Source organism: Spinacia oleracea, chromosome 2, assembly GCF_020520425.1.
Source record: "Spinacia oleracea cultivar Varoflay chromosome 2, BTI_SOV_V1, whole genome shotgun sequence".
Lineage (NCBI taxonomy): Eukaryota > Viridiplantae > Streptophyta > Magnoliopsida > Caryophyllales > Amaranthaceae > Spinacia > Spinacia oleracea.
Genome location: NC_079488.1, coordinates 89585774 through 89646721, shown reverse-complemented (window position 1 = coordinate 89646721; position 60948 = coordinate 89585774). Strand labels below are relative to the sequence as shown.

The 60948-nt window shown below is 36.1% G+C and overlaps 2 protein-coding genes and 1 long non-coding RNA gene across 6 annotated transcripts; 2 read left to right on the top strand and 1 right to left on the bottom strand.

Moving 5' to 3' along the window:
• The first annotated feature begins 228 nt into the window (after positions 1–228).
• On the top strand, positions 229–10787 carry LOC130467996 (uncharacterized). The gene is made up of 7 exons (XR_008928212.1): positions 229–685; positions 796–1020; positions 1538–1601; positions 3684–8591; positions 8702–8926; positions 9444–9507; positions 10527–10787. It is a non-coding gene; the product is annotated as an uncharacterized lncRNA (long non-coding RNA).
• A 656-nt stretch (positions 10788–11443) lies between these two features.
• Positions 11444–17368, top strand: LOC110778236 (interactor of constitutive active ROPs 3). Of its 4 annotated transcripts, none has more exons than XM_021982810.2 (5): positions 11444–11701; positions 12790–12925; positions 14788–14959; positions 15247–16918; positions 17035–17368. In XM_021982810.2, the coding sequence occupies exons 2-4, from the start codon at positions 12906–12908 to the stop codon at positions 16903–16905; spliced, it is 1851 nt and encodes a 616-aa protein (XP_021838502.2). In that variant the 5' UTR covers positions 11444–11701; positions 12790–12905; the 3' UTR covers positions 16906–16918; positions 17035–17368. The 4 variants fall into 4 exon arrangements, with proteins under 4 accessions (XP_021838502.2, XP_021838501.2, XP_056693243.1 ...); XM_021982809.2 differs by having other exon boundaries at positions 14785–14959; XM_056837265.1 differs by lacking the exon at positions 11444–11701 and adding an exon at positions 12518–12663 and having other exon boundaries at positions 14785–14959.
• A 2177-nt stretch (positions 17369–19545) lies between these two features.
• LOC110778234 (exosome complex component RRP4 homolog) lies at positions 19546–26521 on the bottom strand. Its single transcript, XM_021982807.2, has 7 exons — positions 26314–26521; positions 26132–26233; positions 25656–25701; positions 24803–24892; positions 20813–20878; positions 20653–20721; positions 19546–20251 (listed from the first exon to the last, which is right to left on the bottom strand). Exons 1-7 carry the CDS (start codon positions 26466–26468, stop codon positions 19820–19822), a joined length of 960 nt encoding a protein of 319 aa, XP_021838499.1. The 5' UTR covers positions 26469–26521; the 3' UTR covers positions 19546–19819.
• Between the last annotated feature and the right edge of the window lie 34427 nt (positions 26522–60948).

The following is a 60948-nucleotide window of genomic DNA, read 5'->3' as shown; positions in this document are numbered from 1 at the left end:
ATCTGGTCAAACAACCAAAAAATATGTTTGGTAATTGACTTTTTAGCTAGCTGAAAAATCAGCTTTTCCGCCAAAATTAAAAAGGAGTTGGCTTTTGGCTTTTCACTATCTAAATTACTTTGTTATCCATGTCTTTTACTAATTCACTAATAATTAATAATTTAATACTCCATAAATGTAATCCCCCGTAATTTTATACATTTTATTAATATATTTTAACGTATAGTTATTTATATTTTAATAGAATTTACGAATTTTAATAATTAATATATAATTAACGTATATTTATTTAAGTTAATTACATTTTAAATTTTTAACGATTTATGAAATCAAAATAATTTTAGAACTTTACATTGAAACAATTCGTTTTACGAAAACACGTTCGATTGACTTTGGAAAACAATCCTAACCGTTTTGGATTCAAACAAACTTAATTTTAATCCTAGCCCAAATTGGTGAAGCCCAAGATAGATAAACCCATAAGTCTTTCCTCTCATCTCCTTCAACTTCACGTGGAAAAGGAAAAAAAAAACCCTCTAACCCACACCAAACAAGAAAAATCACGTATTGCTGTTTCACGTGAAATTTCTCAAACCTCCTCCTTGCTTCAGCTTCCCGGAACCTCTGCGCCGTCACCTTCGGCCGCCTAACCACCGTCGGCGTTCCTCCCTTCTCCGTCGTTCCGGTACTCCTTATCTCTTCTCCTCCTCTTATTCTTTCCTTATCTCTTTCGTTTCTTTTTCCCTCACTCGTTGGTTCTGTTGATTTGAACCGGTACCTACGCGCCGCTTGCAGCCGCGACCACCACCTCACGGCCTCCCTTGCCGCACCGCGCCGCCCAACTGTTGCAGCCTCCCTATTCTTCCTGTCACGCACGCAGTCGCAGCCCCTTGCTTGCACAACCACCTCGGCGTGACTACCTTCAACCACCACCATCAGCAAGCGTCGCCCAACCTCGGCGACCACCTGCACCGTCGTCGCGCAGCCCGCCGTCGGCCAGCTTCCCTCCTCTCTCCTTTGGTTAATTTCTAAATCCTTAAAACTAATTAATGCTTTAATTACGTTTTAATAATTTAATTTATGTGTCTTGAATTAAATTTATGATTTTTTTTATTAAGTTATACATTTTCAGATTATATATTTCGCTTGATTTATAATTAAATTTGCAGATTATATAATTGGTTTGAAACGAGAATTCGAATTATTTAAAGCACGAATTTTAAGGTTTTAATATTTTAAATTCATGTTAGGATGATTATAAGTTATTGAATTATTATTTTTATGATTTTAAACATGCTAATTATGTTTTGGAGTAGTTTGAAATTAGTTATATTGCCGGAAATTTAAAGTACGATGTTTGCAAAGAGTTTTCAACGAATTTCAATCACTAATTCAATAATTTTTATGCTAGGAAATCAAATATTCAAGTTTTGTTATTGAAAAAGAATTCTAAATATGTTTAGGATGTAGTTAGAATGTGTTATTATAGCTGTGAACGATTAGAAGTTGATTGGGAATCCTTGTTGGTTGTTTTTAGGCGGAGAATTCTTTGTAGGCGACTTTTGAATTATTAAAGTGGTCTTGCAGTTTGTTTACACAAGGTACGTACATACCTGTGTGCTTGGAACGTGTGCTAATTGTTGAAACCATGTTGAATCTTGTTGTTGAACTTGGTTATGTTGATATTATTGTTGAACTTGGTGATGTTGATATTATGGACGAACTGGGTTATATTGAATGTGCATGTTTAATACTGTTGGACAAACTTATTGAACTTATTTTGCACTATAAGAACTGTAACATGTTAGTATGGATGTTTGATACAAACATGTTGGTTGGGAACACTAGATTATTCTATATGATTGGGTTGGATCAATTGGTTGTTGTTCCCTTTCTATCTTTTCACTACTTTATAAGGGCGGAGGACCTTGTTTAGTAAGTTGAAACTTTATGCCCATATACAGGGTTGCTCATGGTTAAAGGAAAGGTTGGTTAAGTTGGAATGAGTCTTGATTGATGCTTTTATGATCACTTACTTAATTCCAAGATAAAAACAGTTGTGAACAAATGTGAATTGTCTGTCTTATGTAATGGTTGAGTCATAACGGAATCTCAATTTGTAAATCATGTAAAGTGAAACTGAATAGCAATAGCTTTAGACTGTGCACGTCTGAAGTGACGGACAAACAGGAGTTGGGGTTCATGGTGGTAGCCCATGGCCTTTAATTCGGACCGGATTGATCACCGTGTCCTATTTTTATTTAAACGTTCCTCGATATCGCAGGTCACTGAGGTTACGGAGTCGCGCCCGTACCTCGTCTTCCTTAGTGAAGACTTCTGGATGGTCAACTCGGTCCATTGTCTATTTCAACTAAAATAATATTATGGTTATTAAGCCTAGCTTAGTCTAGTCAAGTATAATCGTCAATTTATTATGTTTTGTCTGTCCTTACTTATATTTATTAGTATCATGTTAGGGTTGTTGGTTTGGTAGTATCATGCTAGGATTGTTGTTGTTTTAGTATGTAGTACTCAGCTTTGCTGATTACGTGCTTTGTTTGTGTGTGTTGATCATGGCTATGCCTTATTGATCCTGTGATGACCCATCTTTGGTGAGCAGTCTCTAAGGATCAATAAGCGTTGCCCATCTACAGGTTTGAAGATGATGCATCATTGGGATCGGGATTAGAGAGCTTGTAGTTCTATTCGTTTAATTAAGTGATTTAATTTGTTAACTTGGATTTGAAATTTGTCGTACTATTCGTATTTCCTTATTTCAGTTAATTGGTTTTGGACCTAATATGTAATAAGATTACTTATGAACCTAAAAGTTAGTTTTATGTTTTCCGCTGCAAAATTCTGAATAAGCCGTACGTTTTCACACGGGCGATAATGCCTTGATAATTCTCTACGTTTTATATAAAAAGGTTATTTTAGAAAAGGGAGAATTGTCGGGGTGTTACAAAGTGGTATTTAGAAGCTAAGGTTTTACTTTAATAAAATTTTAGGCGCCTAACTATCTAGTTATTTAAAATAAATTTCTTAAAAATCGAGCTTCTACGTATTATAGTGTTCAAAAAAAATTGGTACTTTTTTTGGGGGGCCGATTTCCTTTTATCTTGTTTGAAAGTATATGATATTTCTTATTTAAGTTCGAAATCAAATTATTATTCAAGTTAAAGTGATACTTTCGACATTTTTATTTTTCTTATTATTTATTATTCAAAAAAAAAAAAAAAAAAATGAGTACATTTTTTTAGTTGTTTCAAGAGTTAGAATTCGTTATAAGAAAATATAAATCTTTTTCGAATTAATAACTTTATTTTCTAATTTATTCGCTACGCATTTCCTTAATTTATTTTACTTTATTTATTTTATATTTTTATTTATGTTATTATATTAGCGTCCTTTTACCTTGTTATTTAAATTATTTCAATGCTTTAGCTTATGAGAGATGGGTAGTATAAGAAGGGCATATAAGATAGAATTACATGTGCATTAATGGCTAGTCAACGCTAGCATTAGAAATTGATTGTTATGAACGTTCGTGTACTAATTGTTTAAGTGTTACATTTAAATGTGCATAAAGAATTGTTTGCTTCCACCAAATTTATTGCGTTATTGAACTTTGTCTATGATTTGGTTGGAAAAACGTTAGTGAGACATGGAATTGTTTATTTCAGGAATAAAATGTTTCTTTCCAAGTACACCAACATAGGATCCTTCGAGAAACTTGATATAGAAACCCCAGATATTTACGTGAAGAAAATCATGTTTGGATGTGAATATTATGCTAAAGTTCAAGGGCAACCTATCTTAATGAGAAAGGATATCATAGCAGCTACTATCATTAATTGCTTACCTAACAAATTTCCATACCTAGAACTCAAGGAAAAGTTTAAAGACATGCATTCTGATAATGGAACTCCAAACCTGGCTAAATATGGGACTTGGGATGGTAGATGGAAATATGATTCAGAAATTCTGACCACCATTATTGAGGCGGCAGAAAGTGGGTTTAGAGACGGTAAAATCGTAGGGAGTCATGTTGGAGATGCAGTTACAGAAGAACCTATGGGAGTAAGTGTAAATAATGACCTAGAGGAAAATGATGTAGCCGTGGAGAGTGAGAATGTAGGTGTTGAGGCAGAGAATCCTAACCTAGTGGCTCATGAGCCAACCATTGAAATTTCTAGTGATTCAGATGCAGATCTCGAAAGTGAGCAGCAGGTGGCAAATGAGCCTAATCAAGATGAAGATATGGAAGAAGATGAAGACCCTGAGGAAGAGTTTGATGATCTTGAGATCTAAATTTCACTCCGCAAGTTTCAGGAGCAATGGATAGGCAAGAGGCCACAAATATTTTGAAGTCATAAATAGTTAATTTAACTCTTTTATGTTTTAGAGAATAAGTAGCGAAGCTACAATAGTTTAAAGTTAAAGTTTATTGAAGTTTGAAATGTTCTTTATTATTTTGAAGGATGTAATAAATCTTTATGGAGTTAGCAATAAAAGTTAAAGTTTTCAAGGAATTGTTCTTTATTCTATTTTGAGGATTCCATAATACCCCAACCTTTAGGTAACACGTCATGGATTAATTTTCCATTGGTTGCATACTCAGTGTGAATTGTGGATCAATTTAATTGCCACAATAATATTAAATGATTTGAGTACATAAAGGAAGTGAGGGCCAATCTAGACCCTCATGACCAATATGATTCAAAAGGTTATGCCCTATGTGCAGTGTGTGAATGTCTTTCGTGAATTATCGAGGATGATTATTTTTCAATGATTATTGCATCTTGTAGACGATCGTTGCACCTTCATAAACGATTGTCGTGCCTTCATAAATGATGTGTATTAATGTGAACATTGTTGGTTGAGGCGAACTTTATGGTCAATTCAAGTATTAAATTGTATGGGATAACGTATAGGTGATGTTTCAAACCTAAAGTAGAGTATACTAATTGCAGGTCGCGTTCTAGAATGGCCAACAATAATGACTTAGTTGTTGCTATTCGCCTCTTGGCGGAAAAGATGACCCCACCTTTTTAGAAAACCAGATTGGAGAGTTTGAGAAATTGTTTGGGGATTTGAATTGTCTTGAGAATATGAGAGTGGGTCAAGTTGTCATGTATTTGAAAGATGAAGCCGATTTACAGTGGAGAGAAATAGAGTTAGGCTTAGCGCTGCTGAAAGATTCAATTAGGATTCAATTGTTACTGCCTTAAGGGAAAGGTTTACCCTACCTTTTATGAGAAAGCAGAAAGTTTAGGAATTCATAAACATTAGTATGGGGAGCATGACCATCGATGAATACTATTGCAGATTTATAGCATGACCACCTTAGAATTAGGTGGGGAAACCTCTACATCTTTGGATTTTGTGTATGGGGGAGCGGCTCATATTTATGGGTTGCAGTCTAGAATGGACAAGAAAAATATTGTTGTTGGGGAGAAAAGAAAAGAGTTTAATGCTGGGGAAAACCAAGGAAATTTCAAGAGAAATATGAATGAAAATGGTAATGGGAGTGGTAACCAGGTAAAGTAGGGATTTAACCAGTCAGGAAATTAGGGTCGAAGCCTTTAGGGGCGTAGAACAACTAAGAGAACTTCCATAAGTCTGCTAATGAGAATAACAACCAGGATAAGGCTCCGGATAAACTATTCGTTATGAGTAGAAGTGAAGCTGAACGTTTTGCAGATGTAGTTTATGGTACTTTTCTATTAACTCCGTGCCAGTTAAAACATTGTTTGATTCAGGGGCAACTTGCTCTTTTACTTCGTGCTCTATTGTTAAAAGTTGAAGTTAGTAGATTTCGAGGCGATTGATTTACCTGTTAGTCTACCTACTGGTGTAACCATAAAGTGTACCAAGTTGTTTAAGAACTTGCCTTTGAAGACAAAAGATTGTGTTTTTCCTTCTGATTTGATAAAGTTTAGTCTGAGGGACCTAGATGTAATTTCGGGGATGGACTAGCTAAGTGTGTACAAGGCTAAGGTAGATTGTGAAGTTCAGAAAGTAAGTTTAAGGAACCTTATTGGAAAATTGACCTCATATAGATGTTTTGAAAAGTCCAAGAACCTTTACTTATTTCCGTAATGCAAGTGAGGAAATTGATGAATAGGGAGTACGAACTATTTTCTGTAGTGTGTCAGAGGTGATTAAAGAAGTTAGTGACAATCGAGGATGTTGCCATTGTGAGTGGATTCATTGATGTGTTTCCGAGTGAAATTACAAGTATGTTACCTGTTAGAGCTTTTGAGTTCACAATAGACTTAGATCCTGAAACGACACCTATATCCAAAGCACCTTATAGCATGACACCTCCTGAAATGAGCGAATTAAGACACAATTGCAAGAGTTGTTTGTTAAGGAGAAAGATAAGAGTATGGAATCATGCATCGATTTTAGGGAGCTAAACACCATCAAGAACGAGTATCCTTTGCCTAGGGTAGATGACATATTTGATCAATTGAATTGGGCGAGTGTGTTCTCAAAGTCTGATTTGTGTTGAAGTACCACCAATTGAGGATAGATGATAAGGGCCTATACCTCATTAGGACTCGTTATTGTCATTATGGGTTTAGAGTAATGTCTTTTGGGTTAACCAATGCACCTGCCATAAATATGGAATTGATGAATGAGATTTCCCACGAATTCCGAATTAAGTTTGTTATTATATTACTGATGGTATCCTGATTTATTCAAAGAATGCAAAAAAGAGCATAATGAAATCTTGAGGATTACTTTGGAGACGCTTAGAAAGAATCTAGTTTTTTTTTTTTTTCTTAAATGAAGTATACAAATCTTGAAGTCATGTGTGTATAAGTGACACCAGTGGAAAAGTGAAGGACTATATTGATCGAAAACTACGTTACGTAAGGGAGTAACATTAAGAGGTGATTCGAGTGGTCCAGGATCGTTAGAAATTTGTTGTCTTGAAAAGAGGGGAATATATGAATTGGTGAAATACTAGAATTGAAGCCCAAGAGTTATACATCCATGAAAGGCGTAATGAGGTTCAGTAGAAAAGGAAAGTGGAGCAGAAGGAGTGTCTGTAGATCCTGCTAAGGTTCAAGCTGTGAGTGAGTGACCTACTCCAAAGAACGTGTCTAATGTTTGAAGTTTCCTAGGCCTATTTGACTATTATAGGAGGTTTCCGAGAGACTTTTCGAAGATAGCAAGACCAATGACCAATCTGATGAAAAAGGAATCAAAGTTTGAGTGAAGGGAGAAATTTGTGAAAGCTTTCCAGATTGTAAAAGAACATTTGACCCCCACACTCGTTGTCACGTCAGTTGAAACCTTACGAGACTAATTAACCTACTCATGACCTAAAGCTAGCTGTTATTGTGTTATATGCGAATATTCGGAGGCATTACCTTTATAGGGCAACATGTAAGATCCTTACCGAGCACAAAAGTCTGAAATTTTGGCAATAAGGTCCAGTTGAAGCTCGGGGACAACATTGAAAATGATACTGCTTTCCACCCTGTAACCGATGGTCAGCTTGAGAGCACTAACCAAACCATGGGAGATAAGTTGAGAGCATGTACTATTGACTTTAAAGAGAAGTTGGGAGATCATTTAGATTTGATTGAATTGTCGTGCATCGATAGTTACCATGCGAGCATTACGATGTCACATGTTGAGGCATTGTGTGGAAAAAGTGTAGAAGTCCATTGCTGGAATGATTTGAGTGAAAATATTGTATTGGGGACATAATTCGATGAAGTGGAAGTATCAAAAGTTATTCCCTGAGATGAGTTACGAGGGCGTAACTCGTTTTCTTTAAGGGGGTAGAATGCGATAGAAATTCGCGCTTTTTACCTACTTTTATAGCAATTTCATGCATTTTATGCTAATTATTAGCAACTTATACATGTTGGTGCAAAGTAAATAAATTCTCCGCATAAGAAAAAGGTGTTCATGAGTAACACAAGCATCTTTGAGTTGGCAAAAGAGTGCACAAGAGTGGCACAAAGTACTCCTACAGTAAGAATAAGTTGAAAACTTTTGAAAAATGTGTGAATTTTCGTGTCAAGTTTCGGGACGAAACTTCTTTTAAGAGGGGTAGATTGTAATCCCCCGTAATTTTATACATTTTATTAATATATTTTAACGTATAGTTATTTATATTTTAATAGAATTTACGAATTTTAATAATTAATATATAATTAACGTATATTTATTTAAGTTAATTACATTTTAAATTTTTAACGATTTATGAAATCAAAATAATTTTAGAACTTTACATTGAAACAATTCGTTTTACGAAAACACGTTCGATTGACTTTGGAAAACAATCCTAACCGTTTTGGATTCAAACAAACTTAATTTTAATCCTAGCCCAAATTGGTGAAGCCCAAGATAGATAAACCCATAAGTCTTTCCTCTCATCTCCTTCAACTTCACGTGGAAAAGGAAAAAAAAAACCCTCTAACCCACACCAAACAAGAAAAATCACGTATTGCTGTTTCACGTGAAATTTCTCAAACCTCCTCCTTGCTTCAGCTTCCCGGAACCTCTGCGCCGTCACCTTCGGCCGCCTAACCACCGTCGGCGTTCCTCCCTTCTCCGTCGTTCCGGTACTCCTTATCTCTTCTCCTCCTCTTATTCTTTCCTTATCTCTTTCGTTTCTTTTTCCCTCACTCGTTGGTTCTGTTGATTTGAACCGGTACCTACGCGCCGCTTGCAGCCGCGACCACCACCTCACGGCCTCCCTTGCCGCACCGCGCCGCCCAACTGTTGCAGCCTCCCTATTCTTCCTGTCACGCACGCAGTCGCAGCCCCTTGCTTGCACAACCACCTCGGCGTGACTACCTTCAACCACCACCATCAGCAAGCGTCGCCCAACCTCGGCGACCACCTGCACCGTCGTCGCGCAGCCCGCCGTCGGCCAGCTTCCCTCCTCTCTCCTTTGGTTAATTTCTAAATCCTTAAAACTAATTAATGCTTTAATTACGTTTTAATAATTTAATTTATGTGTCTTGAATTAAATTTATGATTTTTTTTATTAAGTTATACATTTTCAGATTATATATTTCGCTTGATTTATAATTAAATTTGCAGATTATATAATTGGTTTGAAACGAGAATTCGAATTATTTAAAGCACGAATTTTAAGGTTTTAATATTTTAAATTCATGTTAGGATGATTATAAGTTATTGAATTATTATTTTTATGATTTTAAACATGCTAATTATGTTTTGGAGTAGTTTGAAATTAGTTATATTGCCGGAAATTTAAAGTACGATGTTTGCAAAGAGTTTTCAACGAATTTCAATCACTAATTCAATAATTTTTATGCTAGGAAATCAAATATTCAAGTTTTGTTATTGAAAAAGAATTCTAAATATGTTTAGGATGTAGTTAGAATGTGTTATTATAGCTGTGAACGATTAGAAGTTGATTGGGAATCCTTGTTGGTTGTTTTTAGGCGGAGAATTCTTTGTAGGCGACTTTTGAATTATTAAAGTGGTCTTGCAGTTTGTTTACACAAGGTACGTACATACCTGTGTGCTTGGAACGTGTGCTAATTGTTGAAACCATGTTGAATCTTGTTGTTGAACTTGGTTATGTTGATATTATTGTTGAACTTGGTGATGTTGATATTATGGACGAACTGGGTTATATTGAATGTGCATGTTTAATACTGTTGGACAAACTTATTGAACTTATTTTGCACTATAAGAACTGTAACATGTTAGTATGGATGTTTGATACAAACATGTTGGTTGGGAACACTAGATTATTCTATATGATTGGGTTGGATCAATTGGTTGTTGTTCCCTTTCTATCTTTTCACTACTTTATAAGGGCGGAGGACCTTGTTTAGTAAGTTGAAACTTTATGCCCATATACAGGGTTGCTCATGGTTAAAGGAAAGGTTGGTTAAGTTGGAATGAGTCTTGATTGATGCTTTTATGATCACTTACTTAATTCCAAGATAAAAACAGTTGTGAACAAATGTGAATTGTCTGTCTTATGTAATGGTTGAGTCATAACGGAATCTCAATTTGTAAATCATGTAAAGTGAAACTGAATAGCAATAGCTTTAGACTGTGCACGTCTGAAGTGACGGACAAACAGGAGTTGGGGTTCATGGTGGTAGCCCATGGCCTTTAATTCGGACCGGATTGATCACCGTGTCCTATTTTTATTTAAACGTTCCTCGATATCGCAGGTCACTGAGGTTACGGAGTCGCGCCCGTACCTCGTCTTCCTTAGTGAAGACTTCTGGATGGTCAACTCGGTCCATTGTCTATTTCAACTAAAATAATATTATGGTTATTAAGCCTAGCTTAGTCTAGTCAAGTATAATCGTCAATTTATTATGTTTTGTCTGTCCTTACTTATATTTATTAGTATCATGTTAGGGTTGTTGGTTTGGTAGTATCATGCTAGGATTGTTGTTGTTTTAGTATGTAGTACTCAGCTTTGCTGATTACGTGCTTTGTTTGTGTGTGTTGATCATGGCTATGCCTTATTGATCCTGTGATGACCCATCTTTGGTGAGCAGTCTCTAAGGATCAATAAGCGTTGCCCATCTACAGGTTTGAAGATGATGCATCATTGGGATCGGGATTAGAGAGCTTGTAGTTCTATTCGTTTAATTAAGTGATTTAATTTGTTAACTTGGATTTGAAATTTGTCGTACTATTCGTATTTCCTTATTTCAGTTAATTGGTTTTGGACCTAATATGTAATAAGATTACTTATGAACCTAAAAGTTAGTTTTATGTTTTCCGCTGCAAAATTCTGAATAAGCCGTACGTTTTCACACGGGCGATAATGCCTTGATAATTCTCTACGTTTTATATAAAAAGGTTATTTTAGAAAAGGGAGAATTGTCGGGGTGTTACAATAAATAATTATTAATTATTAATTATTAATTATTAATTATTAATTATTAATTATTAATTATTAATTATTAATTATTAATTATTAATTATTAATTATTAATTATTAATTATTAATTATTAATTATTAATTATTAATTATTAATTATTAATTATTAATTATTAATTATTAATTATTAATTATTAATTATTAATTATTAATTATTAATTAATTAATTACTAAAATAAGTAATATTCTAATTAATAATACTCCATACATTAATTTATATTTTATTTATTTGTTATTACGTTTTACTCCGTACATAATGCGGAGTATTTATTAAAAAATGATAAAAAAACCCATTAAATGTTCTTAAATGTCAGTTAAATAGCTACAACCAACATCTAATTTTACCAAATATATTTATAAGCAATCAATAATCAAACAACCAACAAAAACAGTCAAGTAAAACAGCCAACAATCAACCTCTAATTGCCAAACAGGACCATTATAAACATAGGTGTACTAATCTCTATTAAGCTTTCAAAATTTGAAAAGATAAAATGGATAACATTAGAAATTAGCAAAGCGGGTTTCCGGACGTGAAACCAGAGTTAGAAATAACATAATTTCTGAAAACTTGGGAAACAACAATTCTCACTCCGCGGCCCTCTCTCTGTCTGTCTCTCTCCTACTTGAGTCCTTTTCTTCCCCACTCTCCCCACTCTCTCTCCTCACTTTGCCAGTTGACACTCTTTCTCTCTCCTCTAACCCTTTTCCTGTCTTCAATGTTAAACTCACAGCAACGGCAACATCACATTCTGCATTTTCAGTAGCTCTTCCGATTTTATTGAGGTGAGATTATCATAACTAAATGCTAGTAATTACTACGGAAGAACGGAGTACTACACAGTCTACAGTTTACATTCTTCTTCTTTGTTTTTTGTTCTTTTTTATTTTTTAAACAGGATTTTTAACTTTTAAAGTGAAGTTAATTAACTGGATGTTTAGTGTTTACCATTTTTGTTCCTTTTTAGTGGGGTTTTTTTGCTTCCTTTTTTCTTAAACAAATTTGTTTTTTAAAGTATATTTTTTGGTTTTGAAAAGTGTAATGAATAATGATGATGCCCTGGTTTCAAGTCTCATGCTCCTTCTTTATTTATTTTTATCAAATCTACTCATATTTTTGTAAAAGCGTTTGTCATTAGAATCATAATGTGGGTCATTTTGTTAGCCAAACTCGGATCGAATGCTGTCTATATCGTTGATTCCATACTCCATAGCTAGTTTCTTACATATCTTTTTAAACTTTTAATTTTGTGGTGATTTATGTTGTGTAACTGTGTAAGCTTATCTTTAAAAATATTCCCAGAAAAGGTACATTAAAAACATCTGAACAAAGTTTAGCTTCCTTTTTCTGTCTTTTATTTATTTTCATTTTTGTTCATATAAATGTTTTGTTTGTTTGTTTGTTGTATTCTATTACAATAGAATTTTGATATTATATTTATAAATTATAATTGTAGGCCATGGAAATTAAAATCTAATGTTACAATATGATTCATTTGACATGTGCCATTACGCCTTAATTCTCGGCCATAATTCTACCAAAATAATTGTATTATACCTAATTTACCCTTTTTGGTGGGCCCATTAAGGGTAGTTTATACTGTCCAAGTATACCTACTCCCTCGTGCTTATAATAATGTTGCTTTTATAGAACCGTTGGAAAACATTCAATATTTTTCAAAAAGAAGAAGAAATAAAATGGTCACATTATCATGAATTTATGACAATTCTATCAATTTGCCCAATAGGTATGGTTCTTGGTGAACTGATATTAAATTTCATATGCATTGGATTCTTTTTTATTTTTTAGTTTTTATTTTGGATTATTGATATTGTGTGTGTTATGTGATTGCTGTGCTTCTGTTTGTCTGCAGAGTTTTGTGGGGTCCAAAACAGCATTGATTGTGTGAAGAAGATCTAATACTAGTGCCCCCATTTGCAAATTCACACCTTGTGTTGTGTTAAAGGGAGGGAAGAGTTGTGTTCCATTATGCAGACTGGAAAGGCAAGGTATGGTATCTTATTTGAGTTTTTTCCAGTTTGTTTTCATTTCTTTTTGTGACTGAATGTGGAGGTGTAAAAGGTTTTGAGGTTAGTAATGTACTTAACTTTCCCTTTCGAGTCTATGTTCATTGTGTGGTTGAATGTGGATTGTCAAAGTTGTCAATGGTTTTCTGTATTCCTTGTAACAAGTTGTTTGTAGACTATCCCTTTGTCTTTGTGTTGTCAATTTTCTTTTTGTTGAAAGATGAATAAATGCTTAGATTTGCTCCTAATGCATTCTTGTAAAGAGATTGGTATTGGAGAAACCTTGTTGGTTGATTTCGAGCTAATTGGCTGCCTAGTTGTTCATTTGTTGGAAAGTCTTGCTCTATAACTTTTTTGTCCTCTGTTTTTCTTATTTTTGGTTTATGCTCTGTTCTGTTCAACTTATTTCCACTTATTTCAGGAAACATAAGTTCAAATAAGATAAGTTCAGGGAAAATAAGGGTTGACCAAGTACAATTAATAACTAAAATAAGTTTTGATAAGTTCAGTTAAGTTCAGATTGGATAAATTCAGAAAAAATAAGTGAAAATCAGGCGAATAGAACGCACCTTTAGTCGTATCTGCCCTTGGTTTAGAGCAAGGCAGGGTGGAAACGTGTTTGAGAGTTTGTGATTTGTTGATTTAACTTGAGGGTAAATCTTTTATAGGCTTGAGGATAGGGACTAAACGCAATGATTTGATTACAATAAAATCCAGTGTCAGTTGCAAAAAATAATCAGAGCCTGGAAGATTTGTAACGATAATATTACATACAGTTTTAACATTCACAAGGCTGTTTTTCTCTGTGATATTCACCACCAGGATCAGCATTGCTTGTAGTTCACCATCTTCATAAACAATCTGAGTTGCACGGTTCCATATAAACACCACAACATGCCCTCAAATCTCAAGTTCTCAACTTTGTTATGATGTTATCTCTCTCTCCCCAAGGCAACCAAAGTACATGCCCTTTTACACGAAATAGACAATCCAGGTTATAACTAATGAGGTTACTTGAATAAGCCCTTTTACAAAAATGAATTCGGTATTCAAACTAGATAAAACAGTTGTTTTAATAAAACGTTATCTACTGGGAGGTGGAGTTGGGAACCAACCTTGGGATACCGAAACCCATTTAGTTGTATACTTCTTTGGGTTAGTTCTTTTCTTATTTGTTGTGTTATTTTTGTTTGTTCTTCACATGGATTCTTCTTTCCAGCAAGAAGCTAATATGATAACATGCTAAATGATCTAGCATCAAGGACGAAGCCAATACTCATTTCTAACGGGGGCCAAATATGCATATCAGGTCTATGAAAATATAAATACCAAACTAAAAATAGTTTCTAAAATGAATTATACTTGTATAACCTAGGAATAATATTAAAGTTGTAAACAATTTTAAGAAGTATCAAAGACGAAATACCTGTTAAACTAGTGAACACCGGTCCATTAATTTTGACAATGAGAAATTAGACCATCACGAGAAACTAAAATTTATGCTTGCACGTAAGAAGACTCGCATTATTTTATATTCTAGCCACTGTAATAATTTTACTAGAGTTAGGAATATAGTTCTAGAAAACTATTTAAAGTTGGACTTTAGAGAAAAATAAAAGTAGATATGTTCTTCAAAGGAAACAACAAAAAGTAAAGGAGGAACAAAATGAACTGCTGGTTTGCAGGTTTGAACTTGGACCTAGTCATACTCAGGCACTCGAGAGGAAGTTGCTTTCTGTTTTACTCAAGAACTTAACTAAAATAATAATGTCTTGCTTTCTGTTTTACTTTCTATTTCGAGTTATTACCTGTTTGTTCATTACCTAACTCCTCCTTCAAAGCAGAGGAAGTCCCAAGGAGTCACCTCAGAAAGTTTCCACAAGACCAGTCAGACAGCTGAAAATAACTTCAGCTGAGCTGAGCTCCTCATCCCCGTCAAGTAATGCTACTGCTAAGACTCCTAACCGAAGTCCTAAAGTTTCGGAGCGTAGATCACCAAGGAGCCCAATTTCGGAGGTACTCTAACTAACTTAGTCCTTCACTTTTTAGGTACAAAGTTATGGTTTTTCCATGAAAGTTATTTTAGATTCTGTTTCACGTCTTTGAATTGGTTCGTTACAATATGGAATGCTTCTTATTTCTTGGTAGATGCCAGTCATTGTATAAAACTCTCTCTTACCTCTTGGGTGTTCAATCTGTTCATAAAATTCAACTTTTCTTTTTACTGGGCTGCATGGACAGGCTGAGTTTTAGCAATTTTCCATCAATTTCTGATCTTTTTCTTTTGTTTTGTAACCTCTCAGAAGAAACGACCAAGCAAATTGTCGGAATTAGAATCGCAGATTTCCAAACTCCAGGATGATTTGAAAAAGGTGAAAGACCAACTGGTTGCTTCTGAATCGGTTAAAAAGGAGGCTCAGGAAGATGCAGAGGAAGCGAAAAGGCAACTAGCAGATGTTTCTTCAAAACTAGAAGAATCCGAAAAGCAACTTTGTGAACATCTTGCTTCAAAGAAAGAAAATATTGTAGATCTTGAAAAAATTTCAGAGGGAAAGGAACAAGAATGGGAATCTCAGATTGAGTCTGTTCGCAAGCAGCACTCGATTGATTCAGCTGCTTTAGCTTCAGCCTTGGACGAAATTGAAAAGCTAAAGCTGCATCTTGAGAAGGTGACTGAATCTGGTGACGTACAGGTTAAACAAAGTGAAACTGCACATTCCGAGCTCCAAAGCTTGAAAGATAACTTGGCTGAAACTCTCTCTGTTGTTGAAAGCATGAAACAAGAGCTAAAAGAATCTAGAGTATCTGAAGCTCAAGCACAGGAGCTAGTCAGGGAAACCCTACTCCAACTAGAAGCAGCTAAGGAAACTGTAAAAGCCCTCAGATCAGATGTCAACAGATCCACAGAAGCGTACAATTCTGTTACTTCTGAACTAGAGCAGTCAAAAGCACATGCATGCTATCTTGAAGGAGTCGTCCAAGGACTTAAGGTGGACCTCATGAAACTCAGCAGCGTTAATTCTCTTGAAACCGCTGGTGATCAGATATTGCCAGAGGATGTCCATCAGCTTCAGATAGAGCTACAAGCTGCAAAGTCCGATGTGAGACATCTTAAATGCGCATTAGAAGCTGCTGAGATAAGATACAATGAAGAACGATCTCACAACAGCACGCAGATTGGAAATGCATCTCAACTCTTGGAGAAAATCAAGTTGCAATCTAGCTTAAGAGAGACTGAGCTGGAAGTGGAGTTGAAGAAAGCTAGTGCAAATATTGAAGAGCTGAAGGCAAACCTGATGGATAAGGAAACTGAATTGCAAGGCATTTCAGATGAGAATGATAGCTTGAATCTGAAGCTTGAGAAATCTTTAGGATGCCAAATTGAGCAGGAAGTGGACAATGAGCTGAAAAAGCTGAGGGAACATGTATCTGATTTAAGAGCAAATTTGATGGATAAGGAGACAGAACTACAGAGCATATCAGAGGAGAATGAAATGCTGAAGCTAGAAATCAGTAAACGGGAAATGGACAAGAGTGTTGAAAATGACCAAGCCGTTGCTGAGGTGGATGCATCCCGAGCTGCCGAGCAAGAGGCAGTGACAAAGCTAGCGTACATGATGGAAGAAGTAGATAAGAGTAACAGTAAAACAGCGAGGGTTGTTGAGCAACTAGAGGCATCTCAAGCAGCAAATGCAGATTTGGAGGCAGAGCTAAGAAGACTTAAAGTGCAGTCTGATCAGTGGAGAAAGGCAGCTGAAGCTGCTGCTTCTATGCTGTCACCTGGAAGCAATGGGAAATATGTGGAGCGAACTGGATCATTGCCTTTAGATAACAAATATAGCCCTGTTGGTGGGAGACATAGATCACCATACTTGGATGACTATGATGACGATTCCTTCAAGAAGAAAAATGGCAATGTCCTGAAAAAGATCGGAGTTTTGTGGAAGAAACCACAGAAATGACATACTGAAACAGGCAAGTTTTACAAGGTTTTATCTGGTTTTGTTCAATGTTTTATTTTTTTCATGTTGTGTATATTTCCTTTCTTGTGATATCCATAGTGTTGATTGCTTTATATCTTCTGCTAGCAGATATTCAAGGTGCTTCTCGTTGTAACCGCTGGATGAATCTGCAACTTACACTGGATGATCAAAGATTTTTGCAGTATTCAGTTTCAGTAATGAAAAGACTAGTAATGTCGTCCAAGAATCCTTTTGTCAATGTATATGTATTAGACTAGTTGGAAGTAGCAGGTTTTCGTTTATGCAACTGTAATTTTGGTAAGCCGAATTTGTATATCTGGTTTACTGATGATGGTCTCCGCTAGTTATTTATGACTCGTATGCATGTAAAACCCTTTTATGGAGATTCAATTGCATATGATGGTGGAGAAAGAAAAATATATTTTGCCTTTTTCCGGTTGAAGTAATGCAAGTATACACAATACTATACGAGTGGAATGGGGGTATGAGATGGTCGAAGTCCTCAAAGATGTAGTCACATAACTATTCTCTCATTTGCAGAGAGTGTCAAATGCAGCCCAGGTAGGCCCAATCGGATCTGTTTGGGCCTGAGAAAATAAATTTGTCGGCTAAACAAAAGTCAAATTTTGAAACAACGTCGTTTCATTTACTTTTGCATCCTCGAATTTGATCGATTTTTTAGGGACGTATAGGGTTGGAATCAGAAATAATATCAAGTTGGTAAGAGTTTGGAACTTGATTCTTAATACTGTGTGTTTGGTTCGATTTGGGGATGAGTTTTTTCCTTTTGTTTGATACCTGGAGTAAAGGTATGAGCCATACCCACCTCCCCCTAGGTTTTTAAACCCCATACCTTGGGGGTTTGAGGTATGGGTTTAGAAGTCTTAAAAACTCCAACCAAACACATAGTATGGGTTTAGACCATTCTAAACTCATACCTCATACCTAGAAACCGCGAACCAAACACCCCCTAATGTTTTCTGGGTGGAAACGACATCCTAATAAAAAAATCCAATTTTGTTTTGGGACTCTGCCCGAAAATTCTCAAATTCTGCTCAGGAAGTGGTTTTCGTTTCGTTTCTCAAATTCTCAGATTCTTGAATGAATCGATCTTTAAAAATCAATTACGATTGTTAATCAATGAATAGTTAATTGTGATTTGTCCTACTCTGAGGTTGGGAAACGGACCCATGAATTGGATTTTTGGAATTTGGACGTGGAAATATGATTTTTGGAGCTTGAACTAGAATTTGGAATAGGAACATGGAAATTGAGCTTAGTCCTTAGCAATATTGGTGCTTCCGCACAGAGTTTTCCAACTAAAAGTAGACGGGTTGTATCGTCATCAGACTTTTAGGGGAGATACATATTTGGTGTCTTACACTCTCTTTAGTTTTTTTTTATTTATATATTAACTTTCTTGATAATAAGTAAAAATTACATACAACTCTAAAAGTATTTTTGGACGGAGAATACCAAAATTTAATACAAACTTTTAGGAAAGACGATCTAACGGTTAGACCACTTTTATGCACTGGAACTAATTAGTTATGCACTTTAACTAATTAGTTAACCACTGAAACCAATTAGCTAAGTCTGAAATTCAATTAGTTAAGCAACGAAACCAATTGGTTACGCAACCGAACCAATTAGTTAAACATTGAACCGATCAGTTAAACAATGAAATCAATTAGTTAAGATTTTATGAGTTTTAGTTAATAATAAGTTTGTTCAAAAATAAACTATTCCACTCATAAATTTAACTATTTGTCTTTATACCTTAATTATTTTGTTATTCAATTAGTTATGATTTTATTATTTTTAGTTATGTTTTACACTATTTTAGTTAGTACCAAAAAAGTGGTCTAACCGTTAAACGATCTACGCAAAAGCTTTTGAAAATTTAATTCCATCCACTATACATAAGGGGTCCTTTATGAATGATTTGCCCCATGCCCCAAAAATCTCAGAAACTGCCGTAATAGATGTGTATATGATAGAAAGAAAAGTGACACAAGTGATGGTCATTATCAAATAGGAAGCTTCACATGGAAATCTGTTGTACCATGAGCAAGAGCACATCCAACACTAATTCTTTTCCTATGTACATTTCAAGATAACATGTCGTAACACGGTATTTAGTAGTTGTATAGATCAGTCCTACATTACCACAAATCTTGCTTGGTGGAGATTATGGCGACTTCGACTCGTGACTCGGAGGTCAACAGTTCGAACTTTACATTGCTTGTGCTCCGAGTGGGCATTTCGTTGCCATCCTTTATGTTCTCGAGCGTTGACCTGCATATACTGAACTAACACCTATAACACTAATTATAGGTGTTAGTTCAGTATGATCACTTTTCTTACCGATAAAAAAAGAGATATTGTCCATAAACTAAGTTTTCGATCATTTTAAGATGCCACGTTACACTACTCCCGTACCTCTCTTAACCCTATTCTTTAGTACTTAAATTTGCAGAGTTGAAAATTAATAATCTAATATATATATATATTGGACAAATAATTAAGGGGTTTGAATATTAGGGTACAAAAGGGATAAATATTGGTCAAATAAAAAAAAAAATCAAAAGGAGCTCAATAAGAAAAGAACACCAACACTCGAAAACGAATATCATGTTTTGTCGGTTTAAAAATCTAACAGGTTTGAAAACTGAAACTGATACCGATGAGCCCTAAATGATTGATTTTAAGATAAAACATATTCATGGTTTAAAAAAGTTTAGTCTATGATGAATGTCTCTATTACATTCACGGTTCACCCTTGCTCAATAAAAAAGTTCAAAAAAGGACGTTGTTCTAACCATAATTGGGGCTTCTGTTAAACTACCTTGACAGGCATTTTCGCGAAACTATAATCAACCCTTCCTCTTATTTACAAACTCCGTCTGACAGCCTCTTTCTCAGCAACTGTAACACAGAACTCAGCTCCAAGCATATCATGGATGTCAAGATTCAATAAGATACTCAATTCACACATCTCCAGTATAACTTCAACAGTTATACTAAAACCTAGAATGGACAAGACTCGCACAGCATTCGCAATCCTGCAAATGTTTTCCCTTGTTTCCAAGGCAGTGTAATTTTCTTCAAGTTTCGTTTGATCGCTGGATTTTGCATTGCTTTTCTCAGATTCATTCACATCATCCACTTCCATACTATCTTTTGCTTCAGTGAGTTCACCAACCCAGACATAACCATTACATCCAAGTATTAACAGAACCCCGTATTTATCCAACTGGTGGAAGTGTTGCTTGCGTCTTTTCACCAAGTATGTAGGGACAGCGATCAATTGGCCCCTGTCAAGCTGCCACAAAAACAATCAATTAACGTCAACAAAGTAAAAACAAGAATTTTCTGGTAATTCAGAATCCCAAAAATCACAAAATTAACATCCTTAAAGCTTCTATGTTATTGTAGGCACAGTGATTTGAGGCTCTAAACGACTAAGATGAAGACACCAATTTTGAAGGGCGAGAGAAGGGCCCAAATGGACAGAGAGGATGTTGTTACACAACAGAAACAAAAGAAAGATTATGCCCACTGCTTTCAGAAGTCCCTTTAGTTCATTTAAAAAGCAGCCCTTTCAATTACTCATTCACTCTCCCTTCCCTGAAGAGTTGACTAAATTAATGCCCGAGTTCCCATATTAACAAAAACTAGATATGTGAAGAAAGATAGGAAAAATTAAAAGACTCAAAACCATACCTTGCCATACTTGTTACTCCTTGCATGTAGCTGCCAAATACCGTCATGTTGACCATTTCGAACCTCAGCCTGTGAGGAAGATATTAATACATATACATTTGGTTATTTGAAGTTGACATGGACCTAGGATTACAACAGTTGAACAACCAAAGAAACTTACAGAAATGACATCATTCTCTACAAAGATATTACGCATGTTGAGTTCATCAATTGGTGTACGCCGCCTCTAGCAAAGACAACAAACTGAAGATTAGTTTTTGTCATGTTGATTTCAGAAAGCAAATCACATAGATGGCACATCATCTACAAAATCGACAGCATTGGCCAAATGAACTAACATAAAAATACCGATGATCTATTATTCACAAAGACACATGTTTCCGGTACTGTTACCTTGTTATTCCTTTTAAAGGTGAAAAACAGAATCTCTCTTATTAAAGACAATGAATTGAACTAAATAGTAGAGGTTATAATCGGTAGTGGAAATAATATTAATGCTAGTATCCGAATGAAGAAGACAAATTAGGTAGTTAGATACTTAGTCCCTGTTCCGTTCACCTTATTTCCACTTATTTCAGGAAAAATAAGTTCAGTTAAGTTCAGATAAGTTCAGTTAAGTTAGGAAAAATAAGGGTTGACCAAGTACAACTTACAACTAAAATAAGTTTTGATAAGTTCAGATAAGTTCATATAAGATAAGTTCAGTTAAGTTCAGATAAGTTCATATAAGATAAATTCAGAAAAAATAAGTGAAAATCAGGTGAATAGAACGCACCCTTAGATTAGAGATGCTATAGATAAGGGCACACTAGGTTTAGAGGAGGGTGTTGAGAATTTGGTAAGCTAAACCTGGAGATTGGTGGCCTCAGGACACTACCTTTCTATCCCATTTCTTGTCCATTCATCAATCAATCAATTTGTAATATTGTTTGTGCTAAAAAACATCAGTTGTTTACACTTGGTATCACAGTTGTACATGGATTACCTATTTTGTATTCTGGAAAAAAAAAAAAGATGGAAGTCGCGTGATCACCAGTTCGGGAGGAGATTTTAGGAAATGAATTCTCCAAAAAAATGGAGATAACGAGAAGTTTCAAGAACCTTCAAAAAGAAATTTGGAGAACACGTGATGAAACTTTTGCCCCAGGGTTTAAGCAACTTCGAGAGGCACTTGAAGAGGAAGAGAAACACAGCTGAACCAAGCAAATAGGGAGGTGGTCAAAAGTGCATCTGATAATAGTGTCAGAGTTTTATCACACCGGCGAAGATCAATTAGGCTTGGTTGGCAGAAACCTGGCAATACATCTTATGTTTTCAATGGTGAACTCCGAAAGTATAGGGACGCTAATGGAAAAATTAATGAACGGCAAGGTGATTTTGCTTGAGGCTTTACCGGTGGAGGAAGAGGTGGTCTCGCCAGTGAATTAGATGGTGGTCCTGGTTGCGAAGACGTTCGAGTGGTGGATCTGGTGATCTCTTACAAGGCAAGGTTAACGGTGGTAGCTTGAGCAGAGATTTGAGTGGATTTACTAGGGGTGGAGGAGGAGCAGAATAGAGCAAAAGAGAGAACTATTTGGCTCAGGAGGAGGTCCTGGTTTCCTAGCCGGATATCGTAAGTTTGGTGTTCGAACCACCAGTTATGATGGCCTGGACAAGGGGACTAGAGGGATCCGTGAAGGGCGGTTAAAAAACAAGCAGGTCTGGGGGTGGACCTATGGATTTTTCAAAAAAAATTAAATGCCGGGGATGGTTCACTTTTCTTTGCCAGTGAGAATTCTGGTGGTTGAGCACAACGCCTCCAGAAGTTGTGTGGAAGAAGCTTTATTGTGTTAACTGTTGGCTTGGAGGAGAAGCCAATTGTAGAAGATGGAGTTAGTAAAGGCAAATTTGTAAGGGACACGGTAGTGATGAGGATGACAGCAATGAAGTTATGGTGACGGGGACACAAATTTTGAGCTGGGACAAGGCACGTGCAACAAAAAGATGGGAGTGTTTGCATGCTAAACCAACCATATATGGTGATGAAATGCGAGTGGGCCTAGCCACTTAGAAGTCCTGCCATCTTTTACAAAAGAAGGCCAAACATACGACTTTAGGAGTTTAGGCTCAATTTGCTTTCCCCACCTCTGAAACCCAATTACTCCTAACCCTCAAGTAACGACCCCACCCAACTTACCCAACATCTATCTGCCAAAATTTTGAGACCCGAATCACCCACCTCCCAACTCAATCTCCACCCAACCAAATTTTCAACAAACCCACTCGACCTTCAATTTTTAAACCAAATTTCTTTTCTAATTTCCCCAACTCAAAAGCTTACAATCAGATATCGAACTCATCTCAACACAAGACCATTCCCACTTTCACCTTAATTTCATCACATGGCGGTTTCTACTTCCCCATGACAACCAGATTAGTTTGCTTGCAACACTTAGCAAAGAAGAGCTTGAACATCTATGTCTATAGCAGCACTGCTATGAAGATAACATTGACCAACTTTATTGAGTTCAAGAATCGAGTGCCGACTGGCGACTACTATCCACCTTGAGGAAAAGGTAGAAGTTTAGGGGGACAAGAATTGTAATGAACTAGTAGAGGTTATAATAGGCATTGCAAGTAATATTAATGCTAGTATCCATAGAAAGAAGATAAATTAGGTAGTTAGAGTAGAGATGCTATAAATTAAGGCACACCAGGTTAAGAGGAGGGTGTTGAGAATTTGGTAAGTTTAGGCTTTGGAGAGCGGTGACCACAAGTCACTAAACCTGGATATTGGTGCGCGTCAAGTCACTACCCTAGTCCTAGAAACATCTGTTAAGAGACTCAAGACTCCCACAAGGCGAGCATAAAAATAACCAAAGACCATACGTGAGAGAATAAGAAAATATGATACTTGAGAATCAGAGATCAACCTAGGAAGAAGAAGTTGGACCCCTTAAGAAGCATTTACTACCTTGCATCTCAATATTAGTAGCACTTAGAATGCTGAGTTGCTGACCCTCTCCGAATGTATTGTTTGTTCTTTTCTTTTCATATGTGTAGTTGTGTCCTTCCAATTTGAGGAAAGAGGTGGTTAGCATCAGACATTGACAAACCCCTGCTTTATGCGGAAGGTTTACCAATCATGGTGGTTATAGCATTGAAATTTTTAATGATAGTTGACTCCTCCCTTTATCTCACTAACATATTACATAGGCCATAGTTGGATGGGGGAATTAACAACTTAGCTAGTGTTATCGTTCTTCTTCAGCTCCTCTTTCTCCAAACAATCACATCCTATCCATAGTCCATACACAACCAACACAGGAATATATTATTTTCAAGTTTCAGAACATGGGTACCTAATTCAAAATATGTTTGGTTCGCATTGTTACAGATACACAATATGCATTGTACTGAGCTTACTCTATAATGGCTGTTCAATGGGTTATAACATACTAACAGAGTAACAGTACAGTTAGTAGAGCATAGTAATTCAATGTATACAATAAGAACTTTTTACCTTCTCTAGGGTAAAGAAAAACTTGTTCAAAATAGTTAGATTTAGGCAAACAATTTGGAAGGTAGAGGCAAAAGCTTTACATTTTCCTGCCATCCTCGAGCTGCTGCTTCAGCTGCTAGACATCAGACTCGTTTGGTATAAAACTCTTAATCCAAACTAGTAAATAACAATAACAATTCCGAGGTGTAATTTTCGCATTTCTAGTTTTCGGTTTTCTATATCTAGAGTCATAGTTAAGGGAGTGGCAGGTCAATTCCCAAGAACTTTAAGGCTAGGACATCACAAATCAGTACCAGGAACTTAATACCTGAACTTAAGATATTGGATAGTGCACTGACGGCTGACCATATTGAGCAACATGATGAAAGTAAAGTATTGAGAAAACAAAGTAGAAGTAATCACGGTCCCACTCAAAAGTTGATAGAAACAAAACGAATAAATAAAAAATCACCATCCTGTTAGGCTAGAAGCAGAAAGAGTTTTAACTAAATACTGCCTACAGTTCAAAACACAAAATTCAGATACTCCTACTTCAATAAAAAGTGCAGAATAGGAGAAATTTCAAGTAACAATATCCAACATGGAGAAATTGTGCGGACACCAAAAAAATGAACAGCAATTAAGAAAAATATACTCCATATAATAAACCTGGATGCCATCAGGCAAAGTCACAGAAGAAAGCATTAGAACCGCATCTTGGTTTGAATTTATCTCAATTCTCCACCGCTTTTGAGCAACCTGAACAACACTTTCAATTTAGCCAATATATCTTATTTATCAAATCTTCAAAAAAATATGTTGGGCAGAGATATCATCGTCCAAAAATAAAACAAGCTTACATTCACTTCTACCGCAAACCATCCCATACCATCCCATCCCCCCTCCAAACTCTCACATGAAACTCGTGAAAGAAAAATCAAACAAACCACACAACAACTACTCCACTCAGGTTCTATTCACAGCACCAAACTAGTAATACTCCCTCCGTATTTTTTTAAGAGATACACTTGGCCGGGCACGGGTATTAAGAAGAATAATTGAATGAAATAAAATAATAAAGCAAGTGGGGTTGGATAGATATTTTAATAATTAAATATGTGGGGACCATGTCATTTTGGTGGGTGGAGGGTGGGGTGGGTTTATGAAAATATTTGTTTAATAGGATGGTGGGTGATAGGGTATATTAGATGTATTATTTAATTAGATGGTGGGGTTGATAAGTTACTAAAAATGGCAAGTATATCTCTTAAATAAATACGGCCGGAAAAGGCAAGTGTATCTCTTAAAAAAATACGGAGGGAGTAAGACTCAAATTACATATTAATTCAGCACCTATACGTTCATTAAAATGTACAAGTTCCATATTAATTTATACTATGTAGTTCCTAAATTCATTATTGATAGTATACTAAAAAAAATACGGAAAATTAAAAAAACTATCAACGGCTTCATGTTCATTAAAGCATACCACAAATTACAAATTAACTCATCAGATTCTCACCTCAACAACTCGTCCAACCACAATATCTCCTGTTTCAGGCTTGTACCTACAGAAACCAATCCATCAACAAAAACTCAGACAATATTTCAAATAATTGCTAAACACTAACAGCAAGTTCTCAAAACAGAGCTAATTTCAAAACAGCATCAAATTGTCGAAAACAAAGCTTATTTCAAAACAGCATCAAATTGTCGAAAACAAAGCTTATTTCAAAACAGCATCAAATTTTCGAAAACAAAGCTTATTTCAAACATAAAACATCAGTATAAATTCTCGAAACAAAGCCTACTTCCCAAAACAACAGCAAATTCTCGAAAAAATGCTCATTTCAAACAGAAAAAACATCCGTAAGTCCTCAGGAAAAAAAACTTATTTCAAACACAAAAATAGCAGCAAATTCTCAAAAGAATAAGCTTATTTAAAAATTCAAACACAACGAGCTAAACAGCAGCAAAAAACACTCGAATTGACGATACCTGGATCGCAAAGAACGAACATAGATGAGCTTGTTAACTCTTTCGACAACGCCGCACACAGTCGCGACCACTTCGCTGTCGACCTCTAATGTTCCATGCCCCCTGAAAAACAACAACAGAAATTATCAAGTAAGAATTAAAGAAATTAGGGTTTTGAAAGCGAAAGGAAGAAGTATAAATACTTGAGGATGCCATCTTCATCGTTGACAGGGATGGTGTCGGCGACCGTGACGGAAGAATTAGAAGTGGATTTGGAAGAGAGAGATTGGAGCCTATCTAAGGCTCTTTGTAGTCGAATCTTTTGGGTTTGATTCAACGATAATTCTATTTCTCTCATCTTTCGTGCAAATTGTTGTTGTAGCTCTTTCTCATAATTCGTTTTGGAGAATTGGTTATAAATGTCTTAATCAACATACCTAGATGGAATGTTTTTCATAGACCCGATCAAAATGTGGGCCGGGTCGTGGGCCGGGTCGAGGGCATAAAAATATGTCCCTTGTTTCGGGTTGGCTGGGGCCAAACTTAGGGTCGATTTTTTGTGCCCAAAATCCGCTATTTTGGGCCAACAGTAGCAGGCTTTTCGGGCCATTTTCGGATCGGGCCAAATTTATAACTAAAAATGTTGTTTTACGTTGTCCAAAACCTGCATTTTTTTTAAAAAGTTCGGGTCGGGCTTGGCCCGAAACCGGGCCGAAAATTCTGCCCAAAACCCGGGAAATTTCGGGCCGAGCCAACGTTGATCATCTCTATCATATATGTTTCGGCTACTTGTCAATCTTTAACGTGTATTTACCAAGTTACTTAGAGTTGGACCCGAGTACTCCAGTAGTACGAGGTTTGAGCATAAGTTTCATTATTCATTTTATTATCCTATCTAATTTACGCTGAGTCATTGTAATCATTTGAAATGATGATTTCAGGTCATCCGACTGAGTTTTCTTCCTTTATTAAAAAAAATAACTAGATGAATCCAAGCCATCTATTGTTACCAAATTGATCTCAACCATTGACCTTATTTGTATTACTTTATTTCATACTAGATTAGATGTCGTGCATGCACGGATATTTTAAAATTATTTAGACCTGATCAAGATGAGCCCGGCCCGTCGGCCCGGCCCGACCCGCCCGGAATTTTGCGGGTTTGGGCAGATTCTTCCGGCCCGGCCCGACCCAGTCCGAAAATTTTATTTTTTTGGGCGGGTTTGGGAAACACAAAAATACACTTTTTAGTTATAAATTTGGCCCGGCCCGGAAATGGCCCGAAATGCCCGGTAGGCCCGGCCCGAAAATAACGGGTTTGGGCACAAAATTTTGGCCCGAATCTTGGCCCGGCCCGACATACCGGGCTGCTTTTTTACGCTTAAGCCCGGCCCGCCATTTGATCAGGTCTAAAATTATTTGACCAATTTTAACACTATGTAATTAAGAAAAATTATTGCATAATTAATAAATCTTGAACATAATCATTTAATCATCATACTTTTGTCATAATCATTTAATCATCATATTTTGGAAAAATTATTACATAATTAATAAATTTTAACACTTCGTATGTAATTTTTGTCCTACTACGTATTACATATTTTATAAACTTGATACGCTAATTTTGACGAAAGTATTCGATATACTAATATGTTGATTTGACCAAAATATTGAATAAATATATTTTTATTATTAATACGAAGTATAAAGATTATGACTAAAATATTACCAAAAATACTTTTAGCAAAGTAGTATGTGGTATATATTATTTCCATAATCTATAAACAAAAGTTTTCCATACATAGACAGTTAATATATAAGGATAGAAAATAAACAAAATAATAAAATAGAGATTCTTTATGAAGTTTTATTTTGGCGGGAAAATTTTACACTATGGAGTGACATTTGTCATTCCTGGTGTCTGTTTTAGTATAATGTAATAGATAATTTCATAAATTATTTTCAACATATTACATAAATCATTTAAATCGTTTTATTATATTTTCTGAAATTACTTAAATAATTTAGAAAATTAATTTTCTAAAAAAGAGAAAATAAAAGGGGTTAAAAAAAAAACGGTTCCTCCTCCTCCTCCTCTCATGTTCTCCATTCTCCAATCTGGACATATCGACTTGAGGGCGTCTCAGCCCATATTGGCTTGCGGCCAATTTGGACACAAGTGGGGACTTCGTCGTCATTTCACATGGAAAAGTGGAAAGGCCCACCTGTATGAAACAGACTCCGTTTTGTACCAACTGCCCAAAATTTTCATTTCTAAATTTTTTTATTCGAAAAATCGCATATGTAATACTCACAGTCAACTCCCTCTCCTCCAAAAAAATCTCGCTTCTCATTCTTCCTCCTCCTTCTTCGCTGCAATTCACGAAAGTTGCCCAAATATTTCTGTGAAAAATTATCTCTCCTCCATTATCAAGCTGTGGGACTTCTGGTGATTTCGTTGTCCAATTCGTGAGGTTTTTTCGGCGGCTACTGTTCAAGCTTCAAGTTCAACGATTTTTTCAAGCATCCGGCGGCTACTTTCATTTGATTTTCCCAGAAAATGGTTATATAATTGTGCATGTGTTTCAATTAGGTTTTGGTTTTAAATGGTGCATAGTGTTGGAAATGTTAGAAATGTTATGTTTTTGTTTGAAATGGTTATTAAAAAACAGGTTGTTTGTTATCGTATTGTGCTGCTTGTCGAAATTGGTGTTTTAGTTGTGCAAAAATTTGTAATTTGTACAAGAAATAGGGTGGTTCTGGGGAATTTTATTGAAAATATTGGTTTGTGTTCAAATGGTATAAAAATTACTAGTTGATCATGAAAATGGTATTAAATTTCTGTTTAGTTGCAAATGGTATTGGAAATAATTTTGTAAAAGGTTAATTGCACCAAAATCAGTTGTTTTTCATGGTATATGTGTGTGTAGTTGAAAATGGTATTAAGCGTTTGTGTAGTAGTTGAATTTGTAGGGGAATATAGTTAAACATAATAACATGTACGGAAACAATCCCCAAAGCCAGGAAACATGTATAAAGCACATATTAAGCAAACTTACATTCGAAGCGTGTTTTCCACAATAATCTGTCAACGAACACGAACAAAGAACTCCACTTGTCGTTCCTCTACTTGGTTCACCGACACGATCAGATCCGTGTTGATTATCGTAGCTTAGACAATCGATCAAGAGTTTGTGCTTTTTGGGAAGAACAATTCTAATGGAGGCACAGAGAGTTTAGGGTTTCTCTTGCCTTAGGTTAGAATCTGATTTTTGCATTAGGTTAAGGAAAACATGTGTGTTGGAATAATATTATAACCCTTAGGTTATAATATCAACCGGCCAAGGCACAAAGGCCAAGCGCTAGCCAGCTCTGTCCGCGCAAGCCCACACGCGCACAGCCACACAGGCGTTGGGTCTTGGACCGCGATGTGTGCGCTGCTGCTGCTGTTCCTTGCGTGCGCGCGCGCCCCCAGCCAAGACATGGGCCTTGCGCGCTGGCTTGCTGCTACGCCCAGTGGGCCTTGCACGCTTGCGCGCCTTGGCTCGTTGGGCTGGCAACGTTGCCCCTTTCGTATCCGCGATTAATATTTCCGATATATTATTTATCGTTTCGTATACGACGAATCACCGTCGTACGATACGATTTATTCGTTTCGCCTAGCTTACGAATATTCGCGATACGATATACGATTCCGATGCAAGGTCGTATCGTATAATACGTTTTACAACTAATTCTCGAAAAGCTATTAAATGAATTTCCGATTCATTTAATCCGGTGATCTGTTACGTGTCATTGGTGTGACCTTGTAGGTTCAGTCAAGAGTAAGTTGTGAGTTTAATATCCATTAGAACTCACTGATCGGAAGCATTGCTCCAACTAGCTGTTCCGATCACTTGATCTCACTGAATTAATTGTTCGCAATTAATCTGAACCTTGGTATTAGACTTAATGCACCTTGGGTGAAGGACATATTTCTTTCAGAATTAAGAGACTTTATGAATTGGTTGTGGTATTGAATTGGTTATAGTGTAGATAAAAATTGATTAAATGACAATTAATTGTCTCTAAGAAATGCTCCCAAGGAGAAAAAGAATGAAGAAAATGTTACAAAGGGGAGCACCATTTGTACACGTGGCAATAATCGGACGGTAATTAATACAAATATGCTAAAATTAATTCTAATATATATTTTGATATATTATAAATGGTGATTGTTATGTGTGTTTGTGAGTAGAGAAAAACGGCTAGTCGGGTAATTGGGTTGAAGCAGAAAGAAGGTTCTTCAAGTGGCAAGAAAAGAAAAGTCTACAATGCTGAGAGTAATGGAGGGGAGGAGGAGCGGCAAATTGTGAGTACTGATGATGACATTAGTATTTTTATTGTAAGCAGTACGAGGCATAAGGTATTTTTAATTGTTAATTGTTATTTACGCAAAGATGGGTTAGATAGTAGGTATGTGTTGTAACACCCTGATAATTCCTTGCTTTTATAAAACCATTTTCCAACTTAAAATAACGGAATTACTAAAGTATTACCGCCACCGTGATAACTGCCAAGGGTAGGGCCAGAATTACGCAGCTGAAATAACTAACTTTCAAAATATAATTAAATAATAGTTAATGACCTCCTTACAAGTTGGAACCATAAAGGCCCAAACAACCAATTCAAAACAATTCTATTAACTAACTCGGAAATAGTTATAGTCTAGACTAAATAAAATAAATAGAGTTTAAAACAATGCAAATAAAAATAAACGTTCTCAATCAATCCCGTTGCTAGATAACTTCACTTGCAAGTCACCTCTAGAATCACGTTTATTAAAAATCTACTCTCCAACTGTAACACCCCGACAATTCTCCATTTTCTAGAATAACCCTTTTTATAAATATAACTATAGAGAATTATCAAAGTATTATCGTGAAGGAAATAATGCCCTTGTTCCAAGTATGCATTTAATGGTAAGTCTAATAAATGCGGTTCAGTATTAATTAAACAAGTTAATAAATTCAGTGAGATCAAGTGAGCTGAATGCCTAGCTAGAGGTCGCTTCAGTTTAAGTGGAATTAATGATATTAATCCACATCTTACTCTTGACTGAACCCGTAGGGTCACACAAATAGTACGTAAACGGATCAAGTATTTAATGGCATTACATACTCCATCTATGGATATTCGGAATCGACGGATCTTGGTTTCAGTGGGAGCTAAGATCGTCAAAGGCAAACAATGAATACTCCGGAAACGATGATATTGCCGGAAACGGAAATATGGATCGTATCGGAAATATAAATATTATGGTACGCATTGGAAAATATTATCGGAAATGGAAATATTGCCGGAATCGGAAATATTACCGGAAACGGAAATATTGTCAGAATCGGAAATATTATCGGAATCGGAAAATAATTCCGGAAACGGAAATATTAAATATTTGTTCGAAAAGGAAGTTAATTCCGGAATCGGAAATGTTAAATATTGTTCGTATCGGAAATAAATTCCGGAATCGGGAATTTAATCGGAAGCGTATCGTACGAATTAGCATCGGACGAGGCCTGCCAGACGAAGGCCCAACACGAAGCGGGGCCATCGCCCAGCAAACCACACGCATCAATTACACACAGCCAGGCCCAGCGCAAGGCCAGGCCCAGCAAGGCCTTGGCGCACGCGGAGCAATATGGGCTGCGACATTTGGGTTGCGAGCGAGTGCAGCTCACGTGGGCCGCAAGGCTTGCGCGGGTGGTTCTCGTGTTCGTGCTCATGTACGGTTGTGTGCAATACAAATCCTAAATCTATTAGAATTTGTTCTATGATTAAATCCTAATCCTAGTAGATAGATTTTATTTAATAAGAGTCCTAACAGGATTCTAATTAAACTAAATTGGTATTCTAATAGGATTCTAAGTCCTTTTCCATAACTCTATAAATATGTGCCTAGGGTCACAAATTTATTGACGTAAGAATTCAAGTATATAAAGTGATTTTTGAGAGCAAAAATTCAGTCACATCATTGCCTACAATAGCCGAAAATTCTAAGTACCTTAAGGGCGATTCTAGTTGGTCAAGCTTAAGGCGGATCCGGACGTGCTGTGGACTATCTACGGAGGGACGACACTTGGAGTCCTAAAGACTTGTTCTTGTTCTTGTTCGGTTCGGGCGCAGCTAGGGAGGGCACGCTACAAAGTGTATGCATCTGAATTATGCTAAATGATTATGTGTTAATAATATGTTTCCTAGCTTTATGGTTTTTCCGCATGATTTATGTTTATTCATATGTATCATAACATAACAGTGGTATCACGAGCCTCTTATTATTTTCATAATCTAAATTGCATGAACATGGTTAAATTTTACAAATTTGCAAAGAATTAAAGGGGTGATTAATTTTGTAATTAATTGCAAATTGCGTTTATTTAATTATATGTACGCAGTTTTTCGGCAGTTTCTTCGTTACTCATCCAAATCGAGTGATTTTTGCGTCAATTCCGCATGTAAAAGGCATTCTAAAATTTTGACAAAAACAATATTTTTTGGCCGAATCCAGAATTCCCAAATTCGAAGCCTAACTATGACTTTTCGGAGGTTTTAGTTTTTCGAACGCAAAAGTTTGTAAATGTAAGATGTTAAATTGAATATTTGCGATTCTTGTTGATAAATCTTGAGTTTTTGATTGACCTACAATATATGTTTCACAATTATGAATGCCTAGACTTGTTAATTATACAACCTAATTTGTAATTATGATTAATTTGTTGAAATTCGAATAATTTAGAATTGATTTGTTTTTCATAATTAATTAATAATTTAATTAGGTATCCATGATTAAAATCCACCATAAATTTTTTTAATTTGTGTTAAATTTTAAATTTTTATGACCTAAATTTGAATCCATGTTAATCGGAAATTAATTGATTAATAAATTTTCGATTTTTAGCCCTAAAATTATGAAATTAATATGTTTTATTAATTTGTCATTAATTTTAAATTAAAAATTTTAAATTTTTATGAAAACGCCCATAAATGTTGCACGCACAAAGCAATGGAAGCTACGTGTTACCCTTAAGGGGTGTTGTATAGTGCGGGCACGCGACGACGAGCAAGGGAGCTCGTCGCCCGTGCGGTACGAATGCAGCGAGCAACGAGCTATGCGGCACGCAAGGCCCTGCGCCTAGGCGTGCGTGCAGGGCGATGGGCGAGGGCATGGGCACACAGCAAGAGCACGATGCGTGTGGGCAGCAGCACGCTGCGCCACGACGCACCAAGCTCGCCAAGGAGCAGCAGCCACGACGCAACAATGCTGCGCGCAGCGTAGCCCGCAAGGATGCGTGTGTGCGTGGCATGGGCGTGGGTGCGTTTGGCTGTGTGGGCTATGTGCGACGATCAATAGGCACGGGGCATGGGCCTCGTAGCTCGATGGGGCTTGGGCGCAAGCCCAAGTGCCTCGTCTTGCAAAGTATTGATGCGTTTCGTTTTAATTTTAAATTTTCAGTTCGGAAATAATTTTAATTAATTTTAAAATTGATAATTTAAATTGTTTTCTCGGATTTTAATTTTGAATATTATAGTTATTAGAAATTTTAATTTATACTAATTATTTTACTAAAATTAAACCTTGAATTAATTTAAATTCATTTAATTCAACTGAAAAATAAATTAAATCAATGGATTCAATTATAATTTTATACGAGCTTTAAATTTTAATTAAATTTGTATGTTTTTGGTTAGACTAGAAATACATTTTTATGTTTAAAATTAGTAAAGCATATAAAGTTATTGGTTTAAGTGGGAGTATTTTTAGTCATAAACTCTTGATTAGGTCTACAAATCCTTTAAGGTTAAACAACTTGATTAGAATTAATAAGGACTGAATAATTGGTAGATTATTGGTGCCCTTGATTAATTGCTGCAAATATTTATGTGATGCATACAACGTGTTTTTAACTAACCAGCTATGTGGGCCATTCATGATAATGAATGGGTGAATGGTATATATTGTATATGTACTGTTTTGCAAGTTATGAAGTGACTAGTATGGCCCAAATAGGATAGAAAATATGGTCTGCGTACCATTAATTTGAATGTAATTGGTCTAAAGCACCAAATTTGTTTTTCAATTCAAAAATGGTCTGCGTACCATCAAATAGTTGTAATTAGTTTAATTATAGCTTATCCTATTTGAAGAAAATGGCGCCTCCCACGGTGAAATTCAAGACGGAGTTTTCAATCCATTTTGAAGACGGACTTTGAAGTTGAAGCTTCAAGATGAAGTCGGGCCATACTAGATCACAATTATCTTATGCATGCTTTAAGTTATTTTTTGCTTTTAGATATGTCTTAAATATGCATGAGATTGTGGCTTGATTATGCTGCATGATTAAGGATTTTAGTTCACTTAAAATCTAACCAACATAGTAAGAGCCTTAAGCTCAAAACTTAAAAATTGAGTTAAAAGGTGCCATGCCAAAATAACACTTACTTGGATATCTTTTACATCGATCTTAGTAATAGGTTTCCGCCATAGCGAGGTGTTACTTATCGATACTAAAGGCCTAAGGTACACAAATAATTGTGAGTACATGTTAGTTTTGGTGAAACTAAACGATATAAGTAAGGAGTCCTTTTATGTCGTGGCAAAATCGATAGGTTTACCTAATAAGTTCTTAGACGTACCTATCAACCAAGAGTAGTTTCTAGACTATTAGCAAAAGGCTTTTGCTTACCTAAGATATTTTAGAATTGAGTCAAAATACATAATGTGCTTAAATTATTCAATGATTTTAGGGTCTTGGAATTATTTATTCACACCTGCCGGAACAATAAATTTGAATAAAATGCCAATGACTTGTTTAAATTGCATGATTGCTTTAATTTTCAAGTTATTACTCATGATAAATGTTTAGACTTTGCATGCTTCAATGTATGTTTTAATTATTGTTTATAATTAAATATCTTGCACTGCAGTAAATCCTTTTAGAAAGGTAACAGTAAATTTCCTCGATTGGTAGTGAATCCAAGAACGATTCACGGAAATGAGAGAAAATGAGCAATTTAAAATGTACGTTTCTTTTAGCAACTTTTATAGTTGTTTTCGAGTATCAAAGTCGAATGGCGAACCGATTGGTGCTTGTGAATTCAAAATACAATGTAGTTTTGAGATCATAAAGCATTGAGTTTAAACGCTCAGCTTTACCAATGGTTAACAACCTAAAATCTTTTTTCCATTTAATTCTCGAATGAGTCTAGTCCCTAGACATTCGTATAGATCGATGCTTAGAGAACTTTAGAAGCTTCTGGTAAGATCATCTAGTTGAAGCAAAATGTTCAAACATAAATTAAATGGTTAGGACCTTGTTGGAGTGACACTGGACATGTCTAACAATGTATAAAAGTCAAACACTAGAGAATTCCATTCTTAAGGCTATTAGAAAGGGTACAAGAAATAGGAAAACAAAGGAACAAATGAAAGGAATTAACAATTCCGTTTCTACCTATAAGTTTATGTTTAAAGAGCAGTGACCTAGCAATCAAACTTCCTTGGTATCATATACCGCTTGAGGTTCTTACTTCGGTAATAACTCAAATAATGGAAGCTAGGATACACTAATGACCTACAAGTGGGAAATGAAGCATGGAAATGCTACATTAGTTGTAGGGTCATCTAGTTTGTTTTAAGTCCTTTCAAAGGCTGGAACTTAATGGCTATTTTGTTCCATAATCAACATACCTAAATTTCTGCTTCAAACACAGAAAGACTCACATTCAGAAGAACGAAAACAATGCTTGTTTGTTTGTTTATTTGAATGATATGGTCATTTACGGTTTGAGTAAATATGCTTGATTAAAAACAAACAACTCTTTAACAATTAAAACTTTACTAGGTTCAAATGAACCCCTTGATTTGAGTTCCACTAATCTTTGGCATTGTTGCTTAGACCATGTCAACAAGTTAACGTTCAAAAGCTCTATTTTGATGGACTTTTAAAAGTTTATTGATTTCTAGATCAATTCAAGACAACTAGTCTTACTTGTTGAAAGTAACAAAAGATATGAACTATTGTTAGAACGCCTAGACGATAGAGTTCAAAGCTAAAGAAAGAGATTTTATGACTTTATTATTTCACCCAGATTTGAGTGAATATTGGTTTATTTACTCAATGTGATATAAGTTTGAATCTGTTTGGCTAATTCAAAGATTCAGAAGTATAAAATCCACTTGGCAAGAAGTCATAAAGATCCAAGTTAGATCATGTTGTTGATTACTTTACCAAGAATGATCATCAATGATTGTGTGTTAAAATTTCACGATCTAGCTCCATAAGATATGGTATATCTAAGTTGGAATGATCGAAGTCGATTAGTACTTGATTCGATCAATGATGGATCATAAAGACTTTTCCTATAATTTCTAAACAAAATGCTCAGCTACCACCAAACTAAACCAAATTCGTCAAAGCTATTAAAAAGTAATTTCAGAATATCTTTTCATAATATATATCTAAAGAGTTGCTAAACTCAGTGGGAGCTTAGTGTTTGTCATTCGACAAACTAATGCCCAAGTATAGATATATGTTTCATTGTGATTTATTCAAATGAGACACACGGGTATTGTTTCTACTACGAATTTTTGAGAACATAATGTTTGTTTGCTCGAAATAATGTCCTTTTGGAGATTCTTTTCCAAAATGACAAGTGGAAGAAAATAGACCTCGAAAGTCTTTGAGGCGAATAACAAACATAAACGGACATTCCGGAGGCTTTTCGAAGTTCTTTAGAAAATCCGAACACGTATTCTTTAAGGACTTTAGAAGTGTCTTTAAAGAATAGACATCTCTTAGAAGACTTTACAAGTGCTTCAAGGAGAATAGAATATTCAAAGATATTCTATTGTTTAATGTTCTATACCCAAGTAGGCATAGATTTCAAGTCACTGAAACTATGAGATTCTTCTATTAGATAGTGAAGAATCATGGAGTTCAGGTCACTGAAGCTATGCGATTCTTCTATTAGATAGTGAAGAAACCTACAACTTGCAGTCAAACTATTATCATGTAGATTAATAAGTTTGTGACTTGTAAGAAAGCTATGACGAAACCTAGATTCCCTAAAATGGTTAAAGGCCATATATAGACTCAAATGTTTTAGATGGTTAAAGGCCATAAAACATAACCAATGTTTTGATGACAAAATTGAAATATTGTTGATTTGCAAGAATGGGTTGACACCTATTGGTTGCAAATTGGTTTTAAGGATAAAAAACATCAAACATGGAATTGTGTTCACACACAAAACTAGATTAGTTGCTAAAGGTTACAAGCAAATTCACGGTGTGGATTGTGTTGAAACCTCATGCAAAATCGTAATGCTCAAGTCTATAATTCAAGCAATGATTGCATATTGGTACATATGGCAATTGGATGACAAAACATCTTCCTCAGTCAAATGTTGGAAGAAACTATGTACATGGCATGTTATAGGATTTGTGGATCCAAATAATGCTTGAAATGAATGATAGCTTATAAAATCTAATTACAGATTTAAGCAAGCAATTGGGAATTGGAACTGTATTTTAGTGAAGCTATTAAGATTTTAGTTTCATAAAATGTACATGATTCTTATAGATATATATAAGAAGTTTAGTGGGAGTACATAAAACTTAATTGGTCCTATGTGTGTCATACACATATCTCTCTATTGTGAAATAACATTCAAATGCTAATGACTTAGATTTGAAATTATTCATCAATGATGGACCAAGGCGAAACTTAGTACATACTGGGTATTAAGATCTATTTACAAAGATCTTAGAATATTGTTTTAGATGAAGTAATGGCATTTACTAAATCAAACACGAAAGACTCCATTGGAGATATTCGACCCATATGAATAAATCTAAGTAATGAATGTTTGAACTATGTATAAGCATTTACTAAGTTAAACATCAAAGGATCCAAGTGAGATTCTTAAACCTATATTATATGTCAACAAATTCAGCTGGATTCAGTATCTACTGAAACTAGAATGAGCTAAAGTTACACGAATAGAATTCAATTGGGAATTATTCTGCAAAAGAATTTATCATGTATGATATAATATGAGGATCGCCAAAAACGTATCGTATGACTTTAGGCATGACGAACATATACCAATCTCTATTGGTCTAAGTGAAGATCAACTAGATTGAGATCAAGAATACTTATGGTACTTGAAAAGGTACATAGGAATAGTTCTTGATTCAAGGAAATAAAGATATGCTAAATATTGATGCTACACGCATAAACACTGGCAAAGGATCAAAAAAGATTCCTTTGGAGTTATCCATTGACAAGGACGAGCTAAAGAGCATCGTGTTTTGAAATGGCAACATGGATTGGAGACCATGATTTGTTGCGTGGGAAATTAAATATTAATTTCTATGTTCTAAGATACAACTGGAAAGTCTTTCACATATCTGTGAACTGCCTGGATAAGTAAATCCAACCAAAGCATCACTAGCAACCTATACAGTTGAAGTAAAAGTACTTATTGCCTAAGAAGTAATAAAACAGGGTTGTTTACGTTAAAGAATTCTTCACTGAACTTGGGTGGATCACGTGTCTGCTGACTTGATGGTTCTTCATTGCAAAATGCGTAGAACCACTATCGAAGTAAGAAAGACTAGATCACATAATAAACAAACTCAAAAGGTCTTATCATCATATCTCGAAGAACATTCGATGAAAAGGATATTAAGATTGGCAAAGCATGATAACTAAACCTATGCAATAAGTGAGAAGCAACACTCACGTTGTAGCACTGGAAATCAAGCATAACTTTGAATTCCATGAACTGTTTTAAAGATGGGTTTGAGGCCCATGGTTGTAAAACGTTGGGGTTGAACATTTATCATATATGAAATGTACTTTCATATTCCATTTAATCTTGGTTTAGTATTAAATGATGAGTCCCTTCAAATTTGACGATATATTCAAGATAGACTGTCAGGACCAGTCCTGTGACTAAGAAATGTCTATCAAGTGAACTTGAATGTCAAAAGTTGAAAAAGGTCCCTGGTCGGAGTTTTCTATAAAGATGGACGCATAGAAAACGTTAGACGACTAGAATGCAAGATGACTAGTAGTTCTGTTTCTTGAACTATGTGGACATGGCAATTGTTAGGTTATGATACATATGACAATTCATAAATCATGCGAAAAAACCATAAAGCCAGGAAAGCATATTATTTACACATAATCATTTAGCATAGTTTAGATGCATACTCTTTGTTGCGTGCCTTCCCTAGCTGCGCCCGAACCGAACAAGAACAAGTCTTTAGGACTCCAAGTGTCGTCCCTCCGTAGATAGTCCACAGCACGTCCGGATCCGCCTTAAGCTTGACCAACTAGGATCGCCCTTAAGGTACTTAGAAGTTTCGGTACTTATAGGCAATTGTATGACTGAATTTTTGCTCTCAAAAATCACTTTGAATACTTGAATACTCTCTATGAAATAATGACCCCAGGCCTTTATTTATAGAGGCATGGAAAGGGAATCGTAATCCTATTAGGATACGAATTAATTAAACTAGAATCCTAATAGAATTCTTATTTAATTAATTCATCCTTTTAGGTTTAGGAATTTAATCATATGTCGAAACCTGATTGCTTTAGGATTCGTATAGCACACAAACACACACGCACGCACAGCAGCCCATGAGGGGCGCCATGCGCGCTCGCGCAGCCCGCGAGCTCGCAGCCCACTGCCACAAGCCCACACGCTGCCGCAGCCTTGGCGCGCGCTGGGCCTGCCTTGCGGTGGGCCTTGCGCAGCCTTGGCTGGTGCGTTTGTGGCGCGCTGGCTTGCTGGGCGATGGCCCGGCTTCGTGCTGGGCCTTCGTCTGGCAGGCCTCGTCCGATGCTAATTCGTATGATACGCTTCCGATTAATTTCCCGATTCTGGAATTCATTTCCGATACGAACAATATTCAATATTTCCGATTCCGGAATTAATTTCCGTTTCGAACAAATATTTAATATTTCCGTTTCCGGAATTATTTTCCGATTCCGATAATATTTCCGATTCTGACAATATTTCCGTTTCCGGCAATATTTCCGATTCCGGAAATATCTCCATTTCCAATAATATTTTCCGATACGTACCATGTTTCCGTTTCCGGCAACATCTACGACTTGGATAATATTTATATTTCCGATACGATCCATATTTCCGTTTCCGGCAATATCATCGTTTCCGGAGCATTCATTTCTTGCCTGTGACGATCTCAGCTCCCACTGAAACCAAGATCCGTCGATTCCGAATATCCATAGATGGAGTATTTAATGCCATTAAATACTTGATCCGTTTACGTACTATTTGTGTGACCCTACGGGTTCAGTCAAGAGTAAGCTGTGGATTAATATCATTAATTCCACTTGAACTGAAGCGGCCTCTAGCTAGGCATTCAGCTCACTTGATCTCACTGAATTATTAACTTGTTAATTAATACTGAACCGCACTTATTAGACTTAACATTGAATGCATACTTTGACCAAGGGCATTATTTCCTTCAGTCTCCCACTTGTCCTTAGGGACAAGTGTGCATTTCCTAATTCCTTTGTTGCTCGATGCTTGCTCTTGAACATAAGGTAAGAGTTGTCATCCTTATTATGTCCAGAGGTGTTCCTCGGTTTCAGAGTTCAACTGATCAAATAGACAGATAATCATAGCCTATGATTCATCCGAGCACGGCCATGCATTTCACAGTTTCTAGCTCTCCGAGTGGCCTTGTACAACTTTTAAGCATCTCATCCCGATTTACGGGAGGACAATCCCAATCTTGCGATCTTGAGATTAGACTTCGTTTGATAGGTGATTACCTGAGCGTTGCCTTTATAGCCTCCTTTTACGGTGCGACGGTTGGTCAACGTCAAAGCAACCAGTTCTCAAACAAGTAATCTCAAATCACTCAGGTATTGAGGATTTAGTGTCTAATAATTTTAATGAAATTTACTTATGACAGATTTTCATCTCTTACAGTAAAGTTTCATAGGTCTTGTCCGATACTAGTCTTCCCAAAGTAAGTATCTATGCAAATGATTATGACATTGCCATGTCCACATAGTTCAAGAAACAGAACTACTAGTCATCTTGCATTCTAATCGTTTAACGTTTTCTATGCGTCCAATTTTATAGAAAACTCCGACTAGGGACCATTTTCAACCTTTGACATTCAAGTTCACTTGATAGACATTTCTTAGTCACAGGACTGGTCCTGACAGTCTATCTTGAATATATCGTCAAATTGAAGGGACTCATCATTTAATACTAAACCAAGATTAAATGGAATATGAAAATGCATTTCATATATGATAAATGTTCAACCCTAATGTTTTACAACCATGGGCCTCAAACCCATCTTCTAAAACAGTTCATGGAATTTCAAAGCTATGCTTGATTTCCAGTGCTACAATGTAAGTGTTGCTTCTCACTTGTTGCATAGGTTTAGTTATCATGCTTTGCCAATCTAAATATCCTTTTCATCGAATGTTCTTCGAGATAGATGATAAGATCTTTTGAGTATGTTTATTTTGTGATCTAGTCTTTCTCGCTACAATGGTGGTTCTACGCATTTCTCAATGAAGAACCATCAAGTTAGCAGAACTTTTCTTGCTTCAAGAGTGGTTCTACGCATTTTTCAATGAAGAACCATCAAGCCAGCAGATAGGTGATCTTCCCAAGTTCAGTGAAGAACTCTTTAACATAAACAACCCTGTTTTATTGCTTCTTAGGCAATAAGTACTTTTACTTCAACTGTTTAGGTTGCTAGTGATGCTTTGTTTGGATTTGCTTATCCAAGCAGTTCACAGATATGTGGAAGACTTTCCAGCTGTATCTTAGAACATAGAAATTAATATTTTAATTTCCCACGCAACAACTCATGGTCTCCAATCCATGTTTCCATTTCGAAACACGATGCTCTTTAGCTCGTCCTTGTCAATGGTTAACTCCAAAGGGTCTTGCTTGATCCTTTGCCAGTGTTTATGCGTGTAGCATCAATATTTAGCATATCTTTATTTCCTTGAATCAAGAACTATTCCTATGTACCTTTTCAAGTACCATAAGTGTTCTTGATCTCAATCTAGTTGATCTTCACTTAGATCAATAGAGATTGGTATATGTTCGTCATGCCTAAAGTCATACGATACATTTTTGGCGATCCTCATATTATATCATACATGATAAATTCTTTTGCAGAATAATTCCCAATTGAATTCTATTCATGTAACTTTAGCTCATTCAATTTCAGTAGATACTGAATCCAGCTAAATTCTTTGACATATAATATAGGTTAAGAATCTCACTTAGATCCTTTAATGTTTTAACTTAGTAAATGCTTATACATAGTTCAAACATTCTTTTACTTAGATTTATTCACATGGGTCGAATATCTCCAATGGAGTATTTCGTGTTTGATTTAGTAAATGTCATTACTTAATCCAAAACAATATTATAAGATCTTTGTAAATAGATCTTAGTACCCAGTATGTACTAAGTTTCGCCTTAGTCCATCATTGATGAATAATCTCAAATCTAAGTATTTAGCATTTGAATGTTATTTCACAATAGAGAGATATGTGTGTGATACACATAGGACCAATTAAGTTTTATGTACTCCCACTAAACTTCTTATATATCTATAAGAATCATGTACATTTTATGAAACTAAAATACTTAATAGCTTCACTAAAATACAGTTCCAATTCCCAATTGCTTGCTTAAATCTGTAATTAGATTTTATAAGCTATCATTCATTTCAAGCATTTATTTGGATCCACAAATCCTATGACATACCATGTACATAGTTTCTTCCAACATTTGACTGAGGAAGATGTTTTGTCATCCAATTGCCATATGTACCAATATGCAATCATTGCTTGAATTATAGACTTAAGCATTACGATTTTGCATGAGGTTTCAACACAATCCTTATCGTGAATTTGCTTGTAACCTTTAGCAAATAATCTAGCTTTGTGTGTGAACACAATTTCATGTTTGATGGTTTTTATCCTTAAAACAAACTTTGCAACCAATAGGTGTGAAACTATTCTTGCAAATCAACAAAATTTCAATTTTGTCATCAAAACATTGAGTATGTTTTATGGTCTCTAACCATTTAAAACATTTGAGTCTATATATGGCCTCTAACCATTTTAGGGAATCTGGGTTTCGTCATAGCTTTCTTACAAGTCACAAACTCATTAATCTACATGATAATAGTTTGACTGCAAGTTGTAGGTTTCTTCACTATTTAATAGAAGAATGGCATAGTTTCAGTGACCTGAACTCCATGTTTCTTCACTATCTAATAGAAGAATCTCATAGTTTCAGTGACTTGAACTCTATGCCTACAAGGGTATAGAACATCAAACAACAGAATGTCAATAGCCACTTAAAAGTCCTTTGAATATTCTGTTCTCCTTGAAGCACTTGTAAAGTCTTCTAAGAGATGTCTATTATTTAAAGCCACTTCTAAAGTCCTTAAAGAATACGTGTTCGGATTTTCTGAAGAACTTCGAAAAGCCTACGGAATATCCGTTTATGTTTGTTGTTCGCCTCAATTAGAAATGTATTTTAGTGAAGCTAATAAGTATTTTAGGTTCATAAAATGTACATGATTCTTATAGATATATAAGAAGTTTAGTGGGAGTACATAAAACTTAATTGGTCCTATGTGTATCACACACATATTATTAATTTTATGACTAATATAAATTTCTACGCGGGGTAACATTTCTAGATTGACCATGATTCTCACCAGATTCTTGTAGGCATAGAGTTCAAGTCAAGAGTAAGCTGTGGATTAATATCATTAATTCCACTTGAACTGAAGCGGCCTCTAGCTAGGCATTCAGCTCACTTGATCTCACTGAACTATTAACTTGTTAATTAATACTGAACCTGTTAGGTTATGATACATATGATAATTCATAAATCATGCGGAAAAACCATAAAGCCAGGAAAGCATATTATTTACACATAATCATTTAGCATAGTTTAGATGCATACTCTTTGTTGCGTGCCTTCCCTAGCTGCGCCCGAACCGAACAAGAACAAGTCTTTAGGACTCCAAGTGTCGTCCCTCCGTAGATAGTCCACAGCACGTCCGGATCCGCCTTAAGCTTGACCAACTAGGATCGCCCTTAAGGTACTTAGAATTTTCGGCACTTATAGGCAATTGTATGACTGAATTTTTGCTCTCAAAAATCACTTTGAATACTTGAATACTCTCTATGAAATAATGACCCTAGGCCTTTATTTATAGAGGTATGGAAAGGGAATCGTAATCCTATTAGGATACGAATTAATTAAACTAGAATCCTAATAGAATTCTTATTTAATTAATTCATCCTTTTAGGTTTAGGAATTTAATCATATGTCGAAACCTGATTGCTTTAGGATTCGTATAGCACACAAACACACACGCACGCACAGCAGCCCACGAGGGGCGCCATGCGCGCTCGCGCAGCCCGCGAGCTCGCAGCCCACTGCCACAAGCCCACACGCTGCCGCAGCCTTGGCGCGCGCTGGGCCTGCCTTGCGGTGGGCCTGGCGCAGCCTTGGCTGGTGCGTTTGTGGCGCGCTGGCTTGCTGGGCGATGGCCCGGCTTCGTGCTGGGCCTTCGTCTGGAAGGCCTCGTCCGATGCTAATTCGTACGATACGCTTCCGATTAATTTCCCGATTCTGGAATTCATTTCCGATACGAACAATATTCAATATTTCCGATTCCGGAATTAATTTCCGTTTCGAACAAATATTTAATATTTCCGTTTCCGGAATTATTTTCCGATTCCGATAATATTTCCGATTCTGACAATATTTCCGTTTCCGGCAATATTTCCGATTCCGGCAATATTTCCATTTCCGATAATATTTTCCGATACGTACCATGTTTCCGTTTCCGGCAACATCTACGACTTGGATAATATTTATATTTCCGATACGATCCATATTTCCGTTTCCGGCAATATCATCGTTTCCGGAGCATTCATTTCTTGCCTGTGACGATCTCAGCTCCCACTGAAACCAAGATCCGTCGCTTCCGAATATCCATAGATGGAGTATTTAATGCCATTAAATACTTGATCCGTTTACGTACTATTTGTGTGACCCTACGGGTTCAGTCAAGAGTAAGCTGTGGATTAATATCATTAATTCCACTTGAACTGAAGCGACCTCTAGCTAGGCATTTAGCTCACTTGATCTCACTGAATTATTAACTTGTTAATTAATACTGAACCGCACTTATTAGACTTAACATTGAATGCATACTTGGACCAAGGGCATTATTTCCTTCAGTCTCCCACTTGTCCTTAGGGACAAGTGTGCATTTCCTAATTCCTTTGTCGCTCGATGCTTGCTCTTGAACATAAGGTAAGAGTTGTCATCCTTATTATGTCCAGAGGTGTTCCTCGGTTTCAGAGTTCAACTGATCAAATAGACAGATAATCATAGCCTATGATTCATCCGAGCACGGCCATGCATTTCAGAGTTTCTAGCTCTCCGAGTGGCCTTGTACAACTTTTAAGCATCTCATCCCGATTTATGGGAGGACAATCCCAATCTTGCGATCTTGAGATTAGACTTCGTTTGATAGGTGATTACCTGAGCGTTGCCTTTATAGCCTCCTTTTACGGTGCGACGGTTGGTCAACGTCAAAGCAACCAGTTCTCAAACAAGTAATCTCAAATTACTCAGGTATTGAGGATTTAGTGTCTAATAATTTTAATGAAATTTACTTATGACAGATTTTCATCTCTTACAGTAAAGTTTCATAGGTCTTGTCCGATACTAGTCTTCCCAAAGTAAGTATCTATGCAAATGATTATGACATTGCCATGTCCACATAGTTCAAGAAACAGAACTACTAGTCATCTTGCATTCTAATCGTTTAACGTTTTCTATGCGTCCAATTTTATAGAAAACTCCGACTAGGGACCATTTTCAACCTTTGACATTCAAGTTCACTTGATAGACATTTCTTAGTCACAGGACTGGTCCTGACAGTCTATCTTGAATATATCGTCAAATTGAAGGGACTCATCATTTAATACTAAACCAAGATTAAATGGAATATGAAAATGCATTTCATATATGATAAATGTTCAACCCTAATGTTTTACAACCATGGGCCTCAAACCCATCTTCTAAAACAGTTCATGGAATTTCAAAGCTATGCTTGATTTCCAGTGCTACAATGTAAGTGTTGCTTCTCACTTGTTGCATAGGTTTAGTTATCATGCTTTGCCAATCTTAATATCCTTTTCATCGAATGTTCTTCGAGATAGATGATAAGATCTTTTGAGTATGTTTATTTTGTGATCTAGTCTTTCTCGCTACAATGGTGGTTCTACGCAGTTCTCAATGAAGAACCATCAAGTTAGCAGAACTTTTCTTGCTTCAAGAGTGGTTCTACGCATTTTTCAATGAAGAACCATCAAGCCAGCAGATAGGTGATCTTCCCAAGTTCAGTGAAGAACTCTTTAACATAAACAACCCTGTTTTATTGCTTCTTAGGCAATAAGTACTTTTACTTCAACTGTTTAGGTTGCTAGTGATGCTTTGTTTGGATTTGCTTATCCAAGCAGTTCACAGATATGTGGAAGACTTTCCAGCTGTATCTTAGAACATAGAAATTAATATTTTAATTTCCCACGCAACAACTCATGGTCTCCAATCCATGTTTCCATTTCGAAACACGATGCTCTTTAGCTCGTCCTTGTCAATGGTTAACTCCAAAGGGTCTTGCTTGATCCTTTGCCACTGTTTATGCGTGTAGCATCAATATTTAGCATATCTTTATTTCCTTGAATCAAGAACTATTCCTATGTACCTTTTCAAGTACCATAAGTGTTCTTGATCTCAATCTAGTTGATCTTCACTTAGATCAATAGAGATTGGTATATGTTCGTCATGCCTAAAGTCATACGATACATTTTTGGCGATCCTCATATTATATCATACATGATAAATTCTTTTGCAGAATAATTCCCAATTGAATTCTATTCATGTAACTTTAGCTCATTCAATTTCAGTAGATACTGAATCCAGCTAAATTCTTTGACATATAATATAGGTTAAGAATCTCACTTAGATCCTTTAATGTTTTAACTTAGTAAATGCTTATACATAGTTCAAACATTCTTTTACTTAGATTTATTCACATGGGTCGAATATCTCCAATGGAGTATTTCGTGTTTGATTTAGTAAATGCCATTACTTAATCCAAAACAATATTATAAGATCTTTGTAAATAGATCTTAGTACCCAGTATGTACTAAGTTTCGCCTTGGTCCATCATTGATGAATAATCTCAAATCTAAGTATTTAGCATTTGAATGTTATTTCACAATAGAGAGATATGTGTGTGATACACATAGGACCAATTAAGTTTTATGTACTCCCACTAAACTTCTTATATATCTATAAGAATCATGTACATTTTATGAAACTAAAATACTTATTAGCTTCACTAAAATACATTTCTAATTCCCAATTGCTTGCTTAACTCTGTACTTAGATTTTATAAACTAGCTTTTCTTTTCAAGCATTTATTTGGATCCACAAATCCTATGACATACCATGTACATAGTTTCTTCCAACATTTGACTGAGGAAGATGTTTTGTCATCCAATTTCCATATGTACCAATATGCAATCATTGCTTGAATTATAGACTTAAGCATTACGATTTTGCATGAGGTTTCAACACAATCCTCATCGTGAATTTGCTTGTAACCTTTAGCAACTAATCTAGCTTTGTGTGTGAACACAATTTCATGTTTAATGGTTTTTATCCTTAAAACAAACTTTGCAACCAATAGGTGTGAAACTATTCTTGCAAATCAACAAAATTTCAATTTTGTCATCAAAACATTGAGTATGTTTTATGGCCTTTAACCATTTAAAACATTTGAGTCTATATATGGCCTCTAACCATTTTAGGGAATCTGGGTTTCGTCATAGCTTTCTTACAAGTCACAAACTCATTAATCTACATGATAATAGTTTGACTGCAAGTTGTAGGTTTCTTCGCTATGTAATAGAAGAATTGCATAGTTTCAGTGACCTGAACTCCATGTTTCTTTACTATCTAATAGAAGAATCTCATAGTTTCAGTGACTTGAACTCTATGGCTACAAGGGTATAGAACATCAAACAACAGAATGTCAATAGCCACTTAAAAGTCCTTTGAATATTCTGTTCTCCGTGAAGCACTTGTAAAGTCTTCTAAGAGATGTCTATTCTTTAAAGCCACTTCTAAAGTCCTTAAAGAATACGTGTTCGGATTTTCTAAAGAACTTCGAAAAGCCTCCGGAATGTCCGTTTATGTTTGTTGTTCGCCTCAATTAGAAATGTATTTTAGTGAAGCTAATAAGTATTTTAGTTTCATAAAATGTACATGATTCTTATAGATATATAAGAAGTTTAGTGGGAGTACATAAAACTTAATTGGTCCTATGTGTATCACACACATATTATTAATTTTATGACTAATATAAATTTATACGCGGGGTAACATTTCTAGATTGACCATGATTCTCATCAGATTCTTGTAGGCATAGAGTTCAAGTCAAGAGTAAGCTGTGGATTAATATCATTAATTCCACTTGAACTGAAGCGGCCTCTAGCTAGGCATTCAGCTTACTTGATCTCACTGAACTATTAACTTGTTAATTAATACTGAACCTGTTAGGTTATGATACATATGACAATTCATAAATCATGCGGAAAAACCATAAAGCCAGGAAAGCATATTATTTACACATAATCATTTAGCATAGTTTAGATGCATACTCTTTGTTGCGTGCCTTCCCTAGCTGCGCCTGAACCGAACAAGAACAAGTCTTTAGGGCTTCAAGTGTCGTCCCTCCGTAGATAGTCCACAGCACGTCCGGATCCGCCTTAAGCTTGACCAACTAGGATCGCCCTTAAGGTACTTAGAATTTTCGGCACTTATAGGCAATTGTATGACTGAATTTTTGCTCTCAAAAATCACTTTGAATACTTGAATACTCTCTATGAAATAATGACCCTAGGCCTTTATTTATAGAGGTATGGAAAGGGAATCGTAATCCTATCAGGATACGAATTAATTAAACTAGAATCCTAATAGAATTCTTATTTAATTAATTCATCCTTTTAGGTTTAGGAATTTAATCATATGTCGAAACCTGATTGCTTTAGGATTCGTATAGCACACAAACACACACGCACGCACAGCAGCCCACGAGGGGCGCCATGCGCGCTCGCGCAGCCCGCGAGCTCGCAGCCCACTGCCACAAGCCCACACGCTGCCGCAGCCTTGGCGCGCGCTGGGCCTGCCTTGCGGTGGGCCTGGCGCAGCCTTGGCTGGTGCGTTTGTGGCGCGCTGGCTTGCTGGGCGATGGCCCGGCTTCGTGCTGGGCCTTCGTCTGGCAGGCCTCGTCCGATGCTAATTCGTACGATACGCTTCCGATTAATTTCCCGATTCCGGAATTCATTTCCGATACGAACAATATTCAATATTTCCGATTCCGGAATTAATTTCCGTTTCGAACAAATATTTAATATTTCCGTTTCCGGAATTATTTTCCGATTCCGATAATATTTCCGATTCTGACAATATTTCCGTTTCCGGCAATATTTCCGATTCCGGCAATATTTCCATTTCCGATAATATTTTCCGATACGTACCATGTTTCCGTTTCCGGCAACATCTACGACTTGGATAATATTTATATTTCCGATACGATCCATATTTCCGTTTCCGGCAATATCATCGTTTCCGGAGCATTCATTTCTTGCCTGTGACGATCTCAGCTCCCACTGAAACCAAGATCCGTCGCTTCCGAATATCCATAGATGGAGTATTTAATGCCATTAAATACTTGATCCGTTTACGTACTATTTGTGTGACCCTACGGGTTCAGTCAAGAGTAAGCTGTGGATTAATATCATTAATTCCACTTGAACTGAAGCGGCCTCTAGCTAGGCATTCAGCTCACTTGATCTCACTGAATTATTAACTTGTTAATTAATACTGAACCGCACTTATTAGACTTAACATTGAATGCATACTTGGACCAAGGGCATTATTTCCTTCAGTCTCCTACTTGTCCTTAGGGACAAGTGTGCATTTCCTAATTCCTTTGTCGCTCGATGCTTGCTCTTGAACATAAGGTAAGAGTTGTCATCCTTATTATGTCCAGAGGTGTTCCTCGGTTTCAGAGTTCAACTGATCAAATAGACAGATAATCATAGCCTATGATTCATCCGAGCACGGCCATGCATTTCACAGTTTCTAGCTCTCCGAGTGGCCTTGTACAACTTTTAAGCATCTCATCCCGATTTATGGGAGGACAATCCCAATCTTGCGATCTTGAGATTAGACTTCGTTTGATAGGTGATTACCTAAGCGTTGCCTTTATAGCCTCCTTTTACGGTGCGACGGTTGGTCAACGTCAAAGCAACCAGTTCTCAAACAAGTAATCTCAAATCACTCAGGTATTGAGGATTTAGTGTCTAATAATTTTAATGAAATTTACTTATGACAGATTTTCATCTCTTACAGTAAAGTTTCATAGGTCTTGTCCGATACTAGTCTTCCCAAAGTAAGTATCTATGCAAATGATTATGACATTTCCATGTCTACATAGTTCAAGAAACAGAACTACTAGTCATCTTGCATTCTAATCGTTTAACGTTTTCTATGCGTCCAATTTTATAGAAAACTCCGACTAGGGACCATTTTCAACCTTTGACATTCAAGTTCACTTGATAGACATTTCTTAGTCACAGGACTGGTCCTGACAGTCTATCTTGAATATATCGTCAAATTGAAGGGACTCATCATTTAATACTAAACCAAGATTAAATGGAATATGAAAATGCATTTCATATATGATAAATGTTCAACCCTAATGTTTTACAACCATGGGCCTCAAACCCATCTTCTAAAACAGTTCATGGAATTTCAAAGCTATGCTTGATTTCCAGTGCTACAATGTAAGTGTTGCTTATCACTTGTTGCATAGGTTTAGTTATCATGCTTTGCCAATCTAAATATCCTTTTCATCGAATGTTCTTCGAGATAGATGATAAGATCTTTTGAGTATGTTTATTTTGTGATCTAGTCTTTCTCGCTACAATGGTGGTTCTACGCATTTCTCAATGAAGAACCATCAAGTTAGCAGACCTTTTCTTGCTTCAAGAGTGGTTCTACGCATTTTTCAATGAAGAACCATCAAGCCAGCAGATAGGTGATCTTCCCAAGTTCAGTGAAGAACTCTTTAACATAAACAACCCTGTTTTATTGCTTCTTAGGCAATAAGTACTTTTACTTCAACTGTTTAGGTTGCTAGTGATGCTTTGTTTGGATTTGCTTATCCAAGCAGTTCACAGATATGTGGAAGACTTTCCAGCTGTATCTTAGAACATAGAAATTAATATTTTAATTTCCCACGCAACAACTCATGGTCTCCAATCCATGTTGCCATTTCGAAACACGATGCTCTTTAGCTCGTCCTTGTCAATGGTTAACTCCAAAGGGTCTTGCTTGATCCTTTGCCAGTGTTTATGCGTGTAGCATCAATATTTAGCATATCTTTATTTCCTTGAATCAAGAACTATTCCTATGTACCTTTTCAAGTACCATAAGTGTTCTTGATCTCAATCTAGTTGATCTTCACTTAGATCAATAGAGATTGGTATATGTTCGTCATGCCTAAAGTCATACGATACATTTTTGGCGATCCTCATATTATATCATACATGATAAATTCTTTTGCAGAATAATTCCCAATTGAATTCTATTCATGTAACTTTAGCTCATTCAATTTCAGTAGATACTGAATCCAGCTAAATTCTTTGACATATAATATAGGTTAAGAATCTCACTTAGATCCTTTGATGTTTTAACTTAGTAAATGCTTATACATAGTTCAAACATTCTTTTACTTAGATTTATTCACATGGGTCGAATATCTCCAATGGAGTATTTCGTGTTTGATTTAGTAATGCCATTACTTAATCCAAAACAATATTATAAGATCTTTGTAAATAGATCTTAGTACCCAGTATGTACTAAGTTTCGCCTTGGTCCATCATTGATGAATAATCTCAAATCTAAGTATTTAGCATTTGAATGTTATTTCACAATAGAGAGATATGTGTGTGATACACATAGGACCAATTAAGTTTTATGTACTCCCACTAAACTTCTTATATATCTATAAGAATCATGTACATTTTATGAAACTAAAATACTTATTAGCTTCACTAAAATACATTTCTAATTCCCAATTGCTTGCTTAAATCTGTACTTAGATTTTATAAACTAGCTTTTCTTTTCAAGCATTTATTTGGATCCACAAATCCTATGACATACCATGTACATAGTTTCTTCCAACATTTGACTGAGGAAGATGTTTTGTCATCCAATTGCCATATGTACCAATATGCAATCATTGCTTGAATTATAGACTTAAGCATTACGATTTTGCATGAGGTTTCAACACAATCCACATCGTGAATTTGCTTATAACCTTTAGCAACTAATCTAGCTTTGTGTGTGAACACAATTTCATGTTTGATGGTTTTTATCCTTAAAACAAACTTTGCAACCAATAGGTGTGAAACTATTCTTGCAAATCAACAAAATTTCAATTTTGTCATCAAAACATTGAGTATGTTTTATGGCCTCTAACCATTTAAAACATTTGAGTCTATATATGGCCTCTAACCATTTTAGGGAATCTGGGTTTCGTCATAGCTTTCTTACAAGTCACAAACTCATTAATCTACATGATAATAGTTTGACTGCAAGTTGTAGGTTTCTTCACTATCTAATAGAAGAATTGTATAGTTTCAGTGACCTGAACTCCATGTTTCTTTACTATCTAATAGAAGAATCTCATAGTTTCAGTGACTTGAACTCTATGCCTACAAGGGTATAGAACATCAAACAACAGAATGTCAATAGCCACTTAAAAGTCCTTTGAATATTCTGTTCTCCTTGAAGCACTTGTAAAGTCTTCTAAGAGATGTCTATTCTTTAAAGCCACTTCTAAAGTCCTTAAAGAATACGTGTTCGTATTTTCTAAAGAACTTCGAAAAGCCTCCGGAATGTCCGTTTATGTTTGTTTTTCGCCTCGAAGACTTTCGAGGTCTATTTTCTCCTACTTGTCATTTTGGAAACGAATCTCCAAAAGGACATCATTTCGAGCAAACAAACATTATGTTCTCAAAAATTCGTGGTAGAAACAATACCCTTGTGTCTCATTTGAATAAATCACAATGAAACATATATCTATACTTGGGCCTTAGTTTGTTGAATAACAAACACTAAGCTCCCACTGAGTTTAGCAACTCTCTAGATATATATTATCGAAAAGATATTTGAAATTTCTTTTCTATAGCTTTGACGAATTTAGTTTAGTTTGGTGGTAGTTGAGCATTTTTTTTTAGAAATTAAAGGAAAAGTCTTTATGATCCATCATTGATCGAATCAAGTACTAATCGACTTCGATCATTCCAACTTAGATATGCCATATCTTATGGAGCTAGATTGTGAATTTTACTACACAATCATTGATGATCATTCTTGATTTAAGTAATCATCAACATGATCTAACCTAGATCTTTATGATTTCTACCAAGTGGGATTTATACTTCTGAATCTTTGAACTAGCCAAACAGATTCAAACTTATATCACATTGAGTAAATAAACCTATATTCACTCAAATCTGGGTGAAATAATAAAGTCATAAAATCTCTTTCTTTAGCTTTGAACTCTATCGTCTAGGACTCTAATTAAATAAAATAAATCTTTTGGGATTAGATTTAATCATATGACAAATCCCGGTAGCCTTAGGATTCGAGTAACACACTTCGAGTGATACGCTAGCACCGCACGCAAGCCTTGCGGCCCACGCACAGCGCCAGCCCACTCGTCGCAGCCCCGCGCGCGCGCCAAGGCCATTGCTGGGCCTGGCCTTGCGGTGGACCGGGCGTGGCTTTGCAGCGTGTTTTTGGGCGCTTGGGCTTGCTGAGCGTAGGCCTGGCTTCGTGTTGGGCCTTCGTCTAGCAAGTCTCGTCCGATGCTAATTCGTACGACGCGCTTCTGATTAAATTCCCGATTCCGGAATTTATTTCCGATACGAACAATATTTAATATTTCCGATTCCGGAATTAATTTCCGTTTCGAACAAATATTTAATATTTCCGTTTCCGGAATTATTTTCCGATTCCGATAATATTTCCGATTCTGACAATATTTCCGTTTCCGGCAATATTTCCGATTCCGGCAATATTTCCATTTCCGATAATATTTTCCGATACGTACCATGTTTCCGTTTCCGGCAACATCTACGACTTGGATAATATTTATATTTCCGATACGATCCATATTTCCGTTTCCGGCAATATCATCGTTTCCGGAGCATTCAGTTCTTGCCTGTGACGATCTCAGCTCCCACTGAAACCAAGATCCGTCGATTCCGAATATCCATAGATGGAGTATTTAATGCCATTAAATACTTGATCCGTTTACGTACTATTTGTGTGACCCTACGGGTTCAGTCAAGAGTAAGCTGTGGATTAATATCATTAATTCCACTTGAACTGAAGCGGCCTCTAGCTAGGCATTCAGCTCACTTGATCTCACTGAATTATTAACTTGTTAATTAATACTGAACCGCATTTATTAGACTTAACATTGAATGCATACTTAGACCAAGGGCATTATTTCCTTCAGTTTCACGTTTCTTCACTATCTAATAGAAGAATCTCATAGTTTCAGTGACTTGAACTCTATGCCTACAAGGGTATAGAACATCAAACAACAGAATGTCAATAGCCACTTAAAAGTCCTTTGAATATGCTGTTCTCCTTGAAGCACTTGTAAAGTCTTCTAAGAGATGTCTATTCTTTAAAGCCACTTCTAAAGTCCTTAAAGAATACGTGTTCGGATTTTCTAAAGAACTTCGAAAAGCCTCCAGAATGTCCGTTTATGTTTGTTGTTCGCCTCGAAGACTTTCGAGGTCTATTTTCTCCCACTTGTCATTTTGGAAAGGAATCTCCAAAAGGACATCATTTCGAGCAAACAAACATTATGTTCTCAAAAATTCGTGGTAGAAACAATACCCTTGTGTCTCATTTGAATAAATCACAATGAAACATATATCTATACTTGGGCCTTAGTTTGTTGAATAACAAACATTAAGCTCCCACTGAGTTTAGCAACTCTCTAGATATATATTATCGAAAAGATATTTGAAATTTCTTTTCTATAGCTTTGACGAATTTAGTTTAGTTTGGTGGTAGTTGAGCATTTTTTTTTAGAAATTAAAGGAAAAGTCTTTATGATCCATCATTGATCGAATCAAGTACTAATCGACTTCGATCATTCCAACTTAGATATGCCATATCTTATGGAGCTAGATTGTGAATTTTACTACACAATCATTGATGATCATTCTTGATTTAAGTAATCATCAACATGATCTAACCTAGATCTTTATGATTTCTACCAAGTGGGATTTATACTTCTGAATCTTTGAACTAGCCAAACAGATTCAAACTTATATCACATTGAGTAAATAAACCTATATTCACTCAAATCTGTGTGAAATAATAAAGTCATAAAACCTTTCTTTAGCTTTGAACTCTATTGTCTAGACGTTCTAACAATAGTTCATATCTTTTGTTAGTTTCAACAAGTAAGACTAGTCGTCTTAAATTGATCTAGAAATCAATGAACTTTCAAAAGTCCATCAAAATAGAGCTTTTGAATGTTAATTTGTTGATATGGTCTAAGCAACAATGCCAAAGATTAGTGGAACTCAAATCAAGGGGTTGATTTGAACCTAGTAAAGTTCTTTAAAGAGTTGTTTGTTTTAATCAAGCATATTGACTCAACCTGTAATTGACCATTTCATTCAAATAAACAAACAAACATTGTTTTTGTTTTTCTTGAATGTGAGTCTTTCTGTGTTTGAAAACAGAAATTTAGGTATGTTGATTATGGAACAAAATAGCCATTAAGTTCCAGCCATTAAGTTCCAGCCATTAAGTTCCAGCCTTTGAAAGGACTTAAAACAAACTAGATGACCCTACAACTAATGTAGCATTGCCATGCTTCATTTCCCACTTGTAGGTCATTAGTGTATCCTAGCTTCCATTGTTTGAGTTATTACCGAAGTAAGAACCTCAAGCGGTATATGATACCAAGGAAGTTTGATTGCTAGGTCACTTCTCTTTAAACATAAACTTATAGGTAGAAACGGAATCGTAAATTCCTTTCATTTGTTCCTCGTTTTCCTATTTCTTGTACCCTTTCTTATAGTCTTAAGAATTGATTTCTTTAGTGTTGACTTTTATACTTTGTTAGACATGTCCAATGTCACCAACAAGGTTTTTACCATTTTAATTTATGTTGAATATTTTGTTTCAACTAGATGATCTTACCAGAAGCTTCTAAAGTTCTCTAAGCATCGATCTATTCGAATGTCTAGGGACTAGACTCATTCGAGAATTAAATGGACAAAGATGTTTAGGTTGTTAACCATTGGTAAAGCTGAGCGTTTAAGCTCAATGCTTTATGATCTCAAAACTTCAGTGTATTTTGAATTCACAAGCACCAATTGGTTTGCCATTCGATTTTGATACTCGAAAACAACCATAAAAGTCGCTATAAGAAACGTACATTTTAAATTGCTCATTTTCTCTCATTTCCGTGAATCGTTCTTGGATTCACTACCAATCGAGGAAATTTACTGTTACCTTTCTAAAAGGATTTATTGCAGTGCAAGATATTTAATTATAAACAATAATTAAAACATACATTGAAGCATGCAAAGTCTAAACATTTATCATGAATAATAACTTGAAAATTAAAGCAATCATGCAACAAGTCATTAGCATTTTATTCGAGTTATGTGTTCCGGCAGGTGTGAATAAAATGATTCCAAGACCCTAAAACCATTGAAGAATTAAGCACAGTTTGTCGACTCAATTCTAAAACATTTTAGGTAAGCAAAAGCCTTTTGCTAATAGTCTAGAAACTACTCTTGGTTGATAGGTACGTCTAAGAACTTATTAGGTAAACCTATCGATTTTGCCACGACATAAAAGGACTCCTTACTTATATCGTTGAGTTTCACCAAAACTAACGTGTACTCACAATTATTTGTGTACCTTGCCCCTTTAGGACCAATAAGTAACACCTCGCTGAGCGAAAACTATTACTAGATTGATGTAAAGGATATCCAAGCAAGTGTATATTTTGGCATGGCACCTTTTAACTCAATTTTTAAGTTTGGAACTTAAGGCTCTTACTATGTTGGTTAGATTTTAAGTGAACTAAAATCCTTAATCATGCAACATAATCAAGCTTTTGATCTCATGCATTTTAAGACATATTTAAAAGCAATAAATAACTTAAAACATGCATAAGATAAATGTGATCTAGTATGGCCCGACTTCATCTTGAAGCTTTAACTTCAAAGTTCGTCTTGAAAATCTCCGTGGGAGGCACCATTTTCTTCAAATAGAATAAGCTATAATTAAAAACTAATTACAACTATTTGATGGTACGCAGACCATATTTGAATTGAAAAACAACTTTGGTATTTTAGACCAATTACATTCAAATTAATGGTACGCAGACCATATTTTCTATCCTATTTGGGCCATACTAGTCACTTCATAACCTGCAAAACAGTACATATACAATATATACCATTCACCCATTCATTATCATGAATGGCCCACATAGCTGGTTAGTAAAACACATTATGCATCACATAAACATTTGCAGCAATTAATCAAGGGCACCAATAATCTACAAATTATTCAGTCCTTATTAATTCTAATCGAGTTGTTTTAACCTTAAGGATTTGTAGACCTAATCAAGAGTTTATGACTAAAAGGGGCTCCCACTTAAACCAATAAATTCATATGCTTTACTAATTTTAAACATAAAAATGTATTTCTAGTCTAACCGGAAACATACAAATTTAATTAAAATTTAAAGCTCATATAAATTTATAATTGAATCCAAAATTTTAATTTAATTTCAGTCGTATTTAAATTAATTCATGATTTTAATTTTAGTAAAATAATTAGAATAAATAAAATTTATTATAATTACAATATTCAAAATTAAAATCCAAGAAAATAATTTAAATTATCAATTTTAAAATTAATCAAAATTACGTAAACTGAAAATTTCAAATTAAAATTTCAAAACGATCTAATCGCAACGCAACAACCCCACGCATCGCACGCCCATGGGCCACACGCACACAGCCATCGCTAGCCATGTGCGCGCAGCCCATGCGCTGCCTCGCATTGCTGCTGCTCACCATCGCAAGGCATCACGCGAGCTGGTGCTCGCTGCGCTCGACGCACGAGCATGCTACCGCAGCCCATCTCTGGGCGCAGCGCTCGTCGCACGTCGCAATAGCGAGCTGCTTGCCATCGCTGGGCACAGCGCTCGTCGCACGTCGCAACAAGCACTCGCACGCCATCGCTGGGCGCAGCGCTCGTCGCATGTCGCAACAAGCACTCGCACGCCATCGCTGGGCGCAGCGCTCGTCGCATATCGCAACAAGCACTCGCACGCCATCGCTGGGCGCAGCGCTCGTCGCACGCACAACAGCGCTCGCTGCGCGCGAGCGATCGATGCTTGGCGCAACACTCGTGGCACGCGAGCTTACGCTTGCTGCGCGCGAGGCTCCGCACGCTTGCGCGAGGCAGTGCGCGCTGTGGCGCAGCTCGCTTGCTGCCCACACGCGACTGCTCGTGCCTTGCTCTCGCCCTCGCCCATTCGCCCATTGCACACAGCCCACGACACAAGGCAGGGCTGCTGCCTTGTGCTCGTGCACCATGGCCTTGCTCATTGCATCCGTACCGCATGGGCGACGAGCTCCCTTGCTCGTCGTCACATGCCCGCACTATACAACACCCCTTAAGGGTAACACGTAGCGTCCATTGCTTTGTGCGTGCAAGTTATATGAGCGAATCGCATAAAATTTTAAAATTTATATTCAAAATTAATGACAAATTAATAAATAATATTAATTTCATAATTTTAGGGCGAAAAATCGAAAATTTATTATTCAATTGATTTCCGATTAACATGGATTCAAGTCTAGGTCATAAAAATTTAAAATTTAACATAAATTTACAATTTTTATGGTGGTTTTTAATCATAGGTATCTAATTAAATTATAACTAATTATGAAAATCAAATTAATTCTAAATTATTCCAATTTTCAACAAATTAATCATAATTACAAATTAGATTGCATAATTAACAAGGCTAGGCATTCAAACTTGTTAAACATATACAGTAGGTCAATAAAAAATTCAAGATTTATCAACAAGAATCGCAAATATTTAATTTAACATCTTAAATTTACGAAATTTTGCATTCGAAAAACTAAAACCTTCGAAAAGTCATAGTTAGGCTTCGAATTTGAGAATTCTAGGTTCGGCCGAAAAAAATTACTTTTGTCAAAATTTTAGAATGCCTTTTACATGCGGAATTGACACAAAAATCACTCGATTTGGATGAGTAACGAAGAAACTGCCGAAAAACTGCGTACGTATAATTAAATAAACGCAATTTGCAATTAATTAACAATTACGAAAATTAATCACCCCTTTTAATTCTTGCAAATTTGTAATATTTAACCATGTTCATGCAATTTAGATTATGAAAATAATAAGAGGCTCGTGATACCACTGTTAGGTTATGATACATATGACAATTCATAAATTATGCGGAAAAACCATAAAGCCAGGAAAACATATTATTTACACATAATCATTTAGCATAGTTTAGATGCATACTCTTTGTTGCGTGCCTTCCCTAGCTGCGCCCGAACCGAACAAGAACAAGTCTTTAGGACTCCAAGTGTCGTCCCTCCGTAGATAGTCCACAGCACGTCCGGATCCGCCTTAAGTTTGACCAACTAGGATCGCCCTTAAGGTGCTTAGAATTTTCGGCACTTATAGGCTATTGTATGACTGAATTTTTGCTCTCAAAAATCACTTTGAATACTTGAATACTCTTTTTAAATATGTGACCCTAGGCACCTATTTATAGAGTTATGGAAAAGGATTTGGAATCCTATTAGGTTACTAATTTATTTAATTATAATCCTACTAGGACTCTAATTAAATAAACTAAATCTTTTGGGATTAGATTTAATCATATGACAAATCCCGGTAGCCTTAGGATTCGAGTAACACACTTCGAGTGATACGCTAGCACCGCACGCAAGCCTTGCGGCCCACGCACAGCGCCAGCCCACTCGTCGCAGCCCCGCGCGCGCGCCAAGGCCATTGCTGGGCCTGGCCTTGCGGTGGACCGGGCGTGGCTTTGCAGCGTGTTTTTGGGCGCTTGGGCTTGCTGAGCGTAGGCCTGGCTTCGTGTTGGGCCTTCGTCTAGCAAGTCTCGTCCGATGCTAATTCGTACGACGCGCTTCTGATTAAATTCCCGATTCCGGAATTTATTTCCGATACGAACAATATTTAATATTTCCGATTCCGGAATTAATTTCCGTTTCGAACAAATATTTAATATTTCCGTTTCCGGAATTATTTTCCGATTCCGATAATATTTCCGATTCTGACAATATTTCCGTTTCCGGCAATATTTCCGATTCCGGCAATATTTCCATTTCCGATAATATTTTCCGATACGTACCATGTTTCCGTTTCCGGCAACATCTACGACTTGGATAATATTTATATTTCCGATACGATCCATATTTCCGTTTCCGGCAATATCATCGTTTCCGGAGCATTCAGTT

Excerpts from the sequence above, each read along its gene's own strand:
- LOC110778236 (XM_021982809.2), top strand. The coding sequence starts at position 12,906 with ATGCAGACTGGAAAGGCAAG. Across the intron at positions 12,926-14,784 it reads ATGCAGACTGGAAAGGCAAG|CAGAGGAAGTCCCAAGGAGT; the intron begins GTATGGTATCTT and ends CCTCCTTCAAAG. Across the intron at positions 14,960-15,246 it reads CAAGGAGCCCAATTTCGGAG|AAGAAACGACCAAGCAAATT; the intron begins GTACTCTAACTA and ends GTAACCTCTCAG.
- LOC110778234 (XM_021982807.2), bottom strand. The coding sequence starts at position 26,468 with ATGAGAGAAATAGAATTATCGTTGAATCAAACCCAAAAGATTCGACTA. Across the intron at positions 20,722-20,812 it reads TAGAGAATGATGTCATTTCT|GCTGAGGTTCGAAATGGTCA; the intron begins GTAAGTTTCTTT and ends TCTTCCTCACAG. Across the intron at positions 20,252-20,652 it reads GGAGTAACAAGTATGGCAAG|CTTGACAGGGGCCAATTGAT; the intron begins GTATGGTTTTGA and ends TTTTTGTGGCAG.